The sequence below is a fragment of the Arabidopsis lyrata genome (genome assembly GCF_000004255.2).
Source record: "Arabidopsis lyrata subsp. lyrata unplaced genomic scaffold ARALYscaffold_7, whole genome shotgun sequence".
Classification (NCBI taxonomy): Eukaryota; Viridiplantae; Streptophyta; class Magnoliopsida; order Brassicales; family Brassicaceae; genus Arabidopsis; species Arabidopsis lyrata.
The window spans coordinates 10,842,680-10,903,627 of record NW_003302549.1 but is presented as its reverse complement, the minus strand read 5'-3'; the positions used below and the strand labels follow the sequence as shown (position 1 = coordinate 10,903,627).

The window sequence follows — 60,948 nt, the reverse complement described above, 5'->3', positions numbered from 1 at the left end:
AAACTTAGCATTGTTATTTCCGGCTCAATTTTCTTTCCCGTAAATATGCATTTCTTATAAATATGGTTAAGAAAAAATTAGCATTGTATTTGTAGTAATGGAATTTTTTTTTTCAATAAATATATATCCAACTAAAAAGGTTAGTAAAATTCAAACCACGTGGTGCGTAACCTATAAAGATAATATTGTGAGAACAAGTTCTAACACTAAAGGAGTAACAAATTTGTTTTAGAAATATACATTATCATTTTGAAGAGAAACAAAACCACACATGATCTTCATTTTAAGTTTAATAATGGTATTCACATTGTCGTTTTGAGTAGGGATTACTATTGCGTAGATTTCAAGCGATAGACTATTGAAGATTAATAATTTAATATTAGTAATATAGAACCTAACTAAATAAAGAATTTGGATCCCAATTCTCATTATTTAATTATCTTTTATATTATCCAGGGCCCCCTTCAAGTCTGGAAAAGTTTTCTTTTTGTTGAGGTCGGTGGATATTTCAAACCATCAATTCTCAAATATCTTTCGACTTTTTAATGAATATACGTGTGATATCTTCTTACAAATATGTTATTTTCTCAAATGGTTTTAAGAATGTTCTTAATTAATGAAAAATGGTAGTCAGTGTTATTTTTAGATAAAGAAATTATACTCAAGAAAATTTTATCCTATTTATGTATATCTTGGTTGTTCAGGTTGGGACGGAATGCCTATTGAAAGCAAAGGAAATTAATCTATTTAATGCATTGCAATCAACAATGGTGCGATTATAAATAGATGATCATAAAAGGAGATTGCGAAGTAATACAATTAGAATGCTAATGCAATGCTAACATAGATAACATGATGGTTGTCATCGATTAGAATGACATGATTAGAATGCTAACATAAATAACATGATTGTTGACATCAAATTAATTTGGTCTGGTAGGTTCGCATCGATTACTTTAGTACAAGTATGAAGGTTTCGCAACCAAGTAGCGATTATCGAATTATTTGACCAAACGAGCTTATTATCGGTTATTCGTCATGTTGCAAATTTAGTATTATTTTGCGATTATAAAACATATTTTTATTTTGATAGAATGTACGTAAACATCTTTATCAAGTAATGAAAAACAAATCAACCAATGCGCGATCGCCATATATTTAACAAACCTATTCTTGCTACTACCAGAAAGTATTTTGTAATAATAAATTTGTAGTTATTATAAACTAAATTGACGACTCCGGTGAGAAATGAAAATTTTAAATCGACAAAGAAAAAAACAGGTTCAAAAATATTAGAATGATAAGCTCAATTACTGTATGTTTTATTTTTTATTTTTCAAAAAGCAATATTTCAATGGATTTCTCTTGTTAATCAGTACTTAACTTATTCCATATGACCATATATATATATGGAAGCTTTAACGTTATTTATTAGAAACCACTTTTCTTTTATATTAGTGGTCTTTGAATTGTGCGAGTGTGAATGAGTTGGTCATTGACGTAAAAGAATGGTCATGATCAAAATGTTGATAATGGCTAGGATGGTCAACATATTTTTATTTTTTGATTTGCTTAGATCTTACCTGCCTTAATTCTATTATTAACCACTCTCGAATTTGTTTTTAATCTTACCAATCAAAATACTTTGTACTCCATCTTTATCGCATAGGTAGAGAGCAAAGTCTAAATATTGACAGGTTAAAATAACATTACTTTTCTTGGCATAACCACCTCAACGTGTTTAAAATACATGTTTATTTAAGATTTTGGACACGTACTAACAATTGGATCTAGCTAGCTAGCAGCATTCAAAAACTTTCTACGACTAGATTAGCAATCATCATGTTTCTGCCTAATTTGACTCGCTTTTAATTTATTGTAGTTTTCTAGTCAAATTCGATGATGGTTTAGAGTATTATTGCCTAATGCGAGGTTTTTATAATACTATAAATAAATTGACATTAATCTTTCGATAGTTGTAATTCTATACTTGCAATTATTCGAGAAAAATGAGCATACTATATTAATAGTCTAAAATAAATGATCAACCCATCAAATAAACATAATATTAGATTACGACGTTAGAAAAACAATTGGATTAGCATCATATTTAGTAACATTCATATAAAACTATAGTGACATAAACAAAATCATGCAATATTTGTATAAAATATGCCAGTATTATCTTGTCATGCATTTAGCTAAAGTAATGTCGGGGTAAATAATTGATTCTAGGCTTTTGGTCCTAGGTTTAGATACACATACATTAATACTAAATTAAAAAATAATCAGTTAGTGTATTTAGTCTGGTATGATGGGTACATCAGTCTCAGCATTTTCGTGTGCATTGAATGTGAACATTCTTACATCAAATCTTGACTTCTTTTTTCCCGGATACCCTTTTTGGAATTGTAATCAGATGTCAATATTAATAAATTACAAATGTAAAAAAAATAAAAATAAAAAATAAAAAAAATACAAATGTAAACTAAGTTTGTGAAAGCTGTACTCTCTCCGTTTCGTTTTAGTTGTCGTTTAAGTTCACACAAATTAAGAAAAGCATTAAATTTTCTGTTTTACCTTTATTAATATATTTTATAAATTTTTTTATTGGCCAAAACATTAAAACAATATGGATAATACTAGAATTTTTACCAAACATTTGCATTGTAAACCTAAAACGACAACTATTACGAAACAAAATTTAACTCCTAAAACGACAACTAAAACGAAACGGAGGGAGTATAAATGAATTAGGCAATGACAAAAGATAAAAAGTACTTCGGTAAATTATAATTGCTAGCCTTTAACATAAAAATTATAACTACTAGCTAGAGTTTTTAATTACATTTTTAATTTATAATTGTTTGTCCTATGTCTTATTTTCCTTCTCAGTATTTATATCCCTTATATATTAATCCTGAAAGATTTTTGTTGTTCCTTCTAATTTAACTCTACAAGTTGATCGTATTATTAACTAATTTACTAATATGGATCTTTCGAATGCGTAAAATTAAAAACTTCTGACCATATGTCATCGGTGATGACCATATTTCCATATGCAAAATTCTTATTATATTTATTACTTATTAATTATGTCAACAAAATCTACTCCACGTACTAGTACTACTTTAGTTATTTTGTTGAGTTCACGTGTTGGCTTAGTTGATAACCCACGTGGTATCTTCGTCCACGCATTATGAAGTAGACTTCCTCCTGCTTCATTCTTCCCTCGAAATATTCAAATGCTATTTATTACAAATCTGTTCGTGTTTTTTTTTTTTTTTTTTTTTTTTTTTTTTGCGAAAAAAATCTGTTCGTGTTTTTGACAAGTTTCTCGAAAGTTTAGGAAATTTATTTGAAAGTTTTTAATTCGTTAACTAATTTCTTGTATGTGAAACTTTTTACAGATTTCCAAGAGCAAGTTCCTTAACTATAAATCTATAATCATCCTTTATTAACCCTTACAATATGAAGTTATCAAAATAAATTATATCAGTATTTATATCTACAGGTTTTAATTGGTTTTACAATATATAGTGACGAATGTACAATTATATAAATTAATCTCAGTTTCCCAAGTATTTGTTATTTAAAATTTAAATAATATTTTATCTAGAAAAATTTCACCTTCGACTAATGTTAGTTCGGTAAACTTTTTATTGACTATCATTTCTAAAACATGAACTGTGGTATTTTGTGAACTCTTTTTTTTTGAACACTATTAAACCTAAACTTTGATTTATGAGTATATAAATCACCCTTATATTATACAATATGAAATATCCATTTCGCAAAGATATATATATATATATATATATATATATATATATATATATATGTCTTGAGCTTACTTTAAATTTTTGGAAATGAGTTATTAATTATTTCAATATTTCTTATCAACAAAATACATTCTACTGGATTCCAGCGCAAACATTATAGCTACAAAACTATCACAAAGCAATAGCTTATATATTATTAATCATTAGTTTATTACATTAAAATTTCGAATATTTTCATGTACGACTTCAAATATTTTCATTTTTTTGCTGCAATTCTCATGTCATTACTCTCTCTCTCTCGTACCTACCCAACTCTATATAAGATTTCTCCTTCTTCTTTTTTTATTCTCATCGAACTTTCCTCTCTCTTCTCTTTCTATTTCTCTCTACCACTCTTCCACTCTTCAGACCAGAAGAAAACAAAAAAAACAAAGCCTCTATAATAAAGATCAAAACAAAAGCCATGGCTTCTCTTCTTACAATGTCAATGTGTGGTACTAAAACATGGCCTCAAGCCCAAATTGATTTGGGTTTTAGGCCCATTAAAAGACAGCCGAAGATTATTAAATGCACGGTGCAGATCGACGTTACGGAATTAACTCAAAAACGCCAATTATTTACACCCAGAATCACCGCTACTCCGCCGCAGCATAATTCTCTCCGGCTAAACATCTTCCAGAAAGCGGCGGCGATTGCGATCGACGCGGCTGAGCGGGCGTTGATCTCACGTGAGCAAGATACTCCTCTTCCCAAAACCGCCGATCCACGTATTCAGATCGCTGGGAATTATTCTCCGGTGCCGGAATCTCCCGTCCGGCGAAATCTCACCGTCGAAGGAACAATCCCTGACTGCATTGACGGAGTTTATATCCGTAACGGCGCTAATCCGATGTTCGAGCCAACAGCTGGGCACCATTTATTCGACGGAGACGGAATGGTTCACGCTGTTAAAATAACCAACGGTTCAGCTAGCTACGCGTGCCGGTTTACAAAAACCGAGAGATTGGTTCAAGAAAAACGATTGGGTCGACCGGTTTTCCCGAAAGCAATCGGTGAGCTTCACGGCCACTCGGGAATCGCACGTTTGATGCTGTTTTACGCACGTGGGCTTTGTGGTCTCATCAACAACCAAAACGGCGTCGGAGTAGCAAATGCCGGTTTGGTTTATTTCAATAATCGGCTTTTAGCTATGTCGGAAGACGATTTTCCGTACCAATTAAAAATAACACAAACCGGTGATCTCCAAACCGTTGGACGTTACGATTTCGACAATCAGTTAAAATCCGCGATGATTGCCCACCCGAAACTCGACCCGGTTACGAAGGAGCTTCACGCGTTAAGCTACGACGTCGTTAAGAAGCCTTACCTGAAATACTTCAGATTTTCACCGGACGGCGTTAAATCGCCGGAATTGGAGATCCCGCTCGAAACTCCGACGATGATTCACGATTTTGCTATAACGGAGAATTTCGTGGTGATTCCGGATCAACAAGTCGTGTTTAAGCTCGGCGAAATGATTTCCGGTAAATCCCCGGTGGTTTTCGACGGAGAAAAGGTTTCGCGATTAGGGATAATGCCCAAGGACGCAACGGAAGTTTCTCAGATAATCTGGGTGAATTCGCCGGAGACGTTCTGCTTTCATCTCTGGAACGCATGGGAATCGCCGGAGACGGAGGAGATTGTGGTGATCGGATCGTGTATGTCGCCGGCGGATTCAATCTTCAACGAGAGAGACGAGAGCTTGAGAAGCGTCTTATCAGAGATCAGGATAAACCTCAGGACGCGTGAATCCACGCGCCGTGCATTGTTGGTTAACGAGGATGTTAATTTAGAGATCGGTATGGTTAACCGGAACCGGTTAGGGAGAAAAACCCGGTTCGCGTTTTTGGCTATTGCTGATCCGTGGCCAAAAGTTTCGGGTTTCGCTAAGGTCGATCTTTGCACCGGTGAGATGAAAAAGTATATCTACGGCGGCGAGAAATACGGCGGCGAACCGTTTTTCTTGCCTGGAAGTTCCGGTAACGGCGAAGAAAATGAAGATGACGGTTATATATTCTGTCATGTTCATGACGAAGAAAAAAAGACGTCGGAACTTCAGATTATTAATGCCGTTAATTTAAATCTTGAAGCTACGATCAAACTACCGTCAAGAGTACCGTATGGGTTTCATGGCACATTTGTCGATTCGAGTGAACTCGTTGATCAATTATGATAATTATTGTACTTTTGAATGATTTGATAAATTAGAAAAATAGATAGGTTTAAAAGTTATCGATTGTTCTAACGATTTTATTTGGCATTACTCATAAATGATAATTTGGCTTTCTGTGGACGTTAGAGACATATCGTAACATAACATATAGCTCGGAAATAGCATTTTTTTACAAAATCCCCGTCCATAATCTCACTCAGAATTTTCCATAATTTTAAAAATATTTTCTTTAAAAAAGACTTGGAGATGTTAGAAAAAAGAGAGTAAAAATAATCAGTTGCATTTTCATCATACATGGTTGATAATATGCGAGATGACTTAATTAAGTTACCCTTGTTTGAAAAATCGCTATACGCTAGTCGGACGTTCGATATGGGCCTAACGATTAATCAAAAAATCGGATTAAAATCAAAGATTATTTTTAGGGTTATTTTAATATTTTTCAAACATATTAATCTAATATTGTTTTCAAAATTGCATTAAACACATAAAACTGTATTTTTGAGATAAAGTTTTATGATTTTTATTACAAATTTATGATTTTTATTAAAATTTGAACATAAGTTATTGTAAAACATCACAAACTCCCAATTTAAATGATTGAATAACAAAAATAAAAAGTTGTTATTAGGCGGAAAGTAATCGGATTAGGTGGAAAGTGATCGGATTAGGCGAAGAGTAATCGGATTAGGCGGAGGGTAATCAGGTAACTGATTCCTTTAGGAAATTAGTCATTAATCGAGACGGATAGGATGGGTCTAGCGATTAAGCAGAAGTAATCGGACTATGCGGAGATTTTTAGAACGAGGTTATTATGTAGTAAATATAAATGGCTAATATATATATATATATATATATATATATATATATATATTTTGATAGTTAAAATATATATGGGTTCTGATTAAGATTATTTACGTTCATGCATTGACTCTGTATAGCATTATAGAAACTTAGCTGTAATACTATAGAAGATGATGACTATGGCAATGACGAAACAGTAGAAATGACGATGAGAAAATCAAACGTATATTTCTTGTACGTACGTCGATTATACAAAAATCACCCGAAACCAGCAAAAAATGTTGAAAATTCCCATAGATTTCGAAATCTTTGATCAATTTACAAATGATGGGCAATGATTTGTGGTATTAAGTGAAGCCACGTATGTATAGCTAGTTAATACTATATAAGTCACTATATTGTAAAGGCGTCGTCTATAGTGGCTATCATGCTATCGAGTCGATATGTACGCAAATATGTCTAGATATATGGACACAATTGGTGGGATTGTCAGATGAATGTATGATGGTGATGTCATGGACCTCATGGTATTTACAACCGTTGTATGGTTAATGCTACACGTACGTTGTAACCATTTCGTTTCCATCCAAATCATTTGGACCCAAATTGTTCTTTGATATGGTCGTCATCCAAAACAAATAGTTTATACAGTGCCATGTATTTCATCAAGTTCTGTTCTGCTCTGTTCCAATTTCCATAGTTCCAAATCAGAAACGTCTCGAAACTATGTTATTTTTTAAAAAAAAAAAACTACAACGTACTCCAATTCATACAGAAAGTCAAAAGTCAAAATTTTATTTGGAAACAGAAAAAATGAATTTGAATTCGGATACTAGAGTAGTGACTATCATCTAACCCGTTGAACTATCTATATTGGGGTTTATGCCTTGAAGGAAGCAATTCATTGTTATTATATTTCTGTAGTAAATGAAAATAATCATGTTTGGGTTAATGGATCAATTTGTTGCTATATATATATATATATATATATATATATATATATATATATATATATATCAAACATTTTTGCATTCCAAAATTTATACGCAATAGATGTTTATTGTATATGTATAAATTTTGCATTTATAATCCAACAGAAGGTATAAAAGAAAAAAAGAAAAACCTAACAAAAAGATAAGAAAAAAAGAATTACAAAATTGCATACGTACGTTAACAATACTTAAACACATAATCCATTAACCAAACAAATTGTAAAAGAGTAATTAAGATCCGATGAATTTTTTAAAAAGGTCAAAAACCTATTATTAACGTTTTCTTCTTCTTTTATTTTTTTTTGGTCAAAAGAACCTCTACTATTTTTTATAACAGAAAGATTTTGAGTAAAAATCTCACATTATTCCCAAACAGATAAATAAGATCCATATATCCTTATCATGTAATGCAATTATAGTAAGTGAAATCACAAATATGAAAACTCAAACCCTAATCCCTCAACTTACATAGTAACATTACAACCATTAAACCATCATGGATTGGGTTATTTGAACTAAATCTACAAATTTCATATCCAATTCTTTTACTTCATAGAAGTTTTCGATTATATAAAGTTGGATGGGTATACATTATTGGATAACAAATTCAAACATCCATCTACCTTTGCATCTCTCTGATGACTATTAAATTGAAGAGGTGAATAAGATTCGGTTACAGCTTGGCCGGGAGGTAATGAGGAATGTCCCAATCGGTCTTGATGTGGTTTCGGCTGATCTCTCTCAGGGAACGGCAGCCACTTAGTGCCATTGTCAGCTCAAACTCATCTCTTAGCATTTGCAGCATCTTCCTCACTCCCGCTTCTCCATCCGCTGCAAGCGAGAACAAGCTCGGCCTCCCGACCTAATCGAACGAGTAGTTAATCACATGTCCTTTGGATATTAATATGATCAGTGATAGTACTCATAGGCAGCAACGGGACATACATTTGTTTGGCTTCATTTTGACAAATTAAAAAGTTTTGGCACGATATGAAAAAATGGTTGGGTATGTTTCATCAAATTAAAAAGTTTGGGGCACAATGTGAAAAGTTGGTAAAAATTAAGAAGAGACAATCAAGGTTATTCCAATGAAACTGAAAATGAATGGATCGATTTGAAAATAATGAGAGAAAACAGAGGAAATGACAAAAGCAAAGTGTATATGATGAATGAACTTACAAAGACACCTGAAGCGCCAAGAGCCAATGCCTTAAAGACATCGGTTCCACGGCGCACCCCACCGTCAAGAAAAACCGGAATCCTACCCTCCACGGCTTTAACTACCTGCAATTTGAGTTTCCTCCATTAATCAATAAAGAAACTTGAAACCTTTGTTCTAATAGTTTTCAGTGTAGATACATTTAAAAGTTTACCTCTTCTAAGGCCACTATAGTTGCAGGGACATAATCAAGTTGACGAGCTCCGTGGTTAGAGACTATAATCCCTGCAGCTCCATATTCAACCGCAATTCTTGCTGCCAAAATTTCAAATGATCAGAGGAATTTTCTTAACATTATGAAAATTGTAAGCAAAAGGTTGATGCAGATTTCTCATTCTTAGTATATTTTTCTTACCATCCTCAGCTGTAATAACACCCTTGACAAGAATTGGCAAGCTTGTGATAGATTGGAGCCATTTTATATCCTGTAAGAAGAAAACAAACAGCGAAAAGAAGCGAGTTTACTATGTTTCTGAATCTTGGTGGGCATAAAACTAAGAATTTATCTTGTTACATTTTCTGACCTTCCAGCTAAGTGATTGATCAACTTGACCAGCAACATATGAAGCTAGCCCTGAGTCATTGGTCTGCAATTATAGACAGATGTTCAAAAAAGATTATTTTAAGTATTAAGCTTTTAGGTCCATTGAAGTTTGTTATATGTCTTTTGACCTTGTCTATTTTCCCAAGATCCAACCCTTCGAAGTTCTTCAATGTTAGACCTCGAGGAAGCGCGAATCTGCAAGATAATAACCATCAAGAAAACCAAAAGATCTAACAAACTGGTTTATGTGATGGTGGAGAAGTTTTATCACCTGTTTTTGATGTCAGATTCTCTGCGTCCAAGCCTTGGAGTATCTACAGTAAGAGCAATCGCTTTAAATCCAGCTTCTTCCGCTCGTTTCACAAGCTGTATAACCACATTTCTATCCTTATAAACCTGAATCAAAAGAAAAAAATAGTTGATTCAAAGCCAAAATTCAAAAGAACAAGTAAATCTTCTGAAACTTACATAGAGTTGGAAAAAACGAATCCCGGGTCCTGTGGAAGCAACTTCCTCAACACTACAAGTAGCCCATGAAGATAAAGTCTGAAAACATCAAAGAATACAGAAAATGAAAACACAAAAGACATATCCAATCAAATCAAAGAAACAGAGAGAACGAATTCAAAACCATGATTGTTCCAGCAGCAGAAGTAGCTCTAGCGGTTGCAAGCTCGCCTACAACAATAATAAACCATTCTCCATAGTGAACTTAAGATCTTTAACAATATGAAAATCTAAGCAAAGATCTAAACTAAGGTCTTCTCCTTGACAAGAAACCTCAAGATTGTTTTTTTGGTTACACTGATCATTACACAACACCAAAGACTTACCATCAGGATGAGCCATTTTCTGCATAGCAGTAGGAGCAATCATGATTGGCATAGAAATGTTAAACCCTAAAACCCTTGTGCTCACATCAATCTTGCTTACATCGATAAGAATCCGAGGCCTAAATCTGTTTCCAACTCATAACACAAACAATCAAATAAGAGACAGAGAGAAAGAAAAAAACACATTATGATTCCATGTTGTGAATAGTTTCTCTTACAGAATCCTGGAGAAAGCGTTTCGATTCTCTTGAAGAGTCCATTGATCTTCAGCACCAGAAGCATAGTAATCATAAACCATCTTTGGTAATTTCTCCTTTGCGATCTTCTCATATTCCATCACGTTAGTTATCTCCATTTTTCTTGCTCAACCTCAAAAAAAAAAATCCTGTCACAAAAAGAGTTATGATTACAACTTTTCATCATCAAAATCACTTTTTAAAACCGTTAAATTCAAGAATCAGGAACAGAAAACGAGACTGACACTAAAAAGTACAATTAACAGTAGAAAAAAGCAATCACATAATCATAAAATCTAACCCCAGATTCTAATATCACAGGATCGTCGTCACTCGTTGACTATGTATGATATACGATGAAAATCTAACAATCATGAACAATCATAAACAAGAGAAGCAACACAGAGCTTCTTACCTAAAGGCCTAGAGCGACTTGGTCTTCTCGGGAAGGTGGCGAAAAATAATAATATAAGAACAAAACCAAATGTTAATTGAATACTCCTAAATCCTAATATAATTAATACTAAACACACTCATAAGTCACAAAGAAACATACGTCTCTGTGACTGTGTAAGTGTGATTGTCACGTGACGGGTCCGTTTCCAAGAAAAACAAGCTCACTATGGCTTTTCATTCGTTGTTACAACTTACAACATGCATAGTTTAAGACCCATTATCAGGGCCGGTCCTAAACTTATAGAGGTCTAAAGCATTTTTAAAAATGTGGCCTTAATATTTAAGGTACCAAATTTATTTATATTTAACTTTATATATTTTTAATATTAGTTACATTGTATACAAAGTAAAATGAATTTTTTTGAAAATGATAAGATCTAAATTTTTTTTTTCAGAGAATATGTTCAAACCTATATTTTAACAAAATATACTTTTAAAAATATGAGAGAAATTATTTAATACCTCATATGGTTCAAATTTTTTTATTTTAGTTATATCTAATTAGCTAACAATTATAAAATCTTGATATAAACAGATGTGGAGAATTCTTCCAAGTTTTGTAATATTATTATAGGTTTTTGAGAAAATATTTAAGAAATTTAGATTTTTTTTTTTTTGACAGCAATAAATTTAGAATGTTAGGAGTTAGAAAAAAGAAAGTTATTGTAGAAGAAATAATAATAAGGGCCACATATGTAATATAAAACAAAGTAAAGTGATGTAAAGACAGAAAATGAGCTGTCTAACTTTGTCCAAAAAAATCAATTTGTCCAAAAAAAAAAAGACTTGTCTAACTAATATGTTTCGAACTTGGCTGGTGACTATTACCTAAGTGCACGACCATTTTAGTTAAATGTGGCCTTATAATTGTTTAAATATAATGTGGCCTAAAGCCAATGCTTCATCTGCTTTACCATAGGGCCGGGCCTGCCAATTATCATATAAGATGGACCAAATTACTCATTTGTGTTTTGGCTCCAATTTTATGATTTGTCATAGAGTTTTTTATTTTTTTTCTTCTTAATCATAGAGTTGGAGTCCGCAAAATGTAGATTTGTTTTCAAAGTTGGTTATATTCAGAATGGGTGTTGTTAAAACGCTGAATTAAGACCTTTTGTAGACAAGTGTTTGTAGCTCAAATGAGCTTTATTTAAGCTCCATAAACTATTTACAATCACCAAGAAATAGAGTTTGCACTTTGGGCAACCCCTCATCAATGTTCAGTACACTCATATAAATATGAATCACTTGCTAGAAACCTAGTTACATGGGCTTATAGCTTGGGCTTGTTTGTCTATAGTTTTGGGCTTGTGATGTTTTGCTTCAATAGAGAGAAGCACAACTTCTCATTCCTTTGGAAAGACTATGTTTTGAACATCATCTCCCATATTTTCTGCTTCTGTGTTTGAATTTTTGTTATGTTCATGATGATCTCACGGATGGTAGCGTAATATGGTGAAGCAATCTTGCTCTTTAAATATGGTGAAGAAGCAGATCATCCGTAACAAAAAGGCTGCTGAGGAAGCAACGAGCGGAGTTACCTCATCGAACTAGGTAAGTTTTGTTGTTTCCTTTAAATCTGTTTTAATTTGCAGCAAAAACTTATTAAAAAAATTGGTACTAATTAGTTTGGATTTGTTTAATATAATCAGGCTACCACTCGTATCAACAAGGTGAAGGCTGATGAGATGGAGACTAATGATTAATGAAGTGAAGACTACTAATACGACCTGAGTGATGTGATATTTGAAAACATTGTATGAGACGTAGGGTTTGTTTTTTGTTTTTTTCCCAAGTGGAAGACATTATCTATCTTTTGAATTGTGTTGACCAAGGGTTAATTAATACTTCTACACCAAGAGGTCTGGGGTTCGAGTCCCAGATATTGCGATTTATTAATAAATTTGCAGATTAAAGGAGGCAAGTGTGCAAGAGATCTCCAGCGAAGTACAATTATAGCCGTTCGGCAGGATTCTACGCCGAGAGAGAAGTATCGTCAGGTCATGGATCATTGATGGTGTCCGTCAAGAGCGTGGAGAATGAAGTGTCGTCTGTCGTGAATCTAATAAGGGTCGGAAGGAATTGTCCGTTGTAGAATCGTCTATGTAACAGTTCTCATAATTTGCAATAAATAATAAATCTAGACGTCAAAAAAAAAAAAAGAATTGTGTTTTTGTTTTCAGAAAAACTTAATCTCTAATAGATAGTGTAAACAATTCCGAAACTCATTTAATTCAATAATGAGTTAATTAATATTGCCTCATTTGATTTGGTTCCCATATGAACTAAAACTAAACTCTATAGCATCCTTATAATTGTCTAATCTCACCATAATCTACAAGCATTCAAGCAATGTTTCAAATTGTCCCTTGCGAATCTCGCAATGACCTAACATTATAAACCGGATATATAGCTTTGATTTGTTGATTCCATCCGACAATTAAATTACAATGCCATGCAAACAAAATTATGTGATATATAATGAGATCGCAATTTTGAGTTTATCCAACCATTTCAATCTCAAGAATTTGACACAACAACACCATTTAGCATTCACATGTTATTCTCTAAGAATCAAACCGCTCACATGTTCAAGTGATATGACTTACGAAAGATAAAATAATCTAAAATTGAAACGAGTTGTCTAAGCATGTCATCATTCAACAATCCGTTCCCATGATAGCCTCATCAACACATGTATATTAAAATCATTATTACTTAGAAAGTACAACTTAATTAATCAGTTACGTTGATCCTAGCACATATGTAGAAACAATTTGCATAACATCAGGCATCAGCTTTCATACTACTAACATTTGTGTATACGAAATTAAATCGAAAAGTATACAAGAAAAAATTAATTAATTTCAAAACCATGCATGTAATATTCCTGTTTGTACTATGCATAATACAGATTTAAATCTATGTAGAATTGTATGAATTGTGTGTCTATTCATGAACCGCTTTACAAAGTATTTATACAAGAATGATAAACCCTAAAATAAGCTTGCCGACCAAGCAACAATACAAGTCGGCTTTTCTACGAGTCGGTTTAACGACTAAGGCCTAGAGCCCAATATACAGCCCAATACTCTCCCTCAAGTTGGAGCGTGAGGGTCATGAACGCCCAACTTGAACATAAGATACACGAACTGAACTTTCCCTAACGCCTTAGTCAAGACATCCGCCAATTGCTCCTTAGTACCAACGTGTGCGGTAGTAATCACTCCATCTTTAATGGCATCACGTACCCGGTGACAATCGATCTCAATATGTTTTGTTCGCTCATGGAAGACTGGATTAGAAGCAATATAGAGGGCGGCCTTACTATCACAAAACAAACGAGCTGGTTTACTTGGCGGGAACCCCAAATCAGTGAAGAGTTGTCGTAACCATATAATCTCACGTGTAGCAATAGACATCGCACGATACTCGGCTTCAGCGGAAGAGTGTGACACCACTTTTTGTTTCTTAGTCTTCCAAGAAATTGGAGATCCACCAAGCAACGTAACATAAGCCGTCAAAGATCGACGAGACAATGGACATGTACCCCAATCGGCATCGCAATAGATCGAGAGTTGCAAATCTGAACTAGAACTTAGTAAAATACCTTGTCCCGCCGTTCCTTTAAGAAATTTCACGACACGTAGAGCAGCCTCCATATGTCGCTCTGGTGGCTTTTGCATGAACTGCGACAAAACGTGAACAGAATAAGAGAGGTCGGGTCGAGTGTTGGTGAGATAGATAAGACGCCCCACGAGTCTTCTATACTGTGCGGGTTCTGGAAGAAAATCACTTGTATCCGAAAGCAAATGATGATTTGGTTCCATTGGTGTAGCAGCTGGTTTCGAACCAAGGAGACCCGTCTCACTCACAATATCCAAAGCGTACTTTCTTTGAGTTAACATAAAACCTTCTTCATTACGAGCAATTTCAATACCAAGAAAGTATTTGAGCTTACCCAAATCCTTCATATAAAAACATTCTCCAAGATATGTTTTAAATTTGCGGATTGCCTCACCATCGTTTCCACAAATAATAAGATCGTCCACATATATTAAAACTCGAATCTCAACACGTCCACGAGAATAAGAAAACAGTGAGTAGTCAGAGTAAGACTGAACAAAGCCGGCCTTAGTGAGTGACGTGGTAAGTTTTTCAAACCAACATCGTGGTGCTTGGCGTAGTCCGTAAAGTGATTTATGCAATCGACAAACTTTATTTGGATCCGGATGAGTAAAACCTTGCGGAAGCTTCATGTATACTTCTTCATGTAGATCACCATGAAGAAAAGCGTTGTGGACGTCCATTTGGTGTACTTCCCAATTATGAGCAGCCACAATACGCAACAACCCTCTCACCGTAGTCATTTTTGCAACAGGTGCAAAAGTTTCATCGAATTCTTTACCTTCAACTTGACGATTTCCAAGCACCACAAGTCTTGCCTTATACCGTTCTATACTTCCATCGGAGTGATACTTGATTTTATAAACCCACATTGTTCCGAGAGCCACTTTCCCCGGAGGTAAATCCACAATACTCCACGTTTTGTTTTCTTCAAGAGCACCAACTTCTTTACCCATAGCATTCGTCCAACGCTTATCTCTAATGGCCTCTTTGTAATTCTTTGGTTCGACTTCAGCACTTACGGTTGCAAGAAAAGCCTTGTGGCGAACCGAAAAACAAGCGTCAGATATATAATCAACAAGAGGATAAAGTGAATTACCTTGGACCGTGTCGAGGGAGTTGCTGACGGAGTTATCGGTGGGAACGTGATGGATCTTGTTTTGTGCTTCTGCATTATACAACACATAATCTCGCAATCGAAAAGATGGCATTTTTATACGTTTGCCTTGACCCAAAGCAGATTCAGGCTGTGTAACACCAACACTACTAGAATTTTCATCTACAGCAACTTCCTCAACTCGCCTAGGCACTAAAACAGGACCTACTTCCAAAATGGCGTTATCAAGATCACCCGGACTAGCATCTTGATCTCGTACTACAACGTCATCACCATGAGTAATTAAATTTGTACCATTAGGAGATTCTGGGGCACTCCCCCTGTTGTTGGTACCACTGCCTTCGTTTTCAACAACACTCCCCCTGTTTTCAATATTTCCCGACACGTCCAAAAACCAGTCTTCATCACACGACTCAATAGCAACACGTCTAGAGTTCTCTGGTGGCGTTTCTTTAGAAAAAGGAAATTCACATTCCTTGAAGACTACATCACGAGAAACAAAGAATTTATTTGTTTCCAAGTCATATAATTGCCAACCTTTTTTTCCGAAAGGATAACCCACGAAAACACACTTCCTACTACGTGACACAAACTTATCCTTGTCCCGTATTTGTTTATGAGCATAACACAATGATCCAAACACCCGCAACTCATCATACGTAGGTTGTTTACCAAACAACACCTCACTAGGACTCTTTCCTTGAAGAATTTTTGTTGGCGTCAAGTTAATTACATGAGCTGCTGTTAGAACCGCTTCTCCCCAAAATTTTGTAGGCATGCTTGCTTGAAATAACAGTGATCTAGCAACGTTCAAGAGATGTCTATGTTTTCTCTCTACTCTCCCATTTTGTTGTGGTGTTCCTATACAAGTAGTCTGATGCACAATTCCCTTTTCACGAAAAAAAAGTAGACAAACACATAAACTCTGTTCCATTGTCACTTCTCACCATCTTAACCGTCTTTCCAAATTGTTTTTCAGAATATGCACAAAAATTTTGAAGAACACTCTTCACCTCTAATTTTTCAAGTAACAAAAACGTCCAAACGGCACGAGAAAAATCATCCAAGATGGTCAAAAAATACGCGGCTCCATTAGAGGCTTTGATACGATATGGACCCCAAACATCAACGTGGATTAAAGAAAAACACTCGCTTGATTTATTAATACTATCATAAAATATCTCTCTAGTTTGCTTAGCCCGAAAACACGTGTCACAATGACTTGGACTAGCCGAAATAGAAACACCAGAAAACAAAGGTAAAGACGACAAAACTGAAAATGCGGGATGACCCAACCGCTGATGCCACAACACTTCATCAACTTTCCGAACTGTGTTTACTCGAGCAGCCTTGACATCCGTAAAATATTAGACCCCATCACTTTCTTTCCCGGCTCCAATCAGCGTCCTCGAAAACCGGTCCTGCAAAACACATACCGTATCGGTAAAAATTGCAAAGCAATTAGATTGTTTCAAAAGCTTCGAAACAGATACCAAAGAACAATTTAAATCAGGCACATATAAAACATCATGCAAGCTTATACGATCTGATAAACGGAACACGCCCGTTTGTCTTGACAACGTCGTACTACCATCTGCAAAACCAATCGTACAAGGGGAAGAATTCTTGAGATTTACAAGAACCGACAAATTTCCCGTCATGTGATGTGAAGCCCCTGTATCAAGGATCACATCTCCATATATCTTACCAATGAGCTTATCAGAACCACCATTTGATTTTTCTTTCAGCATTTGAGAGAGCGCTTGCAACATTTGTTCTGGAGTGAGCTCCGGAGACGTCGCAACATTTGGATTCTGACTTGTTGCATACGCAACATTCACTTGTCCTCTTCCTCTCCCGCCGGAGTAACCACCACGACCGCCTCCTCTGAAAGAACCACGTCCACCTCTGCCTCCTCTCTCAGAGAACCACTCGGGATAACCCACAATCTGCCAACATGTGCTCTTCTCATGACCGGACCTTCCACAATTGGAGCAAGCTCGATCACGGGTTCTGTTTCCACCTCCAGTCTGTGATGACTGAATCCCGAAACCACCTCCATCACGGCGAGCTGCACTTGACTCTCCGGTCTCCCGTCGAGTCAAAAACCCAACTACATCTTGCTGATGTTCACGAACTTTTGCAGAATTCAACCTATCTTCCTCCCGAATGATTTTGTTGTAAACTTTTCCAAGATCTGGCAGCACATCCGCCTCAATGATCGCAGTCACCACATGCCCAAATCGAGACTCGTCCAAACCCATCACAAATTGATGAACTCTTTCATCTTCTCTCTCCTTCTCATAGGCTACAGCCGCATCACAAGTACAAGCTGGTGGTGGCTTGTAAGTTTGTAGCTCTTCCCACATCTTCGCCAAACGACCATAGTAATCAATCACCGCTTGTCCCTCTTGCCTACACGAGGCCAACTTAGCCATCGACTGATGCACACGAACTTTGTTTCCAACAGAGAAACGCTCCTTGAGATTTTCCCACAACTTGTGAGCATCGGTGATAAAAGTCACTGTCGACCTCACACGCGGCTCGATCGACGTCCTCAACCACCCAACAATCATTGAATTCACGCTTAGCCACGACTCCAAGTCAGCATCTCCTTCAGACGGCTTCTTCAAGGACCTGTCAATGAAACCTACCTTCCTCTTGGCTTGCAGAGCATTCAACATCTCTGTAGCCCACTCGTTGTAATTATCACCCTTCAGCTGCACCGACGTGATCATCGCCCCTGGATTATCAGAGGAGAAGATCGAGTAGGGGGACATGGCAACTTTCTCTCCGGACACGCCGGCCACAACCATCTTCTTCTTCTCGTCGTCTCCCATCTCACGAATCAAGAGAAAAACACAAACAGAAGAAGAAAAGAGCTTTGAAAAGCAAAACTTTTAAAGCAAAGAAAATTTAGAAACTTAGATCGATTAGAAGGATCTAGTCTCTGATACCATGTAGAATTGTATGAATTATGTGTCTATTCATGAACCGCTTTACAAAGTATTTATACAAGAATGATAAACCCTAAAATAAGCTTGCCGACCAAGCAACAGTACAAGTCGGCTTTTCTACGAGTCGGTTTAACGACTAAGGCCTAGAGCCCAATATACAGCCCAATAATCTACATGGTGATACAATGACAATACTATAAGTCTATAACAAATCACTAATTTACATGTGATATATATTACATTGTCACCTTGAAATTTTAGTTTTGAGTTTTATATATTGATATTGTCTGATTCTTTAACAAAAATGGTTTGAAAATATCAATATACAATTTTTGATTTCTGTATACTTGTGTAACTAAAATAATATTCAAATTTTATAGATGATCGAAGCTCTTAAGTTGATATATATATATATATATATATATATATATATATATATATACATTTTGAAGTCCATATAAAACATTTTTGAAGTATATTAAATTTTTGAAGTGATCCTGACCCATTGCTAATGTAAATATTTAAGATTTCAAGTAGGAAATGTTGAATGGATCATGATTAAAGATGGAGAGAAAAGATAGAAATGTATTGATTAAGAAGAGAGATTTCATGAGTAGGCGGCTGTGTGGCTTTATATAGAACAGATTCTAGGTATGATGGGTTACGCACATTACAAGCATTACGTGGGTTACGCACATTACAAGCATTACGTCCTCATTCTCCCTTTACAAAGCGCACACTTTAGCCAGCCTTGATACAGCTCACTAACGGTCTTAGAACTCAAGTAACTGTATTTAACATATAACTATTAATTAGTTCATGTTAAATACCTTCTTGATTAACACTCCCCCTCAAACTTATACTACAATGCTAATTGTGTATAAACTTGGCACTTGCAAGAATAACCTCATTAAAAACCTAAGCTTGGAAAACCACGTGGGACAAAACCAAGCTTAGGGAAAAAGAGTATTATCCCTACAAGTTGGAGAGTCTTTCTCAAGGATGTGTGAGGTCTACAAGACCAAGTTTACCATGGATAAATTGGCAAACTTGGTTACTTGCTGCCTTGGTGAAGATATCGGCCAATTGGTCCGAGCTTTTAGTGTAACAAGGGAGAATGGTACCATCTTCTACCTTCTCTCTTGTCTTGTGGCAGTCGATCTCTATATGCTTCGTTCTCTCGTGAAACACTGAGTTTGTAGCAATATGGATCGCCGCTTGATTGTCACAATGAAAGGTGATTGGAGTCTTCTGCTCGATCCCAAAGTCCTTCAGCAAAGCCTTTAGCCATGTTAACTCGTTTGTGAGTTTCTTCATAGCCCTATACTCTGCTTCAGCACTCGAACAAGAGACCACTTTCTGCTTCTTCGACTTCCAAGTCACAAGATTCCCACCAATGAATGTACAAAAGCCAGTTGTTGATTGTCTTGTGTTGCGATCGCCATTGTAATCTGCATCACAATATCTAACAATTTCTGTGCTAGAGTTTCTTCCCATCCATATGCCTTTGCCAGGACTTCCTTTGATGTATCTCAGAATTCTCTCCACCAAGCTCCAATGATAAACAGTGGGCTCTTTCATGTGTTGAGCTACCTGATTCATAGCAAAAGACAAGTCCGGTCGAGTATATGTCAAGTATATAAGCTTACCAACGAGTCTTCGGTATTGTTCTGGGCAATGGTAAGGAGTGTCATCTTTCTCCCCCTTTCGATTGACCTTGTAACCTTGCTCCAATGGTGTATCAACTGGTTTAGCTCCAAGCTTCCCTATAAGTTTTAGAAGATCAAGAGCATATTTCCTTTGTGAGAGAAACAGTCCCTCCTTGGATCTACACACCTCGATCCCTAAGAAATACTTTAACACACCCAAATCTTTAATATCAAAAGCCAAGTGTAAAGAAGACTTAATAGCTTGGATACTTTCTTTGTTACTGCCCGAGATAATCAAGTCATCAACATAGATCAACACTACTACGATTCCTTGATTATCTTGTTTAGTAAACAAAGTGTGATCCGAATGTGACCTTTTGAAGCCTTCTCTAAGCAAGGTTGAACTCAACTTGTGGTACCAAGCTCTTGGGGATTTTTTGAGGCCATATATAGCTTTTCGAAGTCTTAAAACCTTTCCCGGAGCCACTATGTCTTCTAAACCCGGAGGAGGTGTCATATAAACTTCTTCTTTCAACTCCCCCTGAAGGAAAGCATTCTTGACGTCCATTTGCCACAATTCCCAATCCAAGTTCACAGCCAAAGATAGAACAACTTTTACGGTGTGTTGCTTAGCTACCGGAGCAAAAGTTTCCCTATAATCCTCTCCATAGGTTTGAGTGAATCCTCTTGCAACCAATCTAGCCTTGTGTCTTTCAATTTCACCATTACTCTTATACTTTATGGTGAAAACCCACTTTGAGCTAACACATCTCTTCCCTTGTGGAAGTTCTTCTTCATCCCATGTATGATTCCGAATCATAGCTTGTACTTCATCATCCACAGCATTAGTCCATTCCTTTCTTTCCTTGGCTTCCTCATAGCTTTGTGGGATGAATTCCACATCTAGCTTACTAAGAAAAGCTTTATGTTCCTCGGGAAGAAGGTCAATCGAACATGTCGCTTGAATGGGGTGAGCAACAGCTTGACAATTGAAGAGAACCTTAGGCTTCTTTGCCCTTTTACTTCGTCTTGGGTTTTGTAACGTGTAGACCGGTTCATTTGTTGTTTGAGGAATTGAGTTAGTCTCTTCTTCGCTTGATGATCTAATGACTTCATCTTCACTTAGTGGACCGATCTCTTCTTCACTAGATTCTTCCTCTACAACATTCTCATGGTTACCATGCGACGACTCTATTGGTGTTTCAACTTCACTTTCTTGAGTCCCACTTGTAACTTCGCCTGGTATCTCTTCCGTAGTGTCTTGAGGTATGTTAACATTATCCAAATGCTCAAGAATGTGTTTAAGACTCTTTGCTCTATCCGAAGTTGAGTTAGGTAGGTCCTTTACACTCTCCCAATTCTTTTCTCCGAAATACGCCTTGTCTTCCATGAATTTCACATCTCTAGATACATAGTATCTATTGTTGGTTGGATCAAAGCATTTGTAGCCTCTTTGAGTAGTGGAGTATCCGATGAACACGCACTTGGTACTCTTGGGCTCTAGCTTATTCCTTAAGTCACCTGGAATGAATACAAAACAAACACAACCAAACACTCTCAAGTGCTCAATGTTAGGGTTTTGGTTATTCAATACTTGAAAAGGTGATTGATCATTATGAACTCTAGTTGGAATTCTATTAATAAGATAACAAGCGGTCATAACCGCATCACCCCAAAACCTCTTAGGCATATGCTTATGAAATAACATTGCTCGTGAGACCTCCATGAGGTGTCTATTCTTCCTTTCCGCAACACCATTTTGTTGAGGGTTGTATGGGCAGCTTGTTTGGTGTAAGATCCCACACTTTTCCAAATGGGCTTTGAGCTTGGTGCTCGTATATTCACCTCCATTATCTGTTCTAAGAATTTTGATCTTTGCATCAAAGTGATTAGTCACATAGTTTTGGAAGTTTAGAAATGCATCATAAACTCTGTCCTTAGATGGAAGCAAAGTTACCCAAGTATACTTAGATCTCATCTATGAATGTCACAAAGTATTTATGATTATCTCTAGATGCACAAGGTGAGGTCCAAACATCCGAATGCACAAGATCAAAACACTTCTCATAAATAGCATTAGACTTAGGGAAAACCGTTTTGCAATGTTTACCTAAGATGCATGCTTCACAATGAGAACAATCATAAGATAAACCGGGTAATAACAAGTTCAAAGCTCTAGAGTGTGGATGGCCAAGTCTATCATGCCACAATACAACTGAAGTCTTAACATTATTTGCAGAAATAGAAGAGTTTAAAGAAGTGTCTTCAAGAACATAGAGATCATCCTTGGTGCCTCCTTGTCCAAACACAGTACCGCTCTCAATATCCTGCAACTTAACATCATTAGGACTAAAGATAGCAAGACAATTTAAGTCCTTAGTTGTTTTCTTGACCGAGAGCAAGTTAGAAGTGAACTTAGGCATATAGAAAGCACTAGACTTCTTGTTAAACAAGGTTATGCAACCTATTCCTTCTATTGGAACATTATGACCATTTGCAACCTTAACATTCCCTAGTGCCGGTTTAACATTCTCTAATAACCTAGGATTACTTATCATATGATGAGAAGCTCCGGAGTCTAACACTAATGAATCTGAATCATGAGAGTTAGAGGTAAAGAGAGAGATACCGCCGGGATGCATTTTGGATGCTATGGATTGAAGAAGAGCTTCAAGATCGGCCTTGTTCATGGTGATGGTTTCTTGAGCTTGAGAGGTAGAAGTGGTACATCCCTTGTCTTGAGCAGTAGCTCGCATTGCTTTCTCTTGATGTCCATATTGCACAATGGCCCTCTCTTCATTATCAAGTAGTCCTCTTTCACTTGTGTTTGCTACATTAGCTCTCGGCTTGGAGTTCTTGAACTTTTCCGGCTTCAAGTGAGGGTGTAGGATCCAACACTTGTCTTTGAGGTGACCCTTCTTCTTGCAATGATCACAAAACCAAGTCTTTTTATCATCTTGTTTCACCATCCCGACCTTGTTTGCCGTTGGAAGACTCTCTCCTTTGCTACCAAATAGACCTTGCGAACCATACTCCCTTTGTATCTTTGCACACACTTGTTCTAAGGTAGGGATCTTGTCATCTCTCAAGATGTGTTGGATCACATCCGTGTAGCTTGAATTAAGAGTCAACATCAACTCAAAGACAAGATCTTGTTCCCTACGCTCCTTAAGTGTCTTTGCATCCGTAGTGAATGGCCTTAGCATCTCTAATTCAGCAACAAGCGATCTATACTTCCCAAAGTGAGCATTAAAGTCGCTATCTTCTTGACTTAGTTCCCCTAGAGCCTTCTTAATCTCATAGATCCGAGTCAAATTTGATTCATTACCAAACACATTCGCGAGAGTATCCCAAAGCTCCTTGGATGTCTCACAATACGAATACCCTTCTAAGATAGAAGTTTCAAGGGAGCAATGCAAAGCACTAAGGACATTCAAGTCATCTTGCTTCCATGTGTCTTTGTCAATGCTTTCATCCAAATTCTTCAAGTCTTCAAAGGTTGATTCAATGTGCTTTGTGAGCCTCCTACTGCCGAGCACATTAGTAGTTGTCCTCTTCCACAAGAGGTAGTTGTTCCCGTTTATAATCACGGAGAACTTCAACTTCAAATCCTTGTAAGTATCACTCATTGTACAAACCAATTTAATAACCAGTCCAACGTAACCAACGTAATCCCACAACGGGACTTCCAACAAAAATCTCCACCGTTCAAATCTTAGATAAACGGGTCAGGAACAACACTGCAAAATTTCAGCTCAAACCGAGAAGAACTCACCGTTAGATCTTCCAAAGACTCACGACAACTGCTGCAGAAAAATCTGGAAATTTCAGATACGACCAGCCACGATAAAACTCATATTTCTCCTAAACCAACCGTTGAAACACGATCTCCACCGTTGAATCTCAAGACCACTGAGTCATGAAGCTACCTTCCAAAAATCAGCCAAATCGGAGCTCGTTTGAGTGTCCAAACGATTAACAAAATCAAAAGACGCTCAAGAAAGAAGAATAAGAGAGAAAGCAAGATTAGAAACTAGAACCAAAGCTCTGATACCATGTAAATATTTAAGATTTCAAGTATGAAATGTTGAATGGATCATGATTAAAGATGGAGAGAAAAGATAGAAATGTATTGATTAAGAAGAGAGATTTCATGAGTAGGCGGCTGTGTGGCTTTATATAGAACAGATTCTAGGTATGATGGGTTACGCACATTACGTGGGTTACACACATTACAAGCATTACGTCCTCATTCTCCCTTTACAAAGCGCACACTTTAGCCAGCCTTGATACAGCTCACTAACGGTCTTAGAACTCAAGTAACTGTATTTAACATATAACTATTAATTAGTTCATGTTAAATACCTTCTTGATTAACAGCTAATACTTATAAAGAATAGTTCTTAATGACAAGAAAAATATTACATATATTACAGATATCAATAAAAGAAATTCGATCATTTCCGAATCCATTTTCAAAATTATTGTTTACTGATAAATCAATAAAAATGTGCCAAAACGTAAATGGCATCGTTGGAAAAGAACAAACGAATTGAGTCGTCAAGCTCCGGGTTATGTTATCTAGTAATACTATAGCTTGAAAATAAAGCTAGGAGCATTAGTACTTTGTTATGTCGCATGAGATTTTTTCTTTGGTGGACGAGTTGTAAAGATGTGAAGAGGGATAAAATGGAAAATAAAAGTAAACACAACAAGAATTTATTGTTATTTATTTGGTAATAATGTAGCTTGATAAGAATGCAAGGCACAATTGTATATTTGTATTTGTTGTGATACATGGACCTTACTTTTCAATGGAAAAAGTCACACGACGAAAAATCCTCAAAGCGAAAGATAGCGGGTTTTCGTGCTTGGTTGAAGTTGCGATCGTAGTGCTGTCTTGGTTCAATGGGATCGTATGATGGGGTATTGAGTACGACCGCTTCTTTTGATGCTAGGCCTTTGGTGAATTATGTTTTTTGGCCAAAATGACTTGTTCTTCTTCGAATTCGATATATCGCGAATCTCGGTGCAGTGTATATTAATTTTCGGTATATAATATAATAAAATAATAGTATATTATTCTAAGGTGTCATGTCACCAAAAAAAAAAAAAGGAAAAGACTCGTCTAGGTCATTTAAAAAAAAAAAAAGGAAAACAAGATGTAGAAAATAAGAAGAAAGTTCTCTGTTGTAGCTTAAAAATAACGCAACTAAGGTGCATTAGGGTTTAATAGAGTATAAATAGTTGGTAATTTGGGGGAAGTGAGCACAGAGAGAAATCAGAATCCCTAAGCGAGAGAAAAATCATGTCATCGTCAGAGAATGGCAAGGTGATCATGGTCAATGATTTTGTAAGGTTGTCGAATGAGTTTTTTGGGGATGGTTGGGAACCGACTCGGGAGATGTTGGCCAGCAGCGCGAAAGAAGCTCTGAATGAAATCGCCGGCGATGATTGGGAACTCCGTCATCGTTGCATCAATAGAGCTTTGGCTAACTTGAGGGTTGTACACGAGTATAGGAAGCAGATCAACCGTAACAAAAAGGCTGCTGAGGAAGCAGCTAGCGGAGTTACCTCATCGAACTCGGTAAGTTCTGTTGTTTCCTTTAAATCTGTTTTAATTTGCAGCAAAAACTAATTAAGGGAATTTTGGTACTAGTTAAAGTGTTGAATTGGTTTTATTCTCTAATCAGGCTACCACTAATGAGGTGAAGATTACTACGGCCTGACTCATGTGAGCTTCGAAAACATTATGTGAAGACTAAAGACTACTACGGCCTGACTTAGGTTTTGCTTTTTTTTTTTCCAAGTGGAAGACATTATCTATCTTTTGAATTGTTTTTTTCAGAAATTTTTTTAATCTCTAATAGATAGTGTAAACAATTCCGAAACTCATTTAATTCAATAATGAGTTAATTAATTGCCTCATTTGATTTGGTTCCCTTTATGAACTGAAACTAAACCGAGTAAACTCTAGCATCCTTGTAATTGTCTGATCTCACCATAATCTACAAGCATTCAAGCAATTTTTCAATGCTACATGGACACACAGAAACAAAACAAAAAACAAAGCAAGTCCCTTGAGAATCTCGCTAACCACTGGTTCCTCTCTTTCATTACTCATTTTTTAGTATCCAATTCTCCGATTTTGAGTGTGATTGCAATCTTCATCGACCTCGGTAAGTTTTGTTGTTTCCTTTAAATCCGTTTTGCAGCCAAAAAGTAATTAAATAATTTGTACTAAGGTGAAGACTACTACGGCGTGACTGATCGTGAGCTTTGAGATCGTTATGTGAGACTTAATTAGGGTTTGTTTGTTTTTTTTTTCCCAAGTAGAAGACATTAAATATTTCTCTATCGTTTGATTTAATCTCTAATAGACATTGTGAGACTCCATTTAATTCAATAATGAGTTAATCACCTAGTTTTGTTTAGTTCAAGAGAATAAACTCTGGAATCCTTTTTCATCAATTCTATATGCACAAGATGCATAGCAATCAATCATGAAACCGATCTATGGTAACTTGTTTGTGATCGATCAGTCACAATGAAACGTACGTCTCTGTGTTAAATTATGTATGTGTGCTTGTCACGTGATGGTTTAATATATCCGCGGATTAATCCGGTTAACAAATTGTTTAAATTACAGAACCCTTTCCGGTTCGACAATAACCGAACCGAAAAAACCGGATTTTTTTCTTTCTCCTTATCACCTCTGAGTGGAAGTTGAGTGAGAGCCATTGTAGGAAGAGCTTCGAGAAAGAAGAAGAAGCCATGACTATGGCTCTTGCTTCTTCTAAAGCTTTTTCCTCAATCTTTTATGCTTTAACTCCATTCAATCCATCGAATTATGTGTTAGCTTGCTCTGGTTCGAATCATGTAAACGTCGTTGATCGGAGAAGAAGAATCGTGATCTTCGGTTCGAGTTTGGCGCTCGCGTCGTCTCTGATTGGTTCCAATCAAAAGAGACTTCCGATGGAATCTGCGATCGCATTGGAGCAATTGAAGGAAAAAGAAGATGAGCTTGAGGAAGAAGAAGAGAGAAATGTCAATCTCTTCCAGGTTTTGTTCTAACTTTTCCTTTGAGAAGCTTTGTCTTTTGCTCTCATGGTTAAAAAAACAATTCCGATTTTGTTTTTTGTAGAAAACTTCTCCGTCTGTTGTCTACATAGAAGCCATTGAGCTGCCCAAAACGTCTTCTGGTGAATTTAGTGATGAGGAAAATGCAAAGATCGAAGGGACAGGTTCAGGCTTCGTTTGGGATAAGCTTGGTCACATTGTAGGCAAAACCTTTCTTTCTGTTATGTTTATGTGTTCTGAATCCTGGAAAAAGTGAAAGCTTGTTTCTTTGTGCAATGTAGGTGACAAATTATCATGTCATTGCCAAGTTAGCTACAGATCAATTTGGATTACAACGTTGTAAGGTCTCCATCTTCTTTAATCCAATAGTAGTTTAAAATCACAAAGCCAAGTCAAGTAACTTTAGAGCAATCACAGTTTGGTTGTTTGTGTAGGTTTCTCTAGTTGATGCTACGGGAACAAGATTTAGCAAGCAAGGGAAAATTGTGGGTCTTGATCCAGATAATGATCTAGCTGTGTTGAAGGTATATCTAAGAGACTAAGACAATGATGTTAAACATATTTTCAAACCATTTGAGCAATACTTGTTTAGTCTAGTGTTATATATATGCAGATTGAAACCGAGGGTCGCGAATTAAAACCTGTTGTTCTCGGTACCTCCAATGATCTACGCGTAGGTCAAAGTTGCTTTGCGATCGGGAATCCGTATGGATATGAAAACACATTGACAATTGGGGTAAGAGTGATAAGATCCTGAGTTTTGTGTTCATATATACGCTAAAGTCTAAACATTTCACTTGAAAATGGATTGTTATCATGGGGGCTTTGTAGGTAGTGAGTGGATTGGGAAGAGAGATACCTTCACCTAATGGTAAGAGTATTCGAGAAGCTATACAAACCGATGCTGATATTAACTCAGGTAATTCACAAACACATCTATCAATTCTCTCCTCCCATTCAGTTTTATGAAAATCGCTGTTTTTTCCGTCATGTAATATAGGCAATTCAGGAGGGCCGTTGCTTGATTCTTATGGCCATACCATAGGCGTGAACACTGCCACATTCACCCGAAAAGGTGAAATGTGATCTTTTACCAAATCTAAGAACATAACCATTACTCTATTCTTTGATTCTCTGTTTTTTCCAACACAAATAAGATACTGAAGAGATAACTTCTTGTGTTGCAGGGAGTGGTATGTCTTCCGGTGTGAACTTTGCTATTCCCATAAACACCGCAGTTCGAACAGTACCCTACCTCATTGTGTATGGAACAGCTTACAGAGACAGATTCTGAGAAAAACAAACATCTTCTTTGCAAATTTTCTATTATTTGTTGATAATACAATTTGAAAAGTTTCAGACTTTTGGCTCTCTAAATGTAAATACAAAAATTCCAATGTATGTATACATATTTCTTCACGAAAACATGTGAATCATTAATCATACAAGGACATGGAATGAAGTTTTGATTTTGGGCATAATGAAGAGACTAAATCCATGATAAGACCTATTGATGAAACTTGGAAAGATTCTCTCATGAAGTCTTAAAAGAGGCACTACTCTTTCAGCTGAATCAATGAAAGCTGTTCCTCGATAGAACAATCGACATGGCAAGATGTCCTGCAAGAGGAAGGGATTAGGATCATACCAAGACAACGCTGTTCAGTAGGCGAAGGAGACGATTTTCTTATGCTGCGATACTCGACAGTGTCCTGAAGAATGATGTTTCCTTGTTTGTCTATGCAATGGAAATTTCCAAGGAAGAATCTCCCGTCTTTGATTCCCACAAGCATCTGGCGGAACAAGAGCTTCCTCACTCGAGATATCGGATCTAAATCCGACCCTTGAGAGGTTGATGCAACAAGGGTTGAGCTTCTCTCTGCAGCTTGTTCCATTCCAACAACAAGCTTCTTATTCTTGTATATGCTTTACACCAGAAACAAGCTTAAACATCAATAACACAACTTTGAATCTTCTTATAGATACAATAACTAAAGTTCAAAACTTCTTGAAAACGATTCTCTGAAACTCTAGGATACATCTGGTTCTTGGCTCAATAATTCAAACAGGGAAAATTACGGAATCTAAACGTCTATAAACTTAACACATATGAACCAAAATCCAACTAATTTTCCAAGGAGAAATCCTAGTTTCACAACTTCGAATCTAGCGATGCAAACAGAAGTGGGAAAAAAAAAAAGATTTGAAATTCAAAACGAAACTGTGGGTACCCGAAAATTCTCAATGCAGTACACAAGTATGAGTTGTGTATAGAGATCAAACCTTAGGGTTTTCTTCAGTTTCGATTACAGAGTTTTGCTTTTTTGTTAAAACATAGAGAAGAAGCTCAAAAACAAAAACAAAAGGCTTGTATACATAATTGCAGTTATGGGCCTTGTATTTTTAAAACATTTTGTTTTTATCTCCTTTAATTTTTTAAAGTTAATTTTACACCCTTGTTCGCAATATTCAAGTGTTGCAAGATGAATAAATTTTGAATTTTCCCCAAAATATATATGATTAATTGAAGTATCACTTTTTCATAATCGTTAATACCAACATATAAGTAAAAACTTTGCACCAAATAGGGTCTTATTAATCAATTTTGAAGTAATAGGACCAATCACAAAAACAAAAAAATACAGGTTGGTCTTCACGAACCGAGGAGATCAAAGGTCCTTTAGTTAGTTCATCTTCTCTTCCGTCATCATCTTCCGAAGGGCTTTCTCCGACCGATCTCAACACTGTTACAAAGTTGTTCTTTTAACCTCGGAGAATCTCTGTATGAAACTCTTCCATTGTCTTACTAACCTTTTTTTAGATACTTTCGTATGTCTTGTTATAACCTTCAAAATTGAACACATTTGTCACTTTGATTTTCTCTAATCACACCCAATTTCATTAATTCTTTGACTTGATTACTCTTAATCTTAACTGTTCTAAGCAAAAGTTTGCTACTTTACGTTATTTTAATAAGCTTTTGATCTCAATCTGTTTCCAGGTTCTCTGTACACTAACAATGGTAGAACGCAAGAAACGGAAACAGAATCAGAGAAACAACAATGAGAGCAACCGGAATCAAAAGAGACGAATTTCAAATAATGGTGAAAAGATCAATAGAGATGAGCTTGTGATTTACAGAATCTTATGTCCTATTGATGTTGTTGGAGGTGTTATAGGCAAGAGTGGTAAAGTCATCAATGCCATTAGGCATAACACGAAAGCCAAGATCAAAGTTTTTGATCAGTTACATGGTTGCAGCCAAAGAGTCATAACAATCTATTGCTCGGTTAAAGAGAAAAAAGAAGAAGAAATCGATTTTATGAAGAGCGAAACCGAGCCTCTTTGTTGTGCGCAAGATGCTCTTCTTAAAGTTTATGATGCAATTGTAGCTAGTGATGAAGAGAACATTAAGATAGATAGAGATGATAAGAAGGAATGCCTTCTTTTAGTTCCGTCTAGTCAATCTTTTAGTTTGATTGGTAAGGCTGGTGAGAACATTAAGAGGATAAGAAGTACAACTCGAGCTAGTGTTAAGGTTGTTTCGAAAGATGTTTCGGATCCTTCACATGTTTGTGCCATGGATTATGACAATATAGTTGTGGTTAGTATCTGAAGTTTTCGCAATCTTTAAGCGTATTTACTTGCTTGTTCTTTGCCTGTTTTCTATTGATGTTTTTTCGGTCTTTTGATTGAATAGATATCTGGTGAGCCTGAATCCGTGAAGAAAGCGCTTTTCGCTGTTTCTGCAATCCTGTACAAGATCAATCCTCGAGAACATATTCCTCTAGATTCAACCGGCCAAGATGTTCCAGCTAGTATTATAGTTTCATCAGATCTTTCTAATTCTGTCTATCCTCAAACTGGATTTTACTCAAATCAGGATCATATTCTTCAGCAACGAGCGGGTGTTCCGTCATATTTCAATGCACTATCTGTATCTAACTTTCAAGGTTATGCAGAAACCGCTGCGAATCCAATGCCGGTTTTTGCTTCTTCTCTCCCAGTGACTCATGGGTTTGGTGGGTCTTCCAGGTCAAAAGAGCTGGTTTTAAAAGTGTTGTGCCCTTTGTCCAATATTACCCGTGTAATCGGGAAAGGAGGATCAACCATTAAAAGAATAAGAGAAACAAGCGGTTCTTGTATTGAGGTTAATGACTCAAGAACAAAGTGTGGTGATGATGAGTGTGTTATCATTGTCACTGCTACAGAGGTTTGGTTCTGCCTTTTATCTTTATTTATAAGTTATGACGATACTGTGTTGTTGTTTGAGTACTTCTTTCCTTTTTTGGGGTGTTTTTCTTCAGTCTCCTGATGATATGAAGTCTATGGCTGTTGAAGCTGTTCTTCTTCTGCAAGAGTATATCAACGATGAGGATGCGGAAAAAGTTAAGATGCAACTTTTTGTTTCTTCTAAGGATATTGGATGTGTTATAGGGAAAAGTGGCTCAGTCATAAACGAAATCAGGAAAAGAACCAATGCTAATATCTGTATCTCGAAAGGGAAAAAGGATGACCTTGTTGAGGTTATAATCCTTATTAAAGTTCAATTTTTTCTTCTGTTGCTTATAATTTGAATTGGAAATTCAAGTTGTTTCTATCCATTAGGTAGCGGGTGAAATCAGCAGTGTGAGAAACGCTATCATTCAAATCGTTCTAAGACTTCGAGAGGATGTTTTAGGAGATAGAGATAGTGTTGCTGCTAGTAGGAAACCTCCTGCAAGAACTGATAATTATAGTTTATTCTCGGGTAGTAGTAATGCCGGTTATACACTTCCGTCGTTCATGTCTTCGGCTTCTTCAAGCGGTTTCCATGGTTATGGAAGCTTTCCGGTAAAGTTGCATATTGAATTTTTGTTGAATCTTTTATGGTTAATTCCATAACATGACTTAGGCTTTTTTTATATACAGGCAGGAGATAACGTTTTTGGATCAGTCAGTCCATACTCATTTGGACGGTAAATTTGCAAACTACAACGGATAAGTTGGCTTCTTTGTTTTATCATTTAGACTCTTTTTCTCTGTTTATTTATAGATTGCCTTCATCTTCTGCTCTGGAGATTCTAATCCCGGCGAATGCAATGAGTAAAGTTATGGGCAAAGGAGGAGGCAATTTGGAAAACATAAGAAGGGTTTGTTTCCGATATCTTTTGAAAACCGTTATTTTGGTTTTCTTCTTCTCTTTTTTTTTTTATTTGTTGATTACCTGTATCTCTTCAGATATCGGGAGCAATGATAGAAATATCCGATTCCAAAACGTCACAGGGTGATCACATTGCTCTCCTATCCGGCACACTTGAACAGATGCGTTGTGCAGAGAACTTAGTCCAAGCTTTTATTATGTCCACTTGAAAATTAGTTTGGGATCATTGGACTGAGATTAAATATTTTCCTTCTCTCTGTCTATAGCCTTTTGTCGAGTTTCATCTCTTCGGCTTATTGTTCGGTTTAGCAAGCTGTTAGCTCGATTAAATGTATTTCTCTAACAAATGGTGCCATTTTCGGTATCAAGCTTTTGCTTAATTCACTGAGCTTGAAACCGGCTCTGTTGTGCAGGTATAATCTTATTGGTTTTGGTATCATCATTCATTCTAGGTTCTTGATACTTAAAATCATCTTCAAGATCTCAATAGTCTTTATGCTCTCAAAGGTTTTTGACTCTTTCAATGGAGATCATGTTGTGAGGCTTGAGACTCATTCTTTTGCTATCTAATTTGGTTTGGTTCGGTTCAACGGTTATGTGGCTGAAATTTATAGTTTATACATTTTGCCTGTACTTGTATTCTTATGAGAAACGTAACTAATATGCATCAATGCAAAAAGTACGTGAAGTCGTGTCGTGAACAAGAATCCAAAAGTACATTGTGTAAATGATATTAGACATATCGTGACAATATGTTAATGTCATTACGTAAATATGTATATGTCTGTGATCAGCACATGTACATACGGAGGAATATAAACACATTCATATGATTGGTTGGTTTTTTCCTATTTTATAATATGTGTACGATCATAACAAGGAAACTAAATAATTGTGAGAAATAATAGTAGATCGATGATCTGGAAATCTTGTTACAAATATATTTAGCTGGATTTTATTTAAATTATTTTCTTGAATTATGATGCAAGAGTGTGTTATTTAGGACGGAAGAATCTTGGATGTTTCATAATCTTTTGTTTCTCCATTTTCGAGTTATGTTGCTGCTTTTGCATTTAATAGTCACATGTTTCTCTGTTGTACTCCATTATTATTCATCATATTCTTATATTTTATCATAACTTTTCTATATAATTTTCCCACCAATATCTTACTTATTCTTTACAAAAAAATTAAAATTTTAAGGCTTTCACTTAAAAATATTCACAGATTTATTATGTGATATATTGTATATGAATTTTCAAGAACAATAAAATCCAAATGAAAGAGTTAACAATGTAAGAGAATATCTTGTACGGAGGGACGATTTTTACGTCGACGACCAAAGGTGGGAAACGGCGGGACGTGCAAACTAAGAATAGACACATGACACGACGTCGACGTGCATGTGACACCAATATCTGCGGCTTTTTTTACTTGCTTGCGAAGTCTCTCCCTCTTATCGATTCAGATCTAAATCAATGCTCTGTAGTCTGTACTGTGGCCATTTCAGATTTAACACATGACTTGTCCAAAACATTTTTCAAATCTTTTTTCTTTTCTTCCGACTATATATCATCTCAAACTATATCGAGGTAACGATGTTGATTATGGTAACACTTAATAAGTTGTGCGATGAATGTATCTTTGGTTATAGTCGGCAAAACTTTTTTTATCAATTGCTTATTGTAAGGAAATATATTTTCGTTAGAAGAAGAAGACTTTGAAACCCAATTATATGTGAGAAATTTGGAATTTTAAAAATTGTTGTCTGAGTTAAAGTTGTTAAATTGGAAAAATATAAAATATTTGAAAAGTATACCAACATATATAATGCAGGTTGTGTTTCTGGCCATTCCTATCATTGAAATCCAATTTTCCATTTGATCACATATTAAAAAATAAAAGATATGTCCTAGAAATAGACTAGAGCACTAGCTAGGAAGAAAATCCAATTCATTCTCAACAAATGAATGACCTAACGACTTATCATGTGGTACAGCTAAGTCGAAAATCTTTTATTGAGTGTATTGTTTATAAGTTATAATACAATCCATATCATGCGAATGAATAATTTTATATAGAATAGTAACTATATAACTGTATCTTCTCTTCTATCCATATTTGATTATTGAAGGAAGAAGACCCACGAAGCATTACAATTATTTGCGACCGGTGAACGTATAGAACAAGAAATAATTTTTTCCATTTTTTTAGGATCCACATTTTTTTGTTTTTTTTGTAATTTTTTTTTTTTTCCCAGTAGAAAACTGTATTCTCTAAATTCTTCCGACTTCTTCTAATTATTTTTCTTCTCTTCACGCACTAATCACAACCTATATGAATACAGAAACTAAATAATTAAACAATTTTTAAAATAAATGCATAAACGTATTAGCTTACTAATCGATTTTAATATTGTCGTTGTTGTAGTTTTGATTATCTCTCTAATTTTAAAACAATATCTTTTATTGCGTACACAACCCAACCAAAACTATATCATTTTGCTTAGCTACATTCTACATCACGCGTCTAATTCAGTATCGTTAGACAGTTGACTAATTTCGTGTTAGTCAAAACAAAAAATGGTTTAACAAAATTAAGGTTCAAGTAGATATTTAGCTTGTATTCTGTAAAATGTTTGAGTTGATTTTTGGCCGTTTCCAGCTCCTAATAAGAGTAATGTTATTGAGGGTATGCTAATTTTGGCTCTTACCATTAGTTTATTACTATTAATTTTGAAAAGTTTAGAGTTAAGAGATTGAATTTTAATTTTAAATTTTATGTGTCTTCCATGTAGGTTCTTAAGTTCTGATTCTTAAAGAAAAAAAAATTTTATTTAAAAAATAAATAAAATAACCAATTTTAATTTTTAAAAAACTTACTAATTATTGCAAATGAAAAAATTTTAAACATATATGACATACAATTTATAACATACATGACATGAAACTTAATAGTTTTAAACTTGATTCCCTCAAAATTTTGTCTATATATGCTCGCCGATTTGGTGAACCGAACCAAAAAAAACAGAACCGTATCCGAACCGAAGTTTTTAAAATAATCGAATGGTTAGTAAAATCCTCTATCCAAACTAACCGAAACCGAACCGAAACGAACCGATAACCAAACGGTTAACCGAAATATCCAAAAACCTAAAAGATACCCAAAAATAATACCCAAATAATTATAAATTCAAAATATTAATTATTTTTAGAATCAAAACAATCAAATACTTTAAATAATCAAAATATCCAAATGTTGTTACTTATATTTGTCAAAGATAAATACTCTTTTTCAAAATTGAATAAAATTTTAATTTTTTTCTAATATTCCCTTTTTGTATTTTTTTTTATTTTTTCGGTTAATTTCGGTTATATTCGGTTAAGTTCGGTTATTTTGGGTGAAAAACCGAAACAAACCGAACTTGATAAAATTTTGGTTTCTAAACCGAACCGAATTGAAAGGTAACCGAATCGATCTGAATCGAAATTCTTAAAATATCCGAATGATTATTATATTACCGAATGTCCAGACCTACAAATAACCAGTCAGAAACTGCTACGTGGACGCCTCTTAACATTAATTTTGTCTCTTTAATTAAAAGACTATTCTTAACATTATTCATTATTTTCCATTTAATTTAAATCAAATTAAAACATAAGAACAAGCGGAAAGACCACCAATAATGATAGTCTAATTAATAGCAACAAAACATTTACACACATCAAATATTTTTACAAGTAACTCGTTGTCTGGTAGGTAAATTATAATCAAATCTCTCAATCATGTTTAAACCAATCAGACTCTTCCACGCGTCACGCGCGCTTAATTTCTTATTCGTCTTCAAACAACAGACAAAAAAAAAAAAAAAAAAGAAGTGGGATCTATTTATTTATTAATCTTCCTCCTTCATTAGATTCGTTTCTCTCTCTCTAAGCGTTATCTTCTTCTTCTCTTCTCAAAGATCTGAATTCTCTCATCAATGGCGATAATTCTCCGTTCATCAGATCCACTCCTCTCTCGAATCCATCCCCAACCACAACACATCGACCACTTCGATCACCTCCCTGACTCAATCCTCCTCCTCATCTTCAACAACATCGGCGATGTCAAAGCCTTAGGTCGTTGCTCCGTCGTCTCCAAAAGATTCCATTCCTTAATCCCTCAAGTCGAGAATGTCGTCGTTCGTGTCGATTGCGTTATCTCCGACGACGATTCTTCCTCTCTCATCTCCGATAAACCTCGATCCGTCGCCGCCGCTACTCCTTTCTCCGCCATTTTCCGTCTCGTGTTTAAGCCGTTACAAGCTTTGGGACAGTTCCTTAAACGCTCAGGTTCTGCTTCTTCTCCTTCAGGATCATCTTCTCCTTCTTCGTTGTTGATTAGTGGTGGTGGTGGAGATGATGGAGAGATTGAACAAGGAGGTGTGACGCATCATTCTCCGACTCAGGTTTTGAAAAACTTCGATGAGATTCGGTTTCTTCGTATCGAGCTTCCTAGTGGTGAATTAGGGATTGATGATGGTGTTTTATTGAAATGGAGAGCTGAATTTGGTTCTACTCTTGAGAATTGTGTCATTCTCGGTGCTTCCTCTGTGATTCCGGCGACGAATTCGGATACTTCCGTTGATCTTAGTAGTAGTAACAACGCGGTGGCGGTGGCGGAGGATAATGGAAGTATACCGGAATCGTTTTATACAAACGGAGGGCTTAAGCTTCGTGTTGTATGGACTATTAGCTCTTTGATTGCTGCATCTGCTAGACATTACTTGTTGCAGCCGATTATCGCAGAGCATAAGACGCTTGATAGTTTAGTGCTTACTGATGTTGATGGGCAAGGAGTTTTGTGTATGAATAGAGATCAATTAGAAGAATTGAGGGTGAAACCATTGTCAGCTTCTTCAGCTTCTAAGAGGACTCTTGTACCTGCTTTGAATATGAGACTTTGGTATGCTCCTACTTTGGAATTGCCTGATGGGACGGTGTTGAAGGGAGCTACGCTTGTGGCGATTAGACCGAGTGAGTCGAAGAAGGAGGTGTGTGATGTGTCTTGGGTTTCTGCTGCGTTTGATGAGTCTTATGGGGTAGCTGCTAAGATGTTGGTTAAGAGAAGGACTTATTGTCTTGAGATGAATTCGTTCTAAAGCTTGGAGGTTTCGATAAGTCGGATCTGAGGTATGAAATGTGCATGAAAATGCTCTGTTTTATGAAGTTATTTTGAGTATCCTAGATTGGTTTATTGATTCTAGTAATGATTAGTTGCAACAAAAAAGGAAACCATTGTTAAACATTCATCATAGCTTGACATTGAAAGATTGGAAAATTTTTTGTTTTGGACAAGTTTCATTGTCACAACCTTATTCTTTGACTCTTCTTTGTTTGATAGGTGAATGGATCACAAAGGCTAACCATGTTTTGAAAGAGAGACTACAATGCATAAAGATCAGTTTTGTAGTAAGTGTGACTAATCCTAGATTCACCAATGGGGCTCAATGCTATCTATTCTTGGTCTATTGGAAGCTTCGAATTCGTCTGCTTGGACACCGGAAACCGCATTCGCTGGCTGTTTTTTTTGTTTCAGCTCGCATAGCAATCATGTAAGAGCAAGTTTTCATCTTATCAAATCTTCCATTTATCCTTTTTCTTTCATTATTATGTGAATATTATTTGTAGTTAAGAGATAAAGTTGCTTTGCTTCTTCTCCTTGTCTTTGTGTACTTGTCCCAAGTTGTTAAAAAAATAATATTGAGCAATGTAAGTACTTTATTACTATTTACCACAAAAGGTAATTTCGTTTGCCAACTGCAATAAAATAAAAAAATAGAAATAAAAGTTAGGTGTTTTACTTGTTCGTTGTTCCTAGTTTTCGTATTTTTTTTTGAGTTTTTCATTTAATACCATAGGCAAAAAGTGGTTCATGAGCTCAGGGACCAGTACCAGTACCAGTGTACCACTGTACCACCATTGGATTCGGGTTCGGTCCTAAAGTTGAATTAAAAAAAAAACCAGTATATTTTATAAAAGAGAGACTTACGAAAATAGGCATTATTTGCTTAAGAACTTCGGATTTAGGCACTTTATCAAGTTGGCGTTTAATATATGTGTAAAAGACTCTGTTCATGACCATTTTACCCTGCAGCGGCAAGGGCGGGAGTGTGCGATGACGTCATTTGTATTAATGAAAAGATTATGTTTAACTAAGATATTTTGTGGATTTTGTGCATAAGCGGGAAAAAATCTGCTAAGTAATTTCGTATATATAATTTATTTTTTGAGATTTTTTTTGGTGAGTAATTTATTTTTTGAGATTTATGATGTGTTTGTCTTTCTTTCAAACCAATTATAACATTTTTTGGTGTACATACAGAAGACATTTATAACATTTGTTTGTCCACATCAATAAAATGCATAATGATTGGTATCTTTAGAAATACATAATGATTGTATTGAGAAATAAAGTGAGAAGCTCTCCATTCTTCTTGATATGTCTATGTCCATCTCCCCATGTTATCTGACCGTATCTTTAGAAATTAGCTGAAAAAAGGAGATTATAAGAGAAAGAAGCAGAGGAAGGAAGTAAACACCTACCACAAAAGTGAGATTAATGTACTTTCAGAACTATTAAGAGAGTTCAACAGTTGTTTCACTTACATAAATTAAAATCAGCATAGTATACTAGGAGTATAGAACTTTGTAAACCAGAACATCTTTATAATCCTTGTTATAACTAAGTTGACAACTATTACATGGACCATATGTTGGAGATCTTTATAATTTTTTGTCCATCTAAGCTTATGATGTGTGTTCAATTTTTTGGGCGGTCGTGTTCAAAACTATATACCCTAAAGCCAAGATGGTTGAATGAACCCAAGGGAAACCAATTTAACGGTGGGGTGGTGTTCAGAACTATAACCTAAAGCCAAAAAGGATGAATGAACCCAAGGGAAACAAATTTAACGACGAGGGTGGTGTTCAAATCTATACCCTAAAGCCAAGGCAGATGACTAAACCCCAGGGAAACAAATTTAATGATACGGTGGTATTCAAAACAATACTCTAAATCCAAGAAAAACGAATGAACCCAAGATAAAATTTATATTGTCAAATATGATTCCCTAACCTTCAGACAAAGAGTTCAAAAGTTCAGCTATTGTTGAAACTGAAACCAGTGAGGAAGACGAGTTGGGAGAGTCAAACACATCACAAAGGTATCAACAAAATTTCACGAATCACCAACTAATTACCAAATTGGAGTTTGGAATCTCCAACTAATCACCAAATTGGATTTTGGTGATTCGAAGCAAATGAGAAGTGGAGAAACACATATATGTACTGCTCCATTTCCATGGCCAAACCAAAATCAGAGTATAAAATTGGCTTATTTACCTTCAATTGGAATCTCCTCTCGCCGCTGTATCTCGGAAGATTCCTATTTTTCGTCGAATCTCGCGAGATTGGCAAGATATTAGAAATTCTCTATGAATTATTTTAGCGTTTATGCGTTCGCGTAATGCGATGTCTTCATAAAACAAGGGGCTTCAAGCTTCCTCTTCGATTGCTGCCTTCCAAGACGGAGCCATCGACCCCAAAAACTTCCACTCCTCGTCTTCACCATCGCAAATCTGAACAACAATAGATCTCGGCCATGGCGATCAGATCTAGCATATCTTAATGGTCGTAAACGAACTGTGACATAAATACTATCCCGCTCAAAGCTAATAATGTCCTCCATAGGCTCACCAAGAAGCTCATATGAGGGGACAAAGTACATGTAATCCAATTCCAACGCTCTCGAAGCCGGTTAGCCTCGAGTCAGAGAAGGTGTGACTTGGCCTCTTAGATCAGATTCCGGCGTCGGAGTTAACAAATGAAGATCCAGAGGCGGATTTGATGAGAAGAATCAACGAAACAAAACAAAATCATTCATTACTTGAAGATAATTAGAAAGCTGGGGAAGAAAAAGAGATCTAAGGGCTTTAGATTAATTAGACAACAGTGAAGAAGTAGGCCGAACAATTAGGTCGAAGAATTAGGGCAAAGAAAAATGTGGATGACGACATACGCGGAGGGCGAAATAGTCTTTTTAGAAGAAAGAAGTACTGGATTCGGAAAGGCATAAGTTGGAGTGCCTATTTCCGAAGGGGACGGCGGTTTTGATATTTTTTTGTAATTAACTCTTTATAAAATAGAAAGGAATTGTTTTGACTTAATGTATCATCTATTTAAAATATTAATCTCTGCAACTTATGATCTACCATGTTAATTACACATGGAATTTGAACTCATTTTTGAACCAATGTTTTGCACTTTCTGTGTATATTAATCGAATTATTTAAAACCCAATGAAATGCAACTTGGTCTAAAAGTAGCGACGCTTGTTAAAATATGAATTGGTGGACGCAGGCAATGTGTGCCTAAATGTTTTCAAATATGCAACTTAAAACAATACATATATTGAGAATGTTAATTTTTTTAAAGAATTCTGCTTTACATTGATTAAATATGCATATCACATGACAAGAAGTATTATATATGTAGATATGTTTAGTCTGTTTGAAAGATATTGGATACTTCAAGAAGAAAGAGCCCACTTGTTTACTTTCGGGCAGGCAAAAAGTTTGTGATTGGGATGAAATTATTGTACCCTTTTAGCCAACTTTGGACAACAAAATTATGATAACTTATTGAAATTTTAGTGGACATTAAGTAATGATAATGTAGAATGTATGTCACTATAGTCTTTATTATTTTTCGTAATAATATCTGATGAAGACACTATTTATCAGATACTTTCGCACAACACTTTTTACCATAAAGATATATTTTACATAAAACAAAATAATATGCTTCTGTTATCTATGGGAGTTTAATCTTTGTAATTTTTACTGTTAAAAAACTCGGAATTTTACTTTGCATCAGAACGTATTAGTAGTCCTGAAACTCGGAATTTTTGTATTTTCTTTGACAATTTTTTTTTTTTGTATTTTCATTTTATCAGATATCTGAACCTCTAATTTGTTCCTTCAATAATCAAATGATCTGGTGACAACTGAAAGTTATGATTAGTAAGTCTATAATTGTATTTTCACTAAACAAAGATTAAGAACATGTCTCTAACCAAACTTAGTTTTGTCGTTTCCACTTTCTGGTGACATTTTATGATTCAAGCATTGCTTAAGCTTAGGTTTAGGCATTGCTTAACTCTCTCAAACAAAATTAAACAACCATTTAGCGTTGCAAACGATTCATCTAATTGTCTTTGCTTTAACTTTAATAAACATAGCATTAGGGCCGGCCCTGGGCTAAAGCCCATGAAGCAAGGGCTTTAGGCACCAAAATATCTTTTATATATTAGGGGCAGCATTTTAGTACAAAAGTTGTTTCATGGTCTAGTGGTAAAGATAGTTTTCCCTTACACACCTATCCTGGGTTTGAGTCTTGAAATTGGTTTTCTTTTTTTGCTTTGGGGAGCAAATATGATTGGGCCGGCCCTGCATAGCATCATCTATTGTAAGAAAAGAAAGATAAACATTATCTTCATCTCTTAATCAGCTTTATTATATTCATGAATAAATCTGATTGACGTAATTAAATCTATAACAAAAGGAACTTTTACTTTCGAAAAGAACAAAATCACGGACTTCTCATTGTGCATGTAAAAGGCTTGTAGAGATTAGAGAAGAAGAAAAAAAGAAATGGATGATTAATAAAGGCTTCCCGAACATTAAGGCTTTTTCTCCCAAAAGAAGTAAAGAATATATTATACACAAATGTAGAAAATGACCTCTCCACTATTCAGAGCCTAAAGAAAACTGTTTGATTCAAAAATGAAATAAACTTAACTTAAAAAAATAGTTTAGCTAGGATGCCTGAATAAAAGTATTGGTTAGATCTATCAAACGGATCAGTAAATCCTATGACGAACGTCCACCGATGTTTAATTTGTATATAATTTTGTGAAGTTTGAATCATCAACTATCTATATTTACTCTGATATTTGTGTTTCACTTTTACTTATTGTTTTAAAAAAGCCATAGTCTGTAATTTTATCCGCTAGTTTGTGGTTAAAAGTCGTGAGACTTTGCTAATATGTATGTAGACGTAGAGTCAAAGTTTGGATTATCATAATAACAATTTGACAATATTAACTTATTAAGAATCTTCCCTTTGGAGGAATAAACTTTCTATGAAAGAGAAGGTTCGGGATTATAAGGCCTTATTCTTCTTTCCGGAAAGAAACCAGCCAGAAGTGAAGCAACTCTTTTAGAAAGAAAACAAAACTCATGTAAAAGAAAACCTCAAATGGGTCTATATATAAAACCTCAAAACAAAGTCAATGTTCTAGGCCCAATATAAATTTAACCAGAAAAAGGGGAAAAAAGGTCACAAGTGTTGATACTTGATACAAACTTATATCTGAAGTATGAATTCAAAATCTATAGAAGTCAAAATAATAATAGTAATAAACTCAAAACTATTGCAATTGTTGAAAACAGTATTTATGAACAAACATTTGTCAATTGCAATGCTACATAATTTTTATTCGAAATTTAGTTTTACTTATAAAAAAGCAATAAATTCATAATAAAAATAGTTTTACTCATGTTTTGTAACCTACTAGATTGTTTAGCCGCGCTACTCGCGGCTTGTTGTATAATTTTAAAATAATTTTTTTTAATATAACTATAATTAGAAGAAATTTAAACGGCTCGTACGATTTGATATCTTGTTTTTGCTCATATTTTAATAAATACACTAGAATCGGACCCGCGGTCCACCGCGGGAAAATATTGATTTACATACATTGATTTTAATATTGTGCGTGTTTTTAGTAGAACGAATCGTGTAGTGTACTTATAAATATTCCTAATAACAAATTGTAAAGAAAATATTAAATTGTTTATAATTAAACCAACCATATTAATTATGATTTACAAAATGGAATTTTGTGTTTTAGAATTCAAAAATTAGACGAATCATGGGAATTAAAGCAGTCAAAATAGGTCAAAAACCGCGGATCGAGCCCAAATCATCTCACTATAGGGCAAATTTGGGAAAATATATTAAACCCGTAAATAAACGGGCCACATGGATTGATTTGCAGTGGGTCATCGGTTTTCGTCCGCGGGTTGGCGGATCAACCCGCATGATAGTATTCATTGATTAAAATATAATTTATTCAACATGTGGGAGTTTAAAAAACTTTTAATAAATGAAATTATAATATTTATAAATATAATGATATATAAGATTATTTTCTCTAATTTTTTTTTAATTTATTTATTTTAGTAGAATTTTAAATTTTGGTTACTCTAAAATTATTTAAACAAAATCCACGGATAACCCCGCAAATCAGCATACATTCACGCGACGGGTTTGTGTTTCATATATGCTACCCGCGGGTCGTGCGGACAGACTAACTACATGCCAAAATATATTTTGCCTATTGCAAAACAGGTTTAACGGGACTAATCAACTCGTTTTGACAGCTCTAATGGAAATATTATTTAGTCATACAACACAATGAAGTTTGGACATAGGAATAATAGAATATGTATCTTATTTGTTAGATGAGAGATTGAAAGGTGAAATATAATGATTAAAAATAATTAATATTTTTCATGATTCACAAAATTTAACAAATATTTATCATCTTGTTGAATAATTCTAAAAATCATATTCAAGAAATCTTTTTAATTTGAAAATTAAACTTCTTTGGTAAACTATAAGTATGGAAATACCATAATTTCGATTTAATCTAATTAAATTAAAATTAGTTACACAGATTTCATATCTATTTAATTTCCACGACCAAAATAAAAATATCTATTTAATTTATAAAATAGATGGGTTAGTTGTGATAAATTTTCTAGAAATCTCTAGAAGCAAGTAAGATATCTTTTAATTAATGATAACTGGCTAAAATAAGCAAAATTAATGAGAAAAACGTTGATTGTTATGGAATTAGTTCCAAAAGTATACGAACAAATATATTATACGTAAGTAATATATAATATTGTTCAGAATATGATTTTATAATTAGTTACCATAAGTACAATCAAATTTTATTTGATTTCCATAAACATTTGATTTTAGTTCGATTTTTCATTATTAATTCGAATTTATATTCCAAAATTTTTTTAAAGATCCGATTTCAGAATTTTGGGTCAATTTTCTGATTTTGATCCGACCCAATTACATTTGTACTTCTCTTTTAATAGTATAGAGATATAGATGATATATATTACAAAATAAATTGTTGAAATAACTCACAAAGAATTTGTTTGTTTGTTGATATAAACTCCCACATATTATTTCAAACTCATATTATTTTATAAGTGACAAACTAAATTTGTTTTCTTATAAAACCTTATGAACTTTAATCTAAAGTTAAAAAAAAAAAACCAAGGATAGAATTTTTGTTTTGTAATTCTACTCATCAATTAAAATTCTAGTGCTAGATTTTATACTAATAGTTTCATGTTATAGGATTTAATAAAAAAAAATTTGTTTTAATTATAGTTTTTTTTCCTATATTTCACTCTATTTAAGTAAGAGTGCTAGGTTTCATTCTAATGATTTCTTTCTAAACATACGATTTCTTATATTCATTTTATCTTAATGACCAAATTTGTTTAACAAATTTCTTCTTGTTTTTGAAAAACATTTAAACCTCAAGTTTTAAATAAAATAAACATTATAATAATTTTAATATAACTACCTATTGGATCACAAAAATTAAATATAATGATACATACATTAAAAATGAATTACAAAAATTTATTCGAGATAAGAAAGAGGTTAGAAAAATATATTTCATAAATGTATTAAAATAATTTATTTCATTATATATTGCATAACTAAACAAAAATAAATGAATATGTTAGAAAATAATCAAATATCCAACGTATAAAATGGAGATGGATCTTTTCAATTTTATTTCCTTGTTGTACGGTGATTATAATTAATATTTTTAACTTTCCATCACCAGTAAACTTAAAAGTTTTGTTATAGCCATCAAAACTTTTATTTTACATATGTTAATTCAAAATTAAAATTAGTAAATTAAAGAAAAAATATGTATAATCTAGTATGGGGTTAGGAACAAAAAAAAAAGAAAAAAAAATTAGAATCAAATTATTACAATCGTATTTTCATTGATTTCAACCCATAGAAAAAATATAGTCATGAATATAGTATAAGAGGATGAGAGAATGATATGAAATATTATAATCTAAAATATACAATGGAGATGAATCTTTAAAAAAAACAAAGAAACCAATGTAGAAATTAAAATTTAGAATTAAGCTTTTACAATGATATTTAATTTGAGTTTTTTTAACCCATATAACAACCAAAACCAATATAATAATAAAAACACAAAACAATAATAAAGAAAATGATTTGAGATATATAGTGGAAGAAGATGAGAGAATGAGAAAATGGAAAAATGAGAAATGAGTATTTATAGGATGAGAAGTAATAGGAGTTACAATTTAAAAAAAAAATATGGGAGTTATAATTCTAATTGATTGTGTGTTAAATAAAATTGAGTGGAATAGTTAATGCATAATTTTTATGTTTTCAGTTTTATATATTAAAGTAAGAGTTAAATGTATTTTATTTGTAGTTTAATGTGAGTTAAATGTATTTTATTTGTGGTTTAATCGAAAATAATTTTTAAAAAACAAATTATTGCCAAGTGGACCAATAAGAAGAGAGTGAAATCTTACTTTTAAATATATGATTCTTTCTAATGTTTAGCCCAATATAAAGTTTCTTCCAATCAAAAGTTTTTTAAGATATCATTATCTTTCTCACTTTTGGAAATAACTTGAAAATACCTAAGCCTCAAAACACATGAATCACAAGTAAAACAACTTTACTCAAAATCCCAAAACCACACAAAAGTTGAAAGCTTTCTAATATATAAATAAACTAAAAAGAATGAATTTAATAATACTTTGTCTAGTACCCTAAAAGATGGGTTAGCCATGTGGGTGCAGAGGATCAAGTAGCCCATGAAAGAAAAAGTTAAAACCTTTAAAAATATATAAAACAGATCATAAAAAAAATCATGAAAATTTGGGAATAGCCATTGTTGAAGACAACAGCTGTCACAAATGAGGAAGATATATTCATAATATAGATTAGATTATAAAGTAATATATAGAGAGAGAGAAAGAAAGAGATGAGAGATGCTAAGGAAGAAGGGAACCAAACATAGAGCACAACAGGAGACAATTCATTTTAATTTTCACTCTCTTCAATGCATTATGGCCTTGCCCTCAAATTTTCAGTTTCATCAACCAAAATTATTTATTTCTCTGATTAATATGTATATATTTCTATTTTTATTTTCAAGTTTCTTGTCTCTTCACTAAATTTCTGTATTTATTTCTTCCGATATTTGATTTGATACAATCTTTTTTTTTTTTGTGCAAAGATTTGATACAATCTAGTATCCTTAAAAGGGTCGCCTTATTGCCTTGACCTACCCTTTTGTTCATGAATACCTAGAAACAGTATCTTCGTACTATAACATTTAACTAAAGAAAAAAAAGCTAAAACTAACAATTTCATGCCAAAAATAACACTCAAAAATTGAATTATAAACTCACAAACAAAATGGTATTATCACAAATACAACATTACAAATACAATGCTAACAGATTTCAAAAGACCCTCAAAACATTACAAAAAAAAAACCCTAAACAAATTTAACACACATTAATGATAAATGATCAGACAACAAAAGAGATTAACATTTGTTTTGAAATAAACCAAAAATAAAGAGAGAGAATTAAACATACAAAATGAGGATCTGAATAAAACCAAAGATGCAATAATTAATATCATCAGTTCTTGCCTTTACCCTTATGGTCTGATGAGTTTCTGCATCCATTTTCATAGTAAAGCTGAAACTGGTGATTATTATGGTTGTGATTGTGGTGGTGATTCTCTGCAGGCAGTGCACCGAATAAGAACTGTGGACCTCCACCATTTTCTGATGATGAAAACCTCTGTAGATTAGCGAGAAATGACTGATGCTGATGATGATTTGTTGAATTGGACTGAAGGGTCCCCCTGTTGAAACCACTGAACCCACCACCTGATGCGGCGGAGACGGCAGCTCCGGCGCCGGAGGGTGTCGACATGTTGAAATCAAGATTGAATGCTCCGCCGTTGGATCCTGCCGGTGATATCAAATGGTCGGGAACGAATGAAAACTCTTGGTGTGGATGATGATGATGATGATGGTGATCGGAGATTGATGAGAAAGGATGAGAATTTGTTGAAATCGGGAAATGGGTTTGTTGACCCGACCCGAGAATTAAACCCGAACTAAAATACTCCATTGGAGATGAAGAAGGAGCTGAAGCCATCCATTGCCGGTTTGAGTTAACCGGATCTGAACCGGAATTTAACAAATCGGTAAACGAAGAAGTGTGGTTATGATCTCTCTCCTTGGTCTCTTTAGCTGTTCTCTCTCTAGCTCTCTCTCTAGCTTTATCTCTTAGCTCCGATCTTGATAAAGACAAACCAGAAGAGTTCTTGCTCGTGTCTGAATTACTACTACAAGCCGATTTAGACAACGAATTCGCAGCAGCAACTGTTCTTGCTAATGTCTGGTTCTGATGATTCTCGTCATCGGTCGGAAAATTAGTGTTGTTGAGTGAAGGAAGCTCAGAGATTGAATCTTCCGCAGCTTTGATTAACCATTCCACAGCTTTGCTCGGTTGATCGTAACCTAACCGATCTTGAAGATCATAGAATTGAAGAGCGGTGGAGACTGATAACCGGACACGACGGTCACGTGGTCCTTTCGAAGTCAAGACTTTGCTATGTCGATCTTTACCACCGGAAGCTCGTGAAACCCTAATTATCCGGGAAGAATTGTGATGCCACCGGCTTAACCGGTTGTTGTTTCCGCTATCCACAACGTCGCCATTGTTATTCTTCATTAGATCTCCAATCATTTCATCATCACCAATAATCTCATCACCAAAGAAAAAAATTAGGGTTTTTTTTTCTGTTGGTTTCCCCCAAATTTAAAAATCGAAACTTTAGGGTTGGTTTGGGATTTAAAGAAGTGGAAAAAAATTGGTTTTTATATAAAAAAAAAAAAACACTTTTGTTTTGTTTACCCACTGTACTTTCTAAGCATTGATGATGAAAACCCTCAGAGGAAAAACCAAAAAAAAAAAAAAATTGTGTTTTTTTTTTAATAAATTTAGGGTTTTTGATATTTCACCATCAAAGTCAGTAGATACAGCTTCGTTTAAGCTTTGTCTGAAGCAGCTGCTGTTGTTGCAGAGTCATCAAAAGCACTGTCTGAAATGATTTTAACCACAAGCCTGCAATAACAAAAACAAAGAAACAATCTCATAAGAACAAATCTTTACATATATATATATATATACATATATATATAAATAAATGCTTATTTCTATGTTACATCTTTATCTACTTTTTCTACAGATGACTTTCATATATACACATATTTAAGATATCAGTTATATTCTGATTCGAAATTTTGCTCTACTCATTTTAGATCTGACATCACAACACACAAAAAATGGGTTTAAAGTTAATGATCTTAATTAATTAAAGAAGGGAGCTAGAAGAAGCATCAGAAGCTATGATAAATAATTAAGCTGATCTGAAACAAGCAATTGCTTTCGGCTGAAGCGATTATCAATGGAAGACTTTAAAGAATAAGAAGACAAAAAATGCAGAAATCGAGTTTTGAATTAGCTTTGGTAAAGAGAGATAGAGTTGTTTCATAGTTACCAACAAGAAGATTAAATGAATTTAAAATTCTTTAAAAAGGAATCATTATTGATGTGTTCTGGATTCTATGTAGATCGTTGGACTCTGGATGAAACAGGTGTCAAGCTCTTGGCTTTGATTATTATGAAACCAAATTTAAAGGAACAAACAAATACACTTCTTTCTACAGTGAGTTTTCTTTACTGGATTAGAAACCAAAATCCTAGATCTAGAATTGCTTGGAATCAGAATTTAGTAAAAACACAAAATTCAGATTATTTCTATGAAAAAGATTGATTTTTGTAATTCCAAACTTAAGTGTGTGAGAGAATTATTGAGACTTACAGAAACAGAGGGAGCTAGCTTGAGCTGTGACTTAGTAGTAGTAGGTGATGAAGAAAGAGGCCTGTAGGGTTTTAGGGATTTGTAATATGGAAATTAAAATCCGAGAAAATTGGAATTTCTTTGATGGTGATTTTAAAGGAGTGATCATCAGATGGAGAGAGAGATATTGGGCACAAACCCGTCTTTGATTTGTTTTCCATTTTTGCCCTTTGTTACATGTGTTTTTCACTATATTGCCACGGTCCTCTACAAAATATCTGAATTAAATTCTAATTCAGGTGATTACAAAAAAAAGAATCGGAACTTTTTAAAATCTGTAATGTAAAATAGTTTGATTTTTCGTTTGTATTTGGCATTAAAAACACAAGAAATTCACATTTTACAAAACAAAATTAAAAAGTTGTGAACATAACTGCTATAGAAATGTCAGACGAAAATCAATGCTTGAATATGAGAAAATCATTTTGCCCAAAAAAAAAAAAGAATATGAAAAAATCATATTATCTCATGTCACATGTATATATATATATATATATATTTTTTTCGACAAAATCAGATTTCATTAATTTTCAAAGTATTACAAAGACATTATACAGAATTACTGTAACACAATTATTAGATACACGGCTGTATGTGCCATACACTAAAAAAAAATACAGCAGAAGTGAGATTGACAATGCTTTCCGAAGAGTAGTCTTACTCGCTAACCGATCATACGATGATTTTGTCACATGTATATTATGTAGGAGAGGAAAACAAAAAAAAATCAATTTGTCGAAGTATCCTTAATTAGGAGAGTGACTTTCATGATTTTATTTTGTTTATAGAATTCGATTTATACATTTTGCCAACTTAAAAAAAGGAATTCGACTAATACAAACACCTTTCCATGTAAATTTGATTTATATGTATTGCCACTCAATAATCTACTCAATGCTTATATGTTTCGATCATAATAATTGCTATAGATAATAACTCGCACTATATGCGGGATAAAACGATTATTAACCAATTTGAATTTATTGATAATATTGAACATGTTCGATTTTATATTATTATATATAAACGGTAGTGTATTAATGATTATCAAAAGTAGTGCAATTTTATTTATATATTAATGTTTATGTTTATCATAACTTATAATATATATCTTGGTATATTAATCAATATACAAAATATTAGGTACTCCATTTTGTATAGATTTATATATTTTATTTGTGTTTTTGTTTTAATTAATTGAGTAAAATAAAAAACATAAATTAAATGAAAAAATAATATAAATAAAATTAATGGCAAAATCTGTAAATATCTTAATAAATGTTGAGTTTTTAATTAAATGGATTGAGAAATTCTGTGAGAAGTCAGCATGATATTTTTGTAAATCACACATAAAGATGATATTATTTTTTGAAAAATGTTTCAATTAATATATAAAGGATATGGAAATACATATATTGTCCTAATCATAACAATATATTCAATCTAATTAATATCTAATTATTGTTTTTTCACCAAAAAAAAATGTATATTATGTACTTCCGATGATCTACTATTATTTGATTACAATTATTACTATCAAACACAAGATCAACAAAAATCTTAGGGTTTTTTTCTAACTTTTTATTATTATTTATTTTTAATGTTAAATAACTTCAAAACATGTTGATCATAAATTCATAATGTTCAATGTAGTTTTAACTATCTTGAATTTATATTATTTTTTTATATTTTTTTGTCAAGAGAATTTATATTATTTTATAAGACAATTCCATGGGTAAGGTTACTTTCCTTTATTTACCTTTGGCACTTGATAATATATGGTCATACATACTAGTTGGAAACTTTATTTTACTGGTCGAACAACAGGGAACTTATAATATTATTAGAATTATTTGAATAATTTACTAGTACATTATTTGAATTTATAAGAGACTAATTTTTTCAGAAGAACATGTATTTTGTGATTTACTCTATAATACTTTCGATGAAATTTAATTCATGTGTTACAATCGTATTGACAACTAGAAAACCACCTCTAACACACACAATTATAAGTTTAATTGTAACATAATTAACAATTTTTTTCTTTTTAAGTATAACCTATATTATCCCAATCACATATAAAAACAACTGTTATTTTGGAGACAATGCAAAACACAATCATCAAAGTAAGCATGTAATCCAATCAAATGGCTAAAACTTAAACAAACTATTTCAAAGTAGAAATTACTAAATTTTCGGAGAAAATGGTATTTACGGAAGCATGAAAACTATTTTTGACTATTTTAAAACCTATATATTTCTTTTCCACCTAACTAATCATATTGATAATTAAATTAACACTATGTTAATCCCACATCACATCACTAGAAACTTCATGGAAAAAACACGCAGAATTTAATTCTAGAACTAAACAATTGTTTGCATTCACGCAATTTTAATAATCTTTTATTTAGTCAAGTGGTATTACACCATACTTGATTAACTTTAATAAGTACACATTAGTTATTAGTTAATGTGGTTTGTGGAATTCAATAATACTAGTGATTAAGAATAAATGACGAAAAAGGGAAAAAAATAGAGCAAGTGGTTCACGACGGGCTCGAGAGCACGTGTCGCTGTCTTAACAGACACTTGCTCACTTCTCGATCACTGTTGCCTTTACCAGACCACTGCACGTGTCTCCATCTTGGTCACCCAAATTTCTGCTTACTTATTTTTTTTCCTGCTTAATTTTTGAATTTTCTGCTTCTGCTTATTCAAGTCCTTTTAAATGAATTCCAATCACTAAAATAAACAGCAAAAAAGAAAAAGAAAAACCCCAACAAAAGTCTAAAATTAATAACCAGATTCTTATATGTTGTTTTTTTAATATCAACCATATTAAGTTGTAGTTGGCTTTGGAGATTTATATATTCATTTCTTCTTTTTGCATCATAGTATAGTATCATGCTACTTGTTTAGTTAGGAAAATGGTAATTATGTTTTGTTCCTTAATAGTAGTCAACACTGTATATCAAGATTCGCAATACCCATGTACGTATATATATGTTTACTCGTTATGTAAGATTTTTTAATACGGTCATTACCGTTTAAATTTGATTTTTTAATTGATGAAACCAACAACATAACATGAGAATATATAATCCTAATTTAAAATATATAGACGTTTATCAGTTTGCAGAATACTAAATAAGTATTCTCAAAGTGTACTTGTTAAGAGAACACTGTGCTCACTTAATAAGAAAGATATCTCCAATAACCTAAAATAATTTACAAATTATTTTTATTAAGGCATCTCCAATAAAATATAGTGAACTTATTATATTCCAAATTTGTCAAGAAGATAGTAATTTTAAAAAGAAATTAAAGTCTTTTAAAATTAACCATAAATCAAATAATGTGACTTATTTTCCTAAATAATATGTTACATATCCTAAATTCTTGTACATTTCAAGAATTTAGAGTATCGGTATTATAAATAATTTAAACCAAACTATTCAAAAATAATTAGAAAATAAAAATAATGCATGGATCTGAATCTTAACTAGATTCGTATTGTAGTGGTACTGTTTTGACCACAGTGAGTGATGTGATGTTATGATTTTATAAACAGCCTTTTATTGCACATGTACTATTTTCTGGTCATTGCAACTATGTACTATTACTGCCTTGCACAAAAATAATATATCTAAAGTATTTTTTGTGTTGTTAAATCTAGAGAAAATTAGATTGGGTACTACTTTTTCCACAAAAGTTATCACTTCTACCAGATTTGAATCTCAATTACCATTCATACCACATTGTGCTTCTAAAATGACCATTTTACCCTCCAACTTGTGAGATAAATAACTGCGATTGATGTGACCTTCCGAAATTTCTGCCGTCTTTTATCTCTCTTGGCGCATTGGTAACCGTTTTCGTCCCTCTGGCCGGTAAAACAAAGTTGTCCCTGAGTAAATCCAGATCTTCGTATTCGGCTCTCTGACAGAATAAAATAAAGATCAAGTTGTCCCCGAGTTAATCTAGATATCTGGCTGGTAAAATCACATCATCTAGTGATGGATAATTAAGAGATGTTGTCCCCGAGTAAATCCAGATCTTTGTAGGCTGATAAAACTATATCATCTGGGATTCATGATAATAGAGCAAGCTGATGAAATCGGGGACAAGATCTAGACGCAACAAAGAATTTTCAATCGGGGACAAGATTTGGAGACATCCATTTAATGCAGCCGCTCCCCGTTTCTCAACCGGCGTCTGACTGTAGCTCATTCCCCTGACACATTCCTGACGCAGGCAGAAGGGTAAAATCGTCCAAAATCTACCACACAAACACCAAAAGTGGTATGAATGCTAAATTGATTTGCAATGTGGTACATTTGCTAGGATTTTCTAAAATTGTGGCACATTTGACAAAATTCCCTTAAATCTAACTATTTGTTTCCACTTTAGTTTTTTTGTATATATAAATATCTAGTCTTTACCCAAAATTGGATTTATTTTGAAACACAAAAATGGATCGATGAGCATAATCCATGAATTGATTGGTTTGTTGTATCATGTATGTGTAGTTAAGTTTATTTGGGATAAGACTTCAAAATAGCCGTGACTGGAAGCAAGAAAAAAATTATTTTATTTACTTACTTAGGGTTTTTGCTTTGCTATACGCCTATTATTAAAGCTCTAAATTTATTCAATTTATATATATGAGATAACAGAATATTTGAGTTTTAACCTATTTTTGTAGGTCAACCTTTTAATCCAATGGAACAAAAGATTATAATATATGCATTATTGCCAATTAACTGAAATAAAGATTCCACAAAACAAACTTTAACTAAGGGTTATTGGTTTATCGATTTATACGGAATTAGAAATTCAAACAAAAATCATTTGTTATTCAATCATTGATTTTAAAATCCTAATTAAAATCATGTGTTATTGGTTCTATGATCTATAAATACTAGTTAAAATCCTTTGTCATTTGTCTTTGGATTTGAGAATCTAAATTATGTTTTAAATGGATTTGAATGGAATTGTAAGAGAAAAATAGAAGGATTCAAATCTATGGGTAAACACATGTTATTTCAAAATCCATATATCTTAATTTTTATAATTAATAGAGATTTTCAAATCCTATATGGATTTACAAATTAATAAACCAATAACATTTCCACGCCAGATATTTTTCGTGGTTTATTTGAAGAGTATTCAACTTATATAAATCGAACCAAATCATAAGTGGTCTAAACTGGTATTGATCTATTTTATCTAGAAAACGAGACTAAAAATTCAAACGAATTAAAAAGACAATCCAAACCAAAACAAAAACCATACCAAATCGAAATATAATTTTTGTTAACTGTACAAACATAAGAAAGAAAAAAAAATCTGACAACAAAATTATTATAGTGAACTTTCTTAATCTATTGGGTCAAGTGTTTTGATTAAGAGAGTACATTAAAATACAAGTGAAGCTGATGTCCTTTTAAATTGGACCATTAATTAATGAATCTAGTGGGGGCATGACTCATGATTAATTTTGTCCATTAAGCTTCTTACATGCTCTATATATGGAATAAACCCTAATTGTGATTAGAAAGATAGGTCCACCTAGAGATATATACCTTTCCATTATTAGATTAAGTCTAATTTAATGTATACTACCCATTACATGTAAATCAATTCAGACTACTCTATAAACTAAACTTGATTTTTATTGGTTGTTATTTATCTTTCAGTCAATCATGGAAGGACCACAACATACATCCATATATTTGTTGCAACATCTATATAATATATAGATATATAATATGTTATAGCATATTATAATTATTGCATAGTTAAAGTGAGTTCAACGTCATGTTTCCATCGAGGTTCAAAACTATGATTAAAGCAGACGAATATGTAAAATTACATATTTAGCAAAAAAAGAATATGTAAAAATAATTATTTGGACAATATTGTACTTGAGTTAAGGCCCAGTGGTATACGTGAGCTAAGGCCCATGTTAAGAAGTTTCGGTTTAAATCTTTGGTTTGTTTGGTTTTGTGCGGTTTATATGTTCAGCTCACTTTCCTTTATATGCGGTATAAAAGTGGAAAGTCTCCAAAACTAAGGGCATTTCCGACAATTCTGGCTAAATAGAAGGGAACACCGGTCGTCTAAAACAGGGGAAGATATTTAAACTCATCAGACTCTCCCACCATTTAGATTCTACTACGAATATGGAGACAAGGTTTCCAAATGTTACAAAAATCACCCTATCTCTTTATCTCAGACGACAATGATCACAATAATCTCCAGTACACGAGCTTGAAAGATGTGATCTCAAGTTCCGATGGATTTGGTTCGTTGTTTTGTCACCCACAATACAGTGTTCCTTCACAAGATGGGTTTCTCTTGTCCGAGATGGATTCTTCTAACATCGCCATTAGAAACGAGCTTGTGAAAAGAGCAGCTTCAATGTATGTTCAATCTTCTATGGTTGTTATTGCCCCTGATACGAACTGGTTCCAGAGATTCTGTTTGAAAGCTAAGCATCAGGCGGTTGCTGCGATTGATTGTCTTAGACCGGTTTGCCGGATTTTCGCTCGGTCTAGTTAAGAGATGTCTTTAGAAAGGGTGATTCGAATTCTTCTTAGTAAATGTGTAAATATTGTATATAATTTAGATAATCAAATAAAAATTTCAATCTTTCAACAAGTTTTTTACTTCACCTGAAGCATAAAAACCGATCTATGAACATCATACCTACGTAGTAAATCAAGCATCATACCAAGTCTTTTCTTTTAACGTTTTTTCTTAGCTCGTTTGGAAGAAGACCTCACCGTCTCTTTTCTCATATCTTCCGTAGCTTTGGTGTCCAGGAACGGCTGCAAAATAAGAGCAAAATCTCAAACAAGTTAGAACACATGAAAAACAGGTTCATCAAGTTTCACCGTTTTGGTTCCAAGTCTAACAATTTCATTCCCAACTTGAAAGAAAGAACCCACTTTGGATTTTATGCCCTTGGTAGTTGTTTGCGTTTAAGCCACTTCCCGACCCGACCTTGTAGTCAACTATAAGAGTCCAATCCTTAGATTTATTCATTGGTTTCATGCTTTGATTCGTTTTATATCTACCGAGTCGATATGCAACTAACATGATATATAAATCATGACTATATTTAGATAACAATGGGTTCATTGTACGACTTAACAAGTATTTAACCGAAAGCGACAAGTTCATACAAACAATGAATAGATCAGGAGATGGATTTCTAACCTCGTCCTTTCTCTTTTGAAGCTCCAGAAGTTCTCGGCAAAGAGCAAGACACTCGGCGTGGTAAGCAGCAGCTAAATCCTTAATCAAAGCTTTCCTTTTGATGATCCCAATCACTTTCAAAAGAACCAATTCAAAGCATTAGGTTAGACAAATAGCAAAACAAAACCACACTACAGATATTGAAAGAAGTAAAAATAGCAAGCTGGTGAATCATGATCAGAGCAAAACCATAAGTAAGATCTTGAACATCAATGATTCATCTTGAAGATAGTAAGTAGTTCATATCTATACAGTTGCTTGTAGAATGCAGATGGAGAATCACTATACTTTCATGAATCTTCTTCATTTGAATTTTTGTAAAACTAAGAAAAAGAATCAATGTTTCACATCAATTCTAGCTATAACCTCTCAGTAACCAAAGTAAAGATAAGCTCTTTAAACACTTAGTCAAATTCGTGATTATGCAGGACCAATGATTTTAGATTAGAACTTTTTTTTAAAAAATGCGAGCTTTGGGTACGATTAACAATGGAGGCGTAGAATTCGGGGATAACACATCAGTCTAATTGAAGGGAGATTATAGAAAAATCCAGAAAGCAAAACCCTAGAAATCGATTTGATGTTGAAGAAGAAAGGGGAAATTTAAGAGAATTACTTCGACTAGGATCGAATCTAGCCGGAGAAGTAGAAGATTCTGGCGGTGGATCTTTGGGTTGAGGTGAAGATTCCGGCGGAGAAGGAAGAGGAGGTTCCGGTGAAGTTCGCTTCTCTTCTTCCGCCATTAAAGGAGTTTCCGGAAAAAACTTTTCCCACAGTGATTTTTTTTTAATCAGATGAAGAAAATACAAAATCTCCTAATTTCCATTTTCCACTGTGAATTATTTATTTATTTCTGTTTTGTTTTTGTGTTTGCTGTTGAATAAAGGTTGACTTCAGTAACTTTTTTAATTCTTTCTACTATTATCAAGATTTATTCTATGAAAAAAAAACCTATATAAAGGCGTTATCAGAATTTAACAAACCTAACTAGATTTTGTTATAAGAAACTACAATAGTACAATTGAGTTATTCAGGTATATCAACTTTTTTTTTTTTAAACTTTCTAGAACCTCTAAAGTTAGCACAAGAATTAAATTAAGAGATTACCACGTCGTTGTCTTGATAATTTTGGATAATTACATAACCTTAAAAAAGTCTTCTAATCTTCTCTATATAAAGCTCTTCCTTTGTTTCCCATCCACTAATTAAACAATCAAATCTTTCATACATAACACCTTAATCTTCTTTCCTCTACTCATTTCAAGACAACAAAACTCTTAAAATTGCATCAATGGCGAATGAAATGAGGTTTATTCAAACATGGGGAGAGGTCACACCTTCACTATCTCATCGGATTCAGCAGAGACGATTATCTAGGAGCATCTCGCAGCCTAAATTGGAAACGATTTTCGAAGAAGGATGTGATAGTTTTGCAGTCAAGGCGCCTAAACGGATTGTGATATTTCTTCCCCTTCTACTCTCAATGCTTTTGTACTTTGTGTTGTACAAGGCTATCAAAAACTATTGATTGTTTCTTTAAATTTGTAATTTGGATGTGTTGTTAATAACAAAATCTATCCATGATTTTAGGTCAAAGAAAAGAGCTAGGACTTGAAAGAGCCGGGCTTATTTTTACTAGAAAATGTGTTTTGCATATGTCGCAAACCGTTGTAACGGCCAAAGAAGAGTTATATCGGCCAAAGATCTAGAATTTACCGTCATAGTTTGTTCGCAAAATTTGATATCTAGTATTTAGTTTTGTTGATCTAATATGAATTCATTTTTCAAAAGTTCCTATTGGTAAAAGCCAGAACTATGAGCATTAAAAACATGTTATAAATGGATATTTGTGAATCAAATGAACAAATTAACGCTATGAATTGAAACAATAACATAAGCTTATAGAAAACTCTTCTCCTTATACATAGTTACATTGAAATACTTATGCATATATTTGTTCAAGAAAATCGAACAACATGATCTTGTCTACACAACAAAACACAAGATACGGCCGATATGATCGCCGGAACAAGAAGAAACAAACGATTTCGTTGTCCCACGACGACATTGTAATAATGATCTTGATGATTAAAATCATCGGACCTCTCTTCAAAAATGGTCTCTAGTGTCGGAGACATTGAACAACTCCGGCGAGAAATCACCGGCGCCGGCGCCATTTCAGCTCCTAATAAGAATCTTCTTCTTCCTAATTCTGATCTAACCATGACCTCAATCTTTTTTAGTTTATTTTTTTTTTCTCGTTCTTGAAAATGTTTTAAGAGAAAGTTGTGAAAGTATTCAGATTTCTAATGAGTTTCAATGGTGAATTCTAGGTCTGTATATATAGAGTTTGATACACGGCGACAAAAAAAAACACGGTTTCAATTTGTTTAGAAAAAGTTTTAAGAAAAAAAGGAACAGATGGATCAACGGTTGTCTTTGGTCCAAATTGACTGAATGGCCTGTATTACTACACACGTACGCACTAGTTTTGATATAGACAAAATTAGAGTTTGTAGAAAGTAACGACAAAGTTTTCTCTATGATTTGTTGATGCATAGAAACAAACAAAAAAAACAATCAAATTGTCTCAAAAATATCTTTGGGATATTTTTATAATCAAGATCTTTACCATATGTATTGCTGTGAAATATGTTTTTGCTTAAATAATGATGTTAATCAGTCTAATTAAACCGACTGTACCAAGCCAAAATCATGCACAAAAGTTGATTAAAAGTGGAATCAAAGTTAAATAAATCAATTCACTATACAACGTATATAGTTTCTATCACTCAGATATTATAGATATCAGAATAATGTCAGTCCTGATATTGAATTATTCTCTGAAACCTTTCAAGTTTGATTTAATAAGTTTAAAAATTATTAATAGATTTAAAGAAAATAAATTCTAAAATATGAAAATAATCTAAATACTTGAATATAATTTCGGAGAATACGACGTGAGAAGAAGAGAGAAGAAATATAGGAGAACTATGATACGTACGAACAGTAGAAGTATCGAGCCCACATTTCGCTTTACAAGTCTTGTTTGGTTAGCTGTACCTCTACGTGTACCAAAGAGACTCACACATGACATGAGACTTATGAGAAATTCATTTTAAAGTTTGTCAACATTCAATATCTTTTACAACGTCTTTTTTTTTTTTTTTTTTTTGAAAAAGTATATCTTTTACAACGTCTAGAAGCTAATCTTCTTTTTATCATTCTATTTCTAAACAAATAACTCCTTTTACTCCCAAAAAAGCACAAAAGTTTTTGCTGATATTATAAAGCAATTTTACAAGTTATCTCACTATAATTTCACAAATAGAAGTATTCACTAATAATCTCTACAAGAACAAGAACCATATTTTTAAATGGAAGAAACCTAACGTATGAATATCTCTAACGATAATCTCTCAACAAACTTAAACACATGCGTGACAACTGACAATCCATACAGATTTAGAGATTCTTATTAACCTTAATCGGAGCTTTTATTGTGGTACACCAAAAGCTTCTCCTTTGCACTTCTCTCCACATAGTGAAGATCCGTTTCAGTCGTACCAGAACATATCCAACTCGGTTCAAACACTCTCTAAGCTCATCACGCTTTCTATAAATCTATTTGCTTCTCAGATGAATTCTTGTGAACTTTTCCCTCACCAAGAACCGCTCCCCATATTGATGCATTCCGCATCAAACGACATTTTCCACCATCGTTTAAGTTACTTTCCCTGCCCTTCTTAACACATCCTTCACACATGCGTAATGTTTCTTGTGTCGGTTTAACACCAAATTAACCGTCTCAAAAAAGTGTTTCGCCTCCAATACAAGTCCGTCATAGTTTTATGCACAGAGGACGCTCACTA

At 34.0% G+C, this 60,948-nt stretch overlaps 11 protein-coding genes across 15 annotated transcripts; 6 read left to right on the top strand and 5 right to left on the bottom strand.

Annotated features, from left to right (window-relative positions):
- The first annotated feature begins 3,875 nt into the window (after positions 1-3,875).
- LOC9304074 (9-cis-epoxycarotenoid dioxygenase NCED2, chloroplastic) lies at positions 3,876-6,053 on the top strand. The gene has a single exon (XM_002870006.2). The coding sequence runs from the start codon at positions 4,246-4,248 to the stop codon at positions 5,992-5,994; it is 1,749 nt and encodes a 582-aa protein (XP_002870052.2). The 5' UTR covers positions 3,876-4,245; the 3' UTR covers positions 5,995-6,053.
- A 2,160-nt stretch (positions 6,054-8,213) lies between these two features.
- LOC9306123 (peroxisomal (S)-2-hydroxy-acid oxidase GLO5) lies at positions 8,214-11,122 on the bottom strand. Of its 4 annotated transcripts, none has more exons than XM_021020099.1 (12): positions 11,038-11,122; positions 10,605-10,771; positions 10,387-10,511; positions 10,185-10,231; positions 10,022-10,099; positions 9,825-9,949; positions 9,682-9,748; positions 9,534-9,596; positions 9,365-9,434; positions 9,164-9,264; positions 8,970-9,074; positions 8,347-8,652 (listed from the first exon to the last, which is right to left on the bottom strand). In XM_021020099.1, the coding sequence occupies exons 2-12, from the start codon at positions 10,739-10,741 to the stop codon at positions 8,464-8,466; spliced, it is 1,107 nt and encodes a 368-aa protein (XP_020875758.1). In that variant the 5' UTR covers positions 10,742-10,771; positions 11,038-11,122; the 3' UTR covers positions 8,347-8,463. The 4 variants fall into 4 exon arrangements, with proteins under 4 accessions (XP_002868001.1, XP_020875760.1, XP_020875758.1 ...); XM_021020100.1 differs by lacking the exon at positions 11,038-11,122 and adding an exon at positions 10,924-10,993; XM_002867955.2 differs by lacking the exon at positions 11,038-11,122 and having other exon boundaries at positions 8,214-8,652; positions 10,605-10,765.
- A 14,159-nt stretch (positions 11,123-25,281) lies between these two features.
- Positions 25,282-26,356, top strand: LOC9306122. Its single transcript, XM_002870005.2, has 2 exons — positions 25,282-26,015; positions 26,122-26,356. The coding sequence occupies exons 1-2, from the start codon at positions 25,737-25,739 to the stop codon at positions 26,155-26,157; spliced, it is 315 nt and encodes a 104-aa protein (XP_002870051.1). The 5' UTR covers positions 25,282-25,736; the 3' UTR covers positions 26,158-26,356.
- Positions 26,357-27,057: 701 nt separating this feature from the next.
- Positions 27,058-28,933, top strand: LOC9304073 (protease Do-like 5, chloroplastic). The gene is made up of 8 exons (XM_002870004.2): positions 27,058-27,490; positions 27,573-27,707; positions 27,790-27,852; positions 27,943-28,032; positions 28,122-28,244; positions 28,340-28,427; positions 28,509-28,583; positions 28,696-28,933. The coding sequence occupies exons 1-8, from the start codon at positions 27,203-27,205 to the stop codon at positions 28,800-28,802; spliced, it is 969 nt and encodes a 322-aa protein (XP_002870050.2). The 5' UTR covers positions 27,058-27,202; the 3' UTR covers positions 28,803-28,933.
- LOC9306121 lies at positions 28,854-29,869 on the bottom strand. 2 transcript variants are annotated; one of them, XM_002867954.2, is made up of 2 exons: positions 29,792-29,869; positions 28,854-29,434 (listed from the first exon to the last, which is right to left on the bottom strand). In XM_002867954.2, exon 2 carries the CDS (start codon positions 29,401-29,403, stop codon positions 29,065-29,067), a length of 339 nt encoding a protein of 112 aa, XP_002868000.1. In that variant the 5' UTR covers positions 29,404-29,434; positions 29,792-29,869; the 3' UTR covers positions 28,854-29,064. The 2 variants fall into 2 exon arrangements, with proteins under 2 accessions (XP_002868000.1, XP_020874811.1); XM_021019152.1 differs by having other exon boundaries at positions 29,740-29,829.
- A 264-nt stretch (positions 29,870-30,133) lies between these two features.
- Positions 30,134-33,093, top strand: LOC9306120 (KH domain-containing protein At4g18375). The gene is made up of 8 exons (XM_002870003.2): positions 30,134-30,290; positions 30,510-31,112; positions 31,209-31,721; positions 31,816-32,034; positions 32,117-32,341; positions 32,420-32,466; positions 32,544-32,640; positions 32,729-33,093. Exons 2-8 carry the CDS (start codon positions 30,528-30,530, stop codon positions 32,858-32,860), a joined length of 1,818 nt encoding a protein of 605 aa, XP_002870049.1. The 5' UTR covers positions 30,134-30,290; positions 30,510-30,527; the 3' UTR covers positions 32,861-33,093.
- A 3,456-nt stretch (positions 33,094-36,549) lies between these two features.
- Positions 36,550-38,447, top strand: LOC9306119 (F-box protein At4g18380). Its single transcript, XM_002870002.2, has 2 exons — positions 36,550-37,825; positions 38,037-38,447. The coding sequence occupies exon 1, from the start codon at positions 36,634-36,636 to the stop codon at positions 37,792-37,794; it is 1,161 nt and encodes a 386-aa protein (XP_002870048.1). The 5' UTR covers positions 36,550-36,633; the 3' UTR covers positions 37,795-37,825; positions 38,037-38,447.
- Positions 38,448-47,254: 8,807 nt separating this feature from the next.
- LOC9306118 (transcription factor TCP2) lies at positions 47,255-49,910 on the bottom strand. The gene is made up of 3 exons (XM_021018261.1): positions 49,769-49,910; positions 48,906-49,008; positions 47,255-48,648 (listed from the first exon to the last, which is right to left on the bottom strand). Exons 2-3 carry the CDS (start codon positions 48,906-48,908, stop codon positions 47,509-47,511), a joined length of 1,143 nt encoding a protein of 380 aa, XP_020873920.1. The 5' UTR covers positions 48,909-49,008; positions 49,769-49,910; the 3' UTR covers positions 47,255-47,508.
- A 5,836-nt stretch (positions 49,911-55,746) lies between these two features.
- LOC9304071 lies at positions 55,747-56,476 on the top strand. Its single transcript, XM_002870000.2, has one exon. The coding sequence runs from the start codon at positions 56,018-56,020 to the stop codon at positions 56,375-56,377; it is 360 nt and encodes a 119-aa protein (XP_002870046.1). The 5' UTR covers positions 55,747-56,017; the 3' UTR covers positions 56,378-56,476.
- Positions 56,397-57,886, bottom strand: LOC9306117. The gene is made up of 3 exons (XM_021018259.1): positions 57,693-57,886; positions 57,038-57,150; positions 56,397-56,646 (listed from the first exon to the last, which is right to left on the bottom strand). Exons 1-3 carry the CDS (start codon positions 57,817-57,819, stop codon positions 56,563-56,565), a joined length of 324 nt encoding a protein of 107 aa, XP_020873918.1. The 5' UTR covers positions 57,820-57,886; the 3' UTR covers positions 56,397-56,562.
- Positions 57,887-58,892: 1,006 nt separating this feature from the next.
- LOC110226462 lies at positions 58,893-59,405 on the bottom strand. Its single transcript, XM_021018260.1, has one exon. It carries the CDS (start codon positions 59,299-59,301, stop codon positions 59,035-59,037), a length of 267 nt encoding a protein of 88 aa, XP_020873919.1. The 5' UTR covers positions 59,302-59,405; the 3' UTR covers positions 58,893-59,034.
- Between the last annotated feature and the right edge of the window lie 1,543 nt (positions 59,406-60,948).

Bases quoted from the DNA above. Each gene is read 5' to 3' on its own strand.
- LOC9306123 (XM_021020099.1), bottom strand. From the start codon at position 10,741: ATGGAGATAACTAACGTGATGGAATATGAGAAGATCGCAAAGGAGAAA. The intron at 10,232-10,386 runs GTAAGTCTTTGG...TTATTGTTGTAG, and splicing joins GAAAATGGCTCATCCTGATG to GCGAGCTTGCAACCGCTAGA. The intron at 9,265-9,364 runs GTAAGAAAAATA...AAATTTTGGCAG, and splicing joins TGTTATTACAGCTGAGGATG to CAAGAATTGCGGTTGAATAT.
- LOC110226462 (XM_021018260.1), bottom strand. From the start codon at position 59,301: ATGGTTAGATCAGAATTAGGAAGAAGAAGATTCTTATTAGGAGCTGAA.
- LOC9306119 (XM_002870002.2), top strand. From the start codon at position 36,634: ATGGCGATAATTCTCCGTTCATCAGATCCACTCCTCTCTCGAATCCAT.
- LOC9304074 (XM_002870006.2), top strand. From the start codon at position 4,246: ATGGCTTCTCTTCTTACAATGTCAATGTGTGGTACTAAAACATGGCCT.
- LOC9306120 (XM_002870003.2), top strand. From the start codon at position 30,528: ATGGTAGAACGCAAGAAACGGAAACAGAATCAGAGAAACAACAATGAG. The intron at 32,342-32,419 runs GTAAAGTTGCAT...TTTTATATACAG, and splicing joins ATGGTTATGGAAGCTTTCCG to GCAGGAGATAACGTTTTTGG. The intron at 32,467-32,543 runs GTAAATTTGCAA...GTTTATTTATAG, and splicing joins AGTCCATACTCATTTGGACG to ATTGCCTTCATCTTCTGCTC.
- LOC9304073 (XM_002870004.2), top strand. From the start codon at position 27,203: ATGACTATGGCTCTTGCTTCTTCTAAAGCTTTTTCCTCAATCTTTTAT. The intron at 28,245-28,339 runs GTAAGAGTGATA...GGGGCTTTGTAG, and splicing joins AAAACACATTGACAATTGGG to GTAGTGAGTGGATTGGGAAG. The intron at 28,584-28,695 runs GTGAAATGTGAT...CTTGTGTTGCAG, and splicing joins TGCCACATTCACCCGAAAAG to GGAGTGGTATGTCTTCCGGT.
- LOC9306117 (XM_021018259.1), bottom strand. From the start codon at position 57,819: ATGGCGGAAGAAGAGAAGCGAACTTCACCGGAACCTCCTCTTCCTTCT. The intron at 57,151-57,692 runs GTAATTCTCTTA...TTCTTTTGAAAG, and splicing joins TAGATTCGATCCTAGTCGAA to TGATTGGGATCATCAAAAGG. The intron at 56,647-57,037 runs GTTAGAAATCCA...CTTATTTTGCAG, and splicing joins TTCAAAAGAGAAAGGACGAG to CCGTTCCTGGACACCAAAGC.
- LOC9306122 (XM_002870005.2), top strand. From the start codon at position 25,737: ATGTCATCGTCAGAGAATGGCAAGGTGATCATGGTCAATGATTTTGTA. The intron at 26,016-26,121 runs GTAAGTTCTGTT...TTCTCTAATCAG, and splicing joins GAGTTACCTCATCGAACTCG to GCTACCACTAATGAGGTGAA.
- LOC9306121 (XM_002867954.2), bottom strand. From the start codon at position 29,403: ATGGAACAAGCTGCAGAGAGAAGCTCAACCCTTGTTGCATCAACCTCT.
- LOC9304071 (XM_002870000.2), top strand. From the start codon at position 56,018: ATGTTACAAAAATCACCCTATCTCTTTATCTCAGACGACAATGATCAC.